The sequence below is a fragment of the Girardinichthys multiradiatus genome, chromosome 3 (assembly GCF_021462225.1).
Source record: "Girardinichthys multiradiatus isolate DD_20200921_A chromosome 3, DD_fGirMul_XY1, whole genome shotgun sequence".
In the NCBI taxonomy this organism is placed as follows: Eukaryota; Metazoa; Chordata; class Actinopteri; order Cyprinodontiformes; family Goodeidae; genus Girardinichthys; species Girardinichthys multiradiatus.
This window is the reverse complement of record NC_061796.1, coordinates 45,986,783-46,048,957: the sequence shown is the minus strand read 5'-3', so window position 1 is coordinate 46,048,957 and position 62,175 is coordinate 45,986,783. Positions and strand designations below refer to the sequence as shown.

The 62,175-nt window shown below is 39.7% G+C and overlaps 4 protein-coding genes and 1 long non-coding RNA gene across 8 annotated transcripts in view; 1 reads left to right on the top strand and 4 right to left on the bottom strand.

Moving 5' to 3' along the window:
* Positions 1-6,581: 6,581 nt before the first annotated feature.
* On the bottom strand, positions 6,582-16,903 carry rab25b (RAB25, member RAS oncogene family b). Its single transcript, XM_047360177.1, has 5 exons — positions 16,602-16,903; positions 12,720-12,915; positions 8,724-8,917; positions 8,502-8,582; positions 6,582-7,141 (listed from the first exon to the last, which is right to left on the bottom strand). Exons 1-5 carry the CDS (start codon positions 16,636-16,638, stop codon positions 7,023-7,025), a joined length of 627 nt encoding a protein of 208 aa, XP_047216133.1. The 5' UTR covers positions 16,639-16,903; the 3' UTR covers positions 6,582-7,022.
* A 1,428-nt stretch (positions 16,904-18,331) lies between these two features.
* On the bottom strand, positions 18,332-27,690 carry lamtor2 (late endosomal/lysosomal adaptor, MAPK and MTOR activator 2). Its single transcript, XM_047358333.1, has 4 exons — positions 27,477-27,690; positions 26,026-26,188; positions 25,856-25,945; positions 18,332-18,748 (listed from the first exon to the last, which is right to left on the bottom strand). Exons 1-4 carry the CDS (start codon positions 27,542-27,544, stop codon positions 18,692-18,694), a joined length of 378 nt encoding a protein of 125 aa, XP_047214289.1. The 5' UTR covers positions 27,545-27,690; the 3' UTR covers positions 18,332-18,691.
* Positions 27,691-28,180: 490 nt separating this feature from the next.
* LOC124866129 lies at positions 28,181-33,745 on the top strand. 2 transcript variants are annotated; one of them, XR_007037733.1, is made up of 4 exons: positions 28,181-28,304; positions 31,740-31,825; positions 32,194-32,235; positions 32,329-32,370. It is a non-coding gene; the product is annotated as an uncharacterized LOC124866129 (long non-coding RNA). The 2 variants fall into 2 exon arrangements; XR_007037732.1 differs by having other exon boundaries at positions 32,194-33,745.
* A 538-nt stretch (positions 33,746-34,283) lies between these two features.
* On the bottom strand, positions 34,284-52,843 carry LOC124866215 (transmembrane protein 176B-like). Of its 3 annotated transcripts, XM_047361909.1 has the most exons (13): positions 52,713-52,843; positions 45,249-45,443; positions 44,974-45,093; positions 44,658-44,714; positions 42,278-42,475; positions 41,747-41,869; positions 38,259-40,409; positions 38,064-38,174; positions 36,617-36,673; positions 36,210-36,270; positions 35,335-35,505; positions 35,103-35,222; positions 34,284-34,444 (listed from the first exon to the last, which is right to left on the bottom strand). In XM_047361909.1, the coding sequence occupies exons 2-7, from the start codon at positions 45,423-45,425 to the stop codon at positions 40,356-40,358; spliced, it is 729 nt and encodes a 242-aa protein (XP_047217865.1). In that variant the 5' UTR covers positions 45,426-45,443; positions 52,713-52,843; the 3' UTR covers positions 34,284-34,444; positions 35,103-35,222; positions 35,335-35,505; positions 36,210-36,270; positions 36,617-36,673; positions 38,064-38,174; positions 38,259-40,355. The 3 variants fall into 3 exon arrangements, with proteins under 3 accessions (XP_047217865.1, XP_047217864.1, XP_047217863.1); XM_047361908.1 differs by having other exon boundaries at positions 35,335-36,270; XM_047361907.1 differs by lacking the exon at positions 36,210-36,270.
* A 9,309-nt stretch (positions 52,844-62,152) lies between these two features.
* Positions 62,153-62,175, bottom strand: part of LOC124863268 (transmembrane protein 176B-like) — a 10,407-nt gene continuing 10,384 nt past the window's right edge. Inside the window, exon 7 of the mRNA XM_047357585.1 lies at positions 62,153-62,175. This exon is cut by the window's right edge and continues 1,941 nt beyond it. The gene's annotated coding sequence lies outside the window, so the exon portion shown is untranslated.

The following is a 62,175-nucleotide window of genomic DNA, read 5'->3' as shown; positions in this document are numbered from 1 at the left end:
AATAACATATTCTGACACAAATTTCCAAATTTGTTTTACAACACAGTGCTTTTAAAACCAATATTTAAGGTAGATAATGTTAGAACAACGCAAAGTACTTTAACCATGTATTCTGTACATATTTTGGTGCATTTCTGCTTAAACATTCATGCTCTTCATTTAGTGAAGTAATTTAAGGTGGTAGAGTTGGCAGAAATTGTACTCAAGTAAGAGTAGCATTACTTAATAATAATTAATAGTAGGCCTACTCATGGAAAAGTAAAAAGTAGAGCGCAGTAAAACTACTCCGAGATGTAAATTTTTTCAAAAAAGCTACTCAACTAAATGGAACTGAGTAAATATTACTGGTTAATCAGATATCTACAATGTGGCCAGTTCAGATATTTACAATGTGCAACTAATTTTGAGTTTTGCTTAACAATAATTTTGAAATACCTAAAATATTATTTGGAATACACAAACAAAAACAAAAAAACATAGAAGAATGAAGTCTGGAATATTTAAACTATTTAATGAAACAGCATAAAATAGGAATTAAACAAGAAAAACAATAAGATAAGTCATGTAAGCTGACATATATTTAATCTGGCTTTCCATGTTAAATCAACACTTTTTTTTTTTTTTTACAACATTTAAGTATTTCAAAACTTTTTTCAAACGAAATGTCAGCTGAGAGGACCTTGTTTTTATTGAAAAACAATGCTATTTTACATATCTTTTTAATAATATTCTAATATTCTATTTTAGGACTGATCAGTACGGATGCCATTTTTGATTGACGTGAGAGAAGAGTTTGAATTATATACTACAATAGCCTGCCATATCCGAAAAACCCTCAGGTGAGTTTGCAAGACTGAAACCCAGCTGGCAAACAGCGGAATCGCACATTAGATCTTGCAGTAATACGTGTCCCTGCTGCTCATTCGCCCGTACAGTTTGTGATGTAACATCATGCAGTAACAGGCCATATGAGGGTCAGGGCAGCCCATCGATAAAATTTAAACGTCAAAGGGTCCGAATTTCCTTGGCACAAAACAAACAAAAACCACCACAGTTCTGGTCGTAAAAACAACAGATAATTTACCCTCATGGGTACTCTGCAAAGGTGGAAAAACAATTTAAAACATACGACTCAAATAGAAATCTTTCCATATGGTAAAAATTTTAAGTAAAACCTATTGTATCAAATGCACCTTAAGCAAATAAATAAATTATTTAGATTGGTGTAAAATTCACTTTATTTTTCCTGTGTAGTAACAAAAATGTCAAGAAGGGATACAAATCAACCTCGGCTGTGTTTAAAGTATCAAACTGTGGCTAGACAACAAAACATTTTAAGAAATTAAAAGATTTTAAAAGACGTGCAGATTACACACTTCTTTACAACGTGGAGGTTTTTGTTTTTTTTAACTCAAATGGATTTAACTCTGTCACATTCAATTCAAAAATTCAAATTCAAAAATACTTTATTAATCCCAAAGGGAAATTAAATGTTGTAGCTCATTATGAAGGTTTCTTCAGAGAACCGTTATAGATGCTGATGGTTGTGGGCAGGAAGGATCTCCTGTAGCGCTCCGTCTTACAGCAGATCTGAAGAAACCTCTGACTGAAGACACTCTGTTGTTGTAGGACAGTCTCATGAAGAGGATGCTCAGGGTTCTCCATAATGTTCTTCATTTTATGAAGAATCCTTCTTTCCACAATGATCTCCAGAGGTTCCAGAGAAGGCCCCAGAACAGAACCAGCCTTCTTTATCAACTTGTTGAGCTTTTTTAAGTCCCTGGCTCTGATGCTGCTTCCCCAGCAGATGATGGCAGAAGAGATCACACTCTCCACAACAGACTTATAGAAGATATGAGGCATCTTGCTGCAAACACCAAAGGACCTAAGCTTCCTCAAGAAGTACAGTCTGCTCTGTCCCTTCTTGTAGATGGCTTCACAGTTGCATCTCCACTCTAGTCTGTTGTCCAGGTGAACACCGAGGTATTTATACTCCTCCACCACCTCCACTTCTTCTCCCATGATAGAAATAGTTTTTGACTTATTCCTGTTTCTCTTAAAATCTACAATCATCTCCTTTGTTTTATTCACATTCAAAAGGAGATGATTGTTTCCACACCATGCCACAAAGCGGTCCACCACCTTCCTGTACTCAGCTTCTTGTCCATCTCTGATCCACCTCATGACTGCAGAATCATCTGAGTATTTCTGCAGATGACAGGAGTCTGTCTTGTACTGGAGGTCTGAGGTGTACAGATTGAAAAGGAATGGTGAGAGTACAGTCCCCTGTGGTGCTCCTGTGCTGCTGACTACCTGGTTAGACTCACAACCCTTCAGTGTCACAAACTGTGGTCTGTTTGTCAGGTAGTCTTTGATCCAGGAGATTGTTGAGGCCTCCACCTGAGTCTTCTGGAGTTTCTGACAAAGCAAATCAGGTTGGATTGTGTTTAATGCACTGGAGAAATCAAAGAACATGATCCTCACAGTGCTGCTGGCTTTGTCCAGATGGGTTTGTTAAAGCAGGTGTATGATGGCATCTTCAACTCCACAGCGATGAGCACACTGAAGGGGGTCCTGATGGTTTACTGTTTGCTTACTCAGGTGGGCCAACAGGAGTCTCTCTAGGACCTTCATGATCTGGGATGTCAGGGCAACAGGTCTATAGTCATTGAGGACTGATGGGTGAGTTTTCTTTGGTACCGGAACAAGACAGGAGGTCTTCCACAACACTGGAACTTTCTTCTGGGCCAGGCTAAGGTTGAAGAGGTGCTGCAGAATCCCACAGAGCTGCTCTGCACAGGCCTTCAGGACTCTAGGGCTGACATGATCTGGACCTGCAGCCTTATTCCGAATCAGTCTCTCCAGTTGCATCTTCACCTGACTTCTTGAGACAAACAGGTGGAAGGGGAGAGCAAAGGGAGCCTCAGCATCTTCTGATATGGTTGAAGGCAAACATGTAGAAGCAGAAGGGTCTAGGGTTGAGGTGGAAGATAAAAATTTTTAGGTGTTACTGGACAGCTGTGGGTCCTTTGGGTCAAAGGAGGGTGGGATGTCTGTTTGGCTGTGAGCAGGAGAGGAGGATGCTGAGCTTGTTTCTGAACTGAACCTATTGAAGAATATGTTTAGGTCATTGGCTCTGTCCAGACGTCCATCGGTCTGATCATCCTTCTGCTTGAAGCCTGTGATCTTCTTCATCCCTGTCCACACATCTCTGATATTGTTTTGCTGGAGCTTGCTCTCCAGCTTCTTCTTGTACACCTCCTTGCTGTCTCTTATCTTGACTTTAAGTTGCTTCTGTAAACTCCTCAATAGTTCTCTGTCTCCCTCTCTGAAAGCTCTTTTTTTTCTTTTTAAGCAGGTCCTTCAGGTAACTGGTGATCCAGGGTTTGTTATTGTTCTGGTGGGGATGATGTCATCCACACAGAAGTTTATATAGTCGGTTACACACTCAGTCATGGCATTGATGTCCTCTCCATGTGGGTGGCACAGTGCGTCCCAGTCTGTAGCCTCAAAGCAACCTTGCAGAGCTTCTTCAACTTCCTGTGACCATTTTCTCACAGTCCTCTTTATTACAGGTTGTCTCTGAACAAGGGGCTTATATTTCGAGCAGAGAAAAACAAGATTGTGATCTGATTTGCCCAGAGGAGGTCTTGCTGTAGAGATGTATGAGTCCTTGACATTTGCATAAAACAAATCCAATGTTTTGTTTTCTCTGGTAGAGCAGCTGACAAACTGTTGAAACGTTGGAAGTGTACCAGAGAGTGAAGCGTGGTTAAAATCACCAGAAATTGCCACAAAAGCATTGGGGTTTTATGTCTGTAGCTTAGCAACAACTGAGCAGATCACATGCAGTGTCAGCAACAGCGGAAGGTGGAATGTAAACTGTTGCCAAAATAACACTGGTGATCTCTCTGGGTAAATAATATGGACGAAAACTTACTGCCAACACTTCAATATCTGGACTGCAGAGATGACACTTCACAGTAACATGTCCTGGATTACACCATCTGTTGTTCACAAGTACTGCCAGTCCACCTGCTTTACATTTGCCGCTCCTCTTTAAATCTCTGTCTGCTCGTATGGTTAAAAAGCCTGGCAGAGAGACGGGGATATGATCCTGCAGCCATGTCTCAGTAAAAACACATAATACTGCATGCCCGGTACTCTGGCTGGGTCCTTCGTAGGGCTTGGAGTTCATCCAACTTGCTTCCCAACGATCTCACATTGCCCATCATAATCGACAGAAGAGATGGTTTGAACTTCCTCCTTCTCTCTCTTCTCTTTGCTCCTGCTCTGCATCCACGGCGTCTCCTTTTCAACACATCAGGGATTTGGGGTTGTAGTTGAAGTATTTTTTGAGCTTTTGAGATATTAATCAGCTGCTCCCGGTTGTAAGAAACAACCCCGTTGCCATGGCAATGCATCATAACAAATGTCCAAAAGTAGAAAAGTATTAAGAAAAATCCTCCAAGCTGCGCAGCATCCGACACCGGAGAGGACAGTTGTCCAAAAAAAATCAACTGTATCCACCACAAGAGGAAGAGTTCCCAAAAAAGAATCAATCAGAATCAAAAGTAACAGAGCTACTCCAACCTGCTGCCACCTTGAGCGGAGCAATTCATGTTTGAGTAACAACATGAGCTTGTGCAGGACGTCGAGAGATATGGGCTAGAAATACTCGGACTCACCTCCACATATAGTGGGCTCTAGAACCCAGCTCCTCGATGGAGAATGGACTTCCTTCTACTCTGGAGTGGCCCGTGGGGAGAGGCAGCAGGCTGGGCTGGGGTGGGTTTGGTTTGCTTGTCACCCCAGCTCAGCCGTCTTGTGTTGGGGTTTACCCCGGTCGATGAGGGGGTCGCATCCATGCGTCTTCGGATCGGGGAGAGGTCTCTGACTGTTGTTTTAGAGGCAGCAATTCTTGATTCAGCTCAGTTGTTGATTTATGTTCTGGTAAAGTCTGCAGCAGGAGAATCTGACTGCATCTCCGTATTTCTTAGGATTTCCTTGCCATCATAACAGTGGAAATGAGCTTCACTAAAGGCACTGTTCCCGGCCTGGATCTTCCTTTTCCTCTTTGATCCATTTCTTCAAGCAAAGGTATGGAATATCAACCCAGTAATGTTTGAAGTGGTATTTGGGAATACATCTCCATATAACAGTTTCCCCACAGTAATCCAATGTCCAAGGAGCCCTATCAGCTGATCAGGGATGATGGTTCTTGATGCAATGACCTCTGAAGGAGCAGATTTCATCACTTTCTTTAATATTCCACCATTATTTCTATATAAATAGCAGGTGTGAAATCCAAGACAAATGAATGATTTTAACACAAATAAAAACAATAGAACACCAATAAAACCCATGGTAGAATGGAAAAAACAATACTTAACATTTGAGCACATCTGTTAAATATTAATCTCAGATTTCACTGAAGTCTTGTGTCAACTAGTTACTGTGTTTTTTGACGTAAACATAACTAAACGGCTGAATTCAGTGTTTTAGATAAAGGCTAATTTCCTATTATTATGTTGCTGATATTCAATCCTTTTGACCTATAAATGTTATTTGAGGAATCATATTATATTCTTCAGTAAAACTGTGATACCTGGAACTGTCTTGCTGCCCTTTTAGACCGCTGCACCATCATGTTTAGTCAACATAAAGTAGGTCAACTTCTTTTTTTGACTCAAGTCACAAGACAAAATGGATATTAAGCTTTAAAAGTTGACCCACTGCTCACTTCTTCCAACAGTGGGGCATAAGTACACCCTCTCCAAGATTTTATGACACAGGACATAACAGTAATGATCTGGTCTTCATTAGGTTTCAACATTATTATAATCTAAACTCAGGTGAGCAAAAAGAGAATAGACTTCACACTGTTATTATTTATTAAACAAAGATAAAATTAAAATGGAAAATCCTTGTGGAAATCTAAGCACACCCTTACAGTTTCCTTATGATTTTAATCTGTTGGTCTGGAGCATACAGATGTACATCAGCACAATGCCAAGACAGAAAGACATCAGCAATGACATCCCAGAAGCAAATGTTGCCTCCCATCCATTGGAGAAATGTTATGAGCTGGTTTCCATATTATATGAAGTTCATCTTTGTACAGATCAGAGACATTATTGTTAAACTTCTAAGTATGAACAGAATATTTAATGGGTTGTCTTTATTTAATTTATTCTATTTATTCGCAGGAGTTTAAAACATAATCTTCTTCAACAGTCACATTCTTTTAATACCATAACATGTGGTCAGAGTTAGGCTTAGGGAAATATGCTCTTTTGGAAGTGTCTATTTTTATTTTTCATGCAAATAGATCCCACCAAAGTGTTTTAGAATATATGTGTGATGTTATAATATTTTGCAATAAGACTTTTCTGAAAATGACAAATGTTAGTAGGATAAAAATAGCTCTTTAAATGTCCAACTGGTCCACATTTCCAACAGTGAGTCAGCACAAGACTGGCAACTAAAATTCACATCTGAACTTTGAACTTTGTTCTTGGAATCCAAATTTTGAGATTCCCACCTGGGAAGGAAAGACACTTTTGGTCAGAAGACACCAATAATGAGTCAATATAAATATTTATTTCTCACCAAACAATCAATCAGCAGCAGCAGGTCAGGACTTACAGCACAAAACATCATCAAGCAGTTGGTTTCAAGAAGGAACATTTCATCAGTCAGATCTCATCTCTCCTTTACATTATGCCATTATAAGTTTACTTACTTCAAATTCCCACCACAAATCATATTATAGGTCCCAGTTTAGTGTTTCAGTGTTGACCTTTGTTCCAGAATGAGCAAGTTTTTTTTGGAAGCTTGATCTAGGTTTCCATCTACTCATATTGTAAGTCTGTGGAACGTGGAAATAAGTCATTTCAAACCAGCATTGCTAAACCTCAAGCCATTTATTTGCACGCGTGAGGTCAGCATGTTGCCAGTCTCTTGCTAACTTAAGCCCAGCGTTGTAGGTGGGTCCCTGGGCCCCCAGATGGACAGTAGGTTCAGATGTTCTTGCAGCAGGGCTTCTTATCCTCTTCATTTTCTGCTCTGGAGCTGTTCAGGGTCACAGCATTTATGGAGCCTCGCACCACTTCTTTGCTGTTCACCTTTTTGTGAATCTCTGTGTGACAAAAGTTGCATATGTTGACTATTTAAAGTAAAGCCAGTTTATTATTTTAAGAGGGGTTGTGTGGAGTACCTGTTTATAGTCAGTATATTATGAACAGTAGACAGCAGATAATGGGATTTGAGTTCTGAGGCAGGAGTCAAGCAAACTCTTACTTAGAATATGACATGTAAACCATATATAACTGGTCTAAAACAAGCCACAGCTTTAATTATCCCTGCTGTAGCAACACAAACACTGTTTCGATGAGAAAATAGTGACAACGTAAACTAGTCTTATACAAACGTGATTGGGTATATAAAACCGTTTGATCAACTGATAAGTGAGGTTTTGTTTTAAACCGTGAAAATTTGTCCAGAAAGTTAGAGTTTGTATTTTGTTTTAAATGATGTTATCTGTAACAGTTTTCTTACTTGTAGTAGAGTGACGTCAGACTGCAGAGAGTTTGAGGAGAGGTAAAGAAATCCTCGGAGCGGTGGAAAGCTAACAGCTAGGTCAGATGGTCCACCCGTTTTAGCTAGTTTCAGCAACTTTGAACCACTGAAACTAAAAACATTTATATCCATGGGATACAACTCCATGTATATTGAGTATATTGAACATCCACAGTTTAACCATAAGCCTGGTCAGCTGCCACTCTGGGTGGCTCTAAATCCACCAAGCATACAGGAAACACTTGGATTTAGCAAAAAGCTGCCATTTTCAAAATTGCGTAGAACTTTTCCAGGTTATTTAGCCTCTATCCATGTAATTTTGTTTGGTAACATGGAAATATTTTTTGTGAGAAGACAGCCACAAATGATGCTCCTCTAGATGAAGTTTAGATGACTGATGGTCGCTAATAAGAAGTTGTATCCTATGGATACAACGATTTTCTATCTGAGTTGTTTTAAGTTACTAAAACAAGTAAACCGGGGGGCCTGTCTGAAAAGCTGTTAGCTTACCACTCCTTTGAGGGTTTTTTTTTTACCACAAATTCACAGCAACCTCCTTCTACCACAGCCAGTTGAACCCCTTGTTGCTAACAACTTTACCAAACCTCACTTCAAAAATATGAAATATTGCTTTAAATGAGCCCTACACTGCACAGCTGTGAGCTTGATTTCTCAATGAGAAATTCTCTCTTGTCCTGCATAGCAACTCTGATCGCCATCTACTACAGCTTAGATAATGATGATTAATAACTATTCCACACATCCCCCACATCAACAAAGCCAAACTGGCTTTTACCATCTTTGTAACAGGTGTAACTAAAAGAAGTGATTTAGACAGACGTTTAGGTCAAAAGGATCTCATTTAAAGAAAGCAGCCATTCAGACATTTCAACAACCACACATTAAAAAGGATCAATCACCTTCTAAGACTTTGTTGAACGCTGCTTCCACATTAGTTGACTGCAAGGCCGAGGTCTCCAGGAACAGCAGGCCTTTTTTTTCTAGACGATAAAAATAATCATGTTATTGACATCATGTTAGATTGTGTCATAAGCTGAAAAATATCACAAATGATCGTTTAACATCATGACATCATCGAGGAACCTTTCTTTAACCAACAAATAGGATTAAGGAGTTTTCACCTGCGAAGTCTTTGGCCTCCTCTGTGGGCACAGATCTCTCTGACTCCAGGTCAGTTTTATTACCCACCAGCATCACCACAATGTGGGGGTCAGCGTGGTCGTACAGCTCCTTCAGCCAGCGCTCCACGCTCTCATAGGTGAGATGTTTGGTGATATCATAGACCAGCAGGGCTCCAACGGCCCCCCTGTAGTACCTGTGAGGAGGACATTGATGTTAAAACTTGTCCATCAGCTCAGGATTCGAGCAAGAAGAAGCCATTTTTAACTGCCAATAAACCTGATGTAAACATCAAATGAGTTATGTTGTTCAGGAGAAGGAAAGCAGACATTGGGAGAAATAAAAAAGTTAGACTTTTCGGTTCATTTAGAACCGAAAAGTCTAACTTTTGTCAACAACTGTCATGGTTCAAGGTTGACCGCGCCTGCCAGCTTTTGTTTTTAGTTGCAAAGAATCTTCATTACAGCCGATGCAGTTTGTATCTTTAACCCCTCTTTCACACAGACTCCGTCATCCGTGCAGTTTGTACTCTGTTGCAAATAGAAGCCAAGCTAGTCAATGGCTCTGTGGCGCTGCAGCATGACCGAGATGCGTCATCAGCCAGAGATAGGGCTGGAGTGTATTTTCAGCAGATGATGGAGAACACGGGCATGAATTTCAATGGAGGTAAAATTCACTGATGACAGATCTGTTGTTGGATGCGTGAACGGATCCTAAACACAAAAATGCAACCAGTGTGAACTGCCGCATGAGGCAACTTGTGATGAAGAAGGGCAACTGTCAAAGTAAGCTACTATGATAGCAGTGTGTAGAGAAATCCATCATCTACACTCACGTGTCCTTACAGGGTCACAGGTACCAGCATGCAGAAAGACCAAAGCCGGGATTTAAACCCAGGACCTTCTTGCTGCAAGGCAACACTGCTACCTAGTTCGCCACTGTGCAGTCCACAGCAGAGACATGCTCACATAAATCCGGTGTTCTGCAGTACTGTGTGTAGATGATTAAAATGAGATATAAATTGTCAGCAATGCAAATAATTAGCAAATTACTGTAAGTTTCACCTTGTTTTACAACTGCACAGCCATGTTGGATTTTGAGGTTGGGACTGATAATGAGCTTCTGACTGAGACACCAACCAAGATATGGTGCTACAAGTATATATGTATATACACTCCCAGGCCAAAAAAAAGTCACCACCCGGATTTAACCAAGCAAATAGGTCACAGCCTCCTATTGGATAATTATTGCATCTATCAGCTGGTAACAACTGATTTAACCCCAGCTGATGCAATGAGTAACTTCTCATTTTGAAACCATTTTGAAAGACATTCTGTGGTCGTGGAAACATGTCAGTCTGTTTAAGAAGAATCAAATCATTTCCATGCATCAAGCAGAGAAAGCATCAAAGGAGATTGCAGAAACACAAAAATTGGGTTGAGGACTGTCCAAAGCATTGTTAAACACTGGAAGGATTCTGGGGATCCATAGTCTTCGAGGAAGATCCTGCTTGATTGTGATCAACAATCTCATAAACGTTTGGCCAAATCAAATTGAAGAAAAACAACAGTAGACCTGGGCTATGTTAATAGTGGAAGTAAGAGCATTTATACTCCTGCACCACCTCCACTTCTTCTCTATCATGGGAGAAGAAGTGGAGGTGGTGGAGGAGTATAAATACCTCGGTGTTCTCCTGGACAACAGACTGGAGTGGAGATGCAACTGTGAAGCCATCTACAAGAAGGGACAGAGCAGACTGTACTTCTTGAGGAAGCTTAGGTCCTTTGGTGTTTGCAGCAAGATGCTGCATATCTTCTATAAGTCTGTTGTGGAAAGTGTGATCTCTTCTGCCATCATCTGCTGGGGAAGCAGCATCAGAGCCAGGGACTTAAAAAAGCTCAACAAGTTGATAAAAAAGGCTGGTTCTGTTCTGGGGACTCCTCTGGAACCTCTGGAGATCATTGTGGAAAGACGGATTCTTATTAAAATGAAGAACCTTATGGAGAACCCTGAGCATCCTCTTCATGAGACTGTTCTACAACAACAGAGTGTCTTCAGTCAGAGGCTTCTTCAGATCTTCTGTAAGATGGAGCGCTACAGGAGATCCTTCCTGCCCACAGCCATCAGCATCTATAACGTCTCTTTGAAGAAACCTTCATAATATGAGCTACAACAACATTTAATTTACCTTTGGGATTAATAAAGTATTTTTGAATTTGAATTGAATTGAATTTCCACACGCACCATGTGAAGGGATCTCAAGGGATTGGGACTGAACAGCTGTGCAGTCAAGAAAACCACTGATCAATGAGGCTAACCGGAAAAAAATGCTAAGTTGTCTAGGGAGCATAAAGATTGGACTCAGGGGGACTGGAAGAAGGTGATGTGGTCTGCTGAGTCCAGGTTTACCCTGTTCCAGAGCGATGGGCGCATCAGGATAAGAAGAGAGGCAGGTGAAGTGAAGCACCCACCATGCCTAGTGCCTACTGTACAGGCCTGTGGGGCAGTGCTATGATATATATATTTATATCTATATCTATATATATATATAGATAAGTTAAGCACCAGACACATTTATCCTTGATCCTTTCCCCGAGAATTGAGTCAATGATGCTTTAATTCCAGAAAGTGATACATCAAGTCAATTCTTTAACAGTTAATCAAGAGCAATATTTCTACAGTTATCAGCTAATTATTTCTTGCCTTACACATACAACCCTTCTTCCAGCTGCATAATTAATTTCCATTTAATGGGTTTTAGCTTGCTGTTATAGGATAAATGTGAAATTCCATGGGAGTGGGAATTTTCATGCTGGAGTAAGTCAGTAATTACTTAAACATTCAGGCCGACAAGAAAAGAGCTAATCTGGCAATGAAGCATGTCCTCAGATTTCACTGTCTGGAAATAAAACTGAAACGGGTCTATTGTTTTAAAATCAGTTTCCACTGTTAATCCTTGTAGTTTAATTTAAAAAAAAGGAATCAGTGGTGCCTTCAGAGGGTTTGATGGTTTCTGCTCAAACTAACTGGGCTCTGATCCCTCACTGTGCCAGCTGGAAATTGACTGGAGCCAGAAAGCTGCTGGGAGGTTTTTCAGGTGAAGGTTTCTCAGTTCTGAGGATCGGTGCATGTCCGTCCCTGTTTTTTGGCTCATTACAGCATCAGCTTAAGATGCTGACACAAAGGTTGCTCAACTATTTTACATTTTAAAGAAATACAATTTGGAAATTCAGTTTCATAACTCCAACTTGCATTAGTCAGATTCGAGAATGATCTGCAGCATCTCAACATCATAAGATCTTTGTACCAATGTATTAATAGAACTAATCGAAAACTAAAAAAATGTTCCTATAGAGAAGCCTTCAGATATGCATGGTTTTACTATGTTTCAAATTATGTCACAGCTTCATGCCTGAAGGTTGGTGCAAGATTGTATGAGCTCTTCTGTTTCACCTTCTGACCCCAACCCTTACTAGCCATCCCTGTAGAGATATAATACAACTGGTTCCTCCTTACAACTTATTTTTCTCCTTAACGCCTCCTGTTATAAGAAAACTGATGCTTTTGTGTTTTTGCTGGATGGAGCTGCAGAACTGTTGACTTAGCTAAAGAAGTTAAAGCAGATGGAAGGAGTTTGCTGAGCCCAAAGGTGGAAAAATGTGTCCACCAACCAGGAAAAAGCTCAGGGGCTTGTTTCTCTAAAGCTGAGATTGGAGTGGTGTAAGAAGTGCAGACCAGTAAATGCACACTGTGACTCAATGGAAATTTGGAATCATCATTAAAATGCGCGGTTTTGAACTGTTGGAGAAAGCAGGAGTACTAGGAGAGAATCCATACATGCACAGGGAGAACATGCCACCCCCACAGAGAAAAGCCCCAGCTGAGGGTTGAACCTCCTTGCTGTGAGCCTGCAGTGCCAACCATAAACCCACGGTACAGTATTTGAACTGAAACATATGAAACAGTTACAATAATCTGTGAGGTGTGGCGGTACACACGCAGAAGTGATGGCCCGGTATCGTTCTAGACCGGCTGTATCCCAGATCTGCGCCTTGATGGTGAAGCTGTTGAGCTGCACCGTCCTTGTGCTGAACTCCACCCCGATGGTTGTGCGACTGTCATGGTTGAACTCATTTTTCGTGAATCGGGACAAAAGATTGCTCTTCCCAACACCCGATTCTCCAATTAGAACCACTGCAAAAGATCCAAATAGAGTTTAGACTTTTAAATGCAGAACTAAACCATCTCATCCCCTTACAACACTTTTTAACAAACCCACTGGGTCTGGGTGTATCCCTCTTACTGTAATTACTCCACAAACCTAGAGCCCGAGCTCTCTGAGACTTTAATAAGCACACATTAAGAAACAGCTTCATTATAAAAGATCTAATTGTTTTAACCGCAATCCACAGAGAAATATTGCAAAACCAAGTTAAAACAGCATCATTACTAATTAGTTTGTAGAGACAATAAAGACAATAATTATTTACAAGACTGGAATTTCACAACAGTTAACTAAAAGATTTGCTGCACTGGCTGTCAGGATGCTTCTCTAGGAGGTTTTCCTACGTTTGTGCTCCACTCTCCAGGAAGGCAGATGGAAGATCAGCCACAGATCTGCATGTGAAACAAAGTGAAGCCTTGTTTCTGGAATCGTAAAACAGTCAGTGTGGGGGTAAAGTGGGTCTGAATCTGGTGGAACAAGTTCAGCAACTACTTCCTTTAACTGTAGCCAGTGGAACCTACCTGCTGGGTAAACAGTTTCACCCCCTGCACATTTCAGTGACTAATGTTTGGCTTTCAGTCATAAGTGGCTGAAAACAGGCTTGGCTTAACTGGTCCAGAGTCATCACAGAACAGTAACAATGTGTGGAAATGTTGAAGTTAGAGCGGAAAACTGGGATGGGTTGCTGCTTATGTTCTCGGATATCTGAAGCCTACAAACGTTTAGTTTGGATATGAGCAGACTCCATAAATTAAATTCTACTTGTTGGAGGACAGAATGTTAGAACTAAGGAAATATGAAGTTGGAAGATGTTTAAGTTTTTCATGTAAATCATTTTCAACTGAACCAGAGCTGTTAAAAAATCGTAATATGGCTGCAACCATCAGTGCTTTTAAAGGAAACTGAAATTAGTTTGCTTGTTTTTTGAATTTTTCCTTTTAAATTATATTAAATGATAGATGTTAAAATGTCCTCAGCCTGCTTTGCTAATGGTCTCTGCCATAGCATGAACAATACACTCCAGGAACATCTGGTGTTCTCCAACACCAGATGTTTCAAACCTTTTCATTTCATCTCGGCTATGGTACATTTTTAGAGGTATAGCTGCCATCCACAGAAGTCTAGTTTTGATTTAAGAACTGGACCATATCTAAACCTGGACTTGTACCATTTCCTTTGGTGCACAAAATATTTCTTTACAGGATTTTAATATTTCTTGTACCCAAGGTGTCTTTTTGCAGCCATTTGGACTTTTAAACAAGCATCTATCTCAAGCTTGCTTTGCAGACATTCATATTTCCAGTTTATACTGATGGAAATCATGTGACTGAATTATTGGTGTAATAGAAAGTTTGCTTTAGACCTTAAACATGAGTAGGGACAGCTCTCTGACTATGCAGAGGAAATTAGAAGCTCAAGAAGAACTAAAACAAACGGCAGCTTTTTCATCTGGTTGTAATTCAGATAATTAAATTAATATAAGGAAACCAAAATATTTTCCAGAATTTCTCCTGTTTGCGATAAGATCAGTTATATTTGCTGTATATTTGACCTGAGTACTGAGGTGATGACAAAAAATATTTTACAGGTTGCTCTTCACAAGTTGTTTTAGCTTGTTTTTGGTTATTCTTCAATCGTCTGCTTTGAGTGAGCTATTTTCCTCGTTTTCTCCTCTGCTACTGAGTAACCCCGTAAGCAAACAATCCTGCTAGTTTCTATGGAAATGCAGGAAAGATGACCTTGGAGCTTTATGTTGGTCGGGTTTGTTGATCCTGTGGAAACCTGGAAGAACCTGAAGTGTTGCAGTAAGGCTCACATTTTTCCCCTCTTTCAGCTGATGGACTGCACACAGACTGGCGCTGCTGGTGGAGACCTGAAACGCTCAATCTCCAACATAAAAACCACACCGATTCTGTGATTTCCATCATCCGTAATGCAAATCACAACCTGATTTCCTTTAGAAAAATATGCCTTAAAGCTGTTTCATTCTCAACTGAAACACAGAGGAAAATGCAACTTATACTGTTTAACAAGTTTAGAGCGTTCAGTGCAAACCAGACATCATGTGATTAACTGATTATTTCAACGTTTTCAGCGAATCACTGAGGTTGTATGAACTCTGCACACACACAGAAATGCTGTTTGTAACATTATTATTTGAAAGCATTTGCTGATACCAATCCAACATTGGGTTTTGGTTTTAGATGAAGACTGGGATTTTTAAACTTAAAAGACATGTCATAAATGCAGCAGGAATTTGTGGAGCTATTTTAAACTGCAATGCAGAGCAACTATTACATTTCGGTTTGTATTCATTGGTAAATGTGCAGGATGTAGATGAAAGCTTCCTATGAGGCTACAGAGTTTCATCTTCCTAAACCACCATTAATGTTACTGAGCGTCCCTCCTGTTGTGCAACAGCAGGTCAGAATATGTCCCATCAATAATAGTACCATATCTAGAAAACACCGAGATAGTATTTATGGGTTTAGGAGTGATTTAGAGAGAGCATACGTGTTTATTCTTTTCCTAATTGTCCTGTCATGAACAATAACATATAACACGTTAACTGATGCCTGTACAGACTGAGATGGAGCTTCTGTGCTTTTTGTAAGTTTCCTGAGACCTGGAACGTCTGACCTTTGTGTGAATTTATCCTAATATCCAGTCCTAATATAGAGGACAGCTGCCTTAAATGTTTTTTACTTGAATTATCTTTCCTACAGAACAACATATTGTCCTATAAACCTTCCAGCTTGATGTCTTTCTACCTTAGCGATGTGTTAACACACACCTATGTGCTTCTGCTTCTATGGAGGTGGTCACACTTACTGTTGATCAGTGAAGTACAACATTTGATCGGTGGCACCTGCTGCTCCACAAACTCTTGATTCCACAGGAAGCAGTAAGGATGGGCAGTTTTTTATTCGCATACTGCTTCTACATGTTGGATTAGTTTTTATAGATTAAAAATGAAATGATGCAACATCTTATCAGGTGTTTTTATCTTTCTTGTATTTCCTAGAATTAAATTTCTTTACAAGCGATTAACTTCTTTTAAACACACATCTTATGTTTTCTTTTACCAGTTGGGCATCTTTTTGCTTGAAAACCTTACATTTCATGTCCTACCTGTTTCTAAGTACTTGAAACTTCTGCATAGAAGACATTTTAGGCAGATTTCAGTGTGGATTGAATAAATGGTGCTCTGTCTTTAAAGACAGGAACATGTATCTGAAGTGATGGTACACCTACAATCCTATAGATGTGTGTTTTATGCTACTTTACACTAGAGCATCTAATTTGTGCTCAACAGAACTTTAACTAGGACGTTCATTATCCTCAGTTGAACAGCTCTTTGTTTCCAGAGACAGTATGCTGAGCAGATAACATCCCTGCAGTGTCATTCAGCTTTGTTGTGGTGCAGTTCCTCAACCCTTTCTGACTTCTGAACGGTAAAGATCTGGAGAAATGATTCAGTGTTTCCTTTGATCAATTATTGACTGTTAATTCCTACAATCATCTAGCATTATGTCAACAGCTAGCACACAGTCCAAGAGGCAATAATCCGACAGGCTAGGAGGCATCATGAGAGGGCAGCTATCCAGACGTCATCTCCAGGGATGAAATGAAAACATAAAGGACAGGTACTCACCCTTAAATACAAAGTTGTAAGCCTCATCTGAGCCCATGTTGTGTCCATTCAGTGTTGACGTCACCCTGGTTAAAGCCTCTCGCAGTCTGAAGGCAGGACGTAAGATGACACAGACTAAACCAGCCTGCTTCTCAGATTCTGATGCTTTAAAGAGGACAGAAAATGAGTGCAGGTTTGCTCTGCCACATGGACGCCTGTCAGCAGCTCCTTGCCCTTCACCACCCTCCTCAGTCTCGGTGAACACAGAGCTGGTTTGTTTGAACAGGACACGCTGAGCGTATCCAGGTTGTTATCCAGGCAGTAGGCGGCACTCCAGCTAGGGAGCGGCTGAAGAGCGATGGAGGCGTGTGACATGAGGGGCAGGTTGGGCAGGTACACCTGAGGAGGAACTGCGAGGCTCCTCCTGGTGGAGGAAACCGGGAGGAAGCAGGAAGTGTTCAGTAAGTGAATCTACACATCTCAATTCTGGTCAGAATATGTTTTTTTCTCTTTTGCTCACTAAGAAAACCAGATCTTTCAGGTTTTGCGGAAATCTCATAACATGACTGCTAGATCCTACCCTGTCTTAATCAGAGGGCAAAGCTGCTTCAGTTAGATCCTCTCATCCACTGAGCATAAAATCTGTTTTTCAATCAGAACCAACTGGTTGATATTTGGTTTCTTACGTAAACGTTGAACAAGAAATCAGACAGCAAACAAAATGTAAATGAATGAAAAGAGACTCCTGCAGGGGGGGAACTGAACTGGGAACATCTCAGTGTGGGTATTCACGAGCTGCCACTAAATCAAACTGGTGCTTTGAGTTCTCAGTCTAAACTGAATTTATAGTCGTTTTATTGCAGGTTCAGGTATCTGAGTGATTTAAAACTTTTATTCTGTAAAAACTGGTCTCTTGTTCATTTTACTGGCTGCAGGTCAACAAAATGTCTGTAAATGTTTAAACAGAAATGGGTTGTCCTTAGTGTCCAATCATGTGCCCTTTCTAGTTTCTATTCTCTGTTATTATTAACGGGAAACATGTTGGTATGTAAAGAATGTTTTAGTAAAAGAGAACAAAGTTGTACTTCTATTATCCTAAGGTGAGAAACGTATGATTTGTGCTTAAAGCCTATTCATCTAGAGTAAGTAGAGCTGATATGAAACACGTAAAGTGACTGAAACTCATTTAACCACCGCAGGTTGATCCTGATCGGCACAAACCAAACACTGAAAGGGAGACTCTAACTTCCATGTTCACAAACTGCTGAAGGATTGCTGAACACCCGATCATTTTAAAGCCTTAGAAATTTATTTCTGTACATGATTTAGAAAATAAAAAATAAAAAGGGACATTAAAAGAGTTTAATTAAAATAAAATGGAAAATTAAACAATTTCAGAGAAAAACAAAGAATAATCAGGGAAAACACACAAAGAAAAATATATACATAAATGCCTAGAAATAAAAAAACAAAAATAAGGAACTGAAATAAAAAAAATAACAGATGCTTAAATGATTAAAATAACCACATGTTCATCTCTTTTTTGATGCTCATTCATTACTTAATGGAACCGTTTATTTATTTCTGCATTTATTTTCATTTTGCTAGTTTTGGCCCAACTGATGACACCTGAGGAAGTGAACAGAATCAGAGAGAACTGATACCATTTCTCCTCTAAAGCTGATAAAATAAACGGGTCACGTCCATCTATACGGCTGCTCATCGCTGCCTAAAAATAACTACAAGGTGACTTACGTTTGGACAGAATCTTCTTTATTTAACAGGTAAATATTCTTAGCCACATTTTTTAGCAGACAATGCTTTTCACAAATCTTCAGCATTATGTACTTGTAAGTTAGTGAGAAAGGCTGCAGTTCTGCTTTCAACCGCAAAGCTGTAAATGATGAGATGACAGAGAATTGAATCATTTCAGCAGGTTAACAAATGACTTCTTCCTCACATCTAATCGGGTAAACTGAAGAAACAAACGGGCAAAGAGCTGCTCACTCAGACGGCAGCCAGAGAGGGACAATAGTCCAGGAATGACCTGGATCACGTGATCTCCAGGCAGACAGGACAGGTCGGCGTGCAGAGGTTTGTCCACAGATCCACTATGATGCTGCCACCTGAGTTAATGGTTCCTCCAGATACTGCACCAGTGCTTCTGCCTGTAAACAACACACACAGAACAGTTAACAGGCTCTGAAGGTTCTGACTCGAGCAGTGCTGCAAACCTTCAATGAAGTCCTGTGCACAGACCTCTATGACAAAGCTTCTGTGGCCCAATAATCACTCTACACATCATCTCGCCCCCCTAAAAACAAGACTGGGGTCCTTCACACACTCAGCACCTTGCTACACCTGTGAGCTGCGAAAAATGTAGACTGCTGGTCGTGCCACTCAGAGGGACCTTAGATCTTCTGATGTTATATGTTGGCTTACAGAGACCATCAAGAAGCATATGCTAAATCCCTCTCATCACACCAATAATCAGCCATTCATCAGTCTGGCCAGATCCCATCCTCACTTCAAAGCACCATCATCAAACCCCTTCTGAAACAGGCCAACCTTAATCTGGAGGTGCTTTCCAACTTCTGGCCCATCTCTCACCTTTTGTTTTTAACAGACGTGTTTAAAAAAGCTGTGAAACTTTCAGAACTGTGCTGCAGGAATCTTTATTAAAGTTTGCCGAGTGGCTCCCCATTACCTACAGAATTTATTACACAACTGCCCTCATCACCCACCAGTGCATTCATGGCAATGCTCCTCCTCACACCCCAATCTTCCACCCGATTCCTCCGCTCACTTAACGCCAGGGGAGTTCCTGTGCTTTGGAACTCCCTCCCTGACCACCTGAGAGCTCCAGATACTTGCTGCTTTTAAAAAAGCCTTACAAGACTTTCCTTCCTCAGCAGGCGTTTCCTGCTGATCACTGAGTTTTTAGTTTTCTGTGTTTTTATAACTTATCTTGTAGCACCTTAAGATTTTCTTAATGAAAGGTGCTTTATAAAGTAAATGTATAAATTGTATTATTAAATCCGGCTATTGGCTAGATGTTAATAGTATCGTGAACCTTTGAGCAGTCAGGTAGTTTTTATAATGACCAACCAGTTGTGATGCAGGCTCTAAATGCAGACAATAAGCACAGTCTCTGGCAGTGAATGGCTGGCGCAGTCATTTATTAATAAACATTTTGGTTTTCTTGCAGCTTAGTGCAGACTGTCTGACTGATAAACATAAGTAATCTCTGAAAGAACCTGCTGATTAAATACACATAAAAAGACAATCTGGGAGAAGCAAACAGGTCCAACTCATAACGCTGTTTCACCTGTCTGGAAGCTTAACATTTATCACTTCCTGGTCAACCAGACTACTGACTGTACTGGTTTTATGTGTCACCCCATTAAGAGGCTAAACACTAATTCTGGAAATTCCCATTAGAGCAGCCTTTTAAATGGACTTATTCTGTGAAACGGTGTAAAGGCTGATAGGGATTTAATTTGTTAATATTGTAGGTTAAAATATGATGAAATTCCCTTTAAGTGTAAACTTTCCATTCAGTTGAGCTGCTTGATCCATCAGCCACCACAAGGGGGCAGCAGCACGGAGCTCTGTCTCAACTTAAAAGATGCTTTAAAAGTATGAGCAAAGACGACTTTCAGATTTTCACGGCATCAACTCTGACAAGCTTAGGAACAGTCAGGATAATTTACAACTATAAGTTAAACATTGTAAAACGCAAACGTATGTTCTGTAGAAAAACACTAACACTCATAACAAGTTAAGTTTAACTAGTGGATATAGCCTAAGGGAGCTGTCAGTTTTTCTAGTGCCCTGAATGTAGGCCAGAGGTGTCCAGGTCCAGTCCTCCAGAGCTACTATCCTGCCACCTTTAGGTCCATTGCTGCTCCAACACACCAGAATCAAATGAATTGCCGGGCCTCTGCAGAGAAAAATGACTGGATGCTGATGAGGCAAATCTACCATTTGATTCAGGTCTGTTGGAGATGGGAAGCATCAAAAGGTTGCCGGATAGCAGCTCGGAAGGACTGGACTTGGACACTTCTGATGTAGATGAATGCAGACTAAAATCAGTAAACAATTACAGTGAAATATGGCACACATTGCAACAACAGAACCACGATATATTTATTGGGATTCTCTGTGAAAGACCAACACTAAGTAGAGCGTGATTGTGAAGTGGAACAAAAACGATACATGGTTCTGTATCAAACATGTAGAAAACATGTGGCATGTACAGGTGTTCTGCCACTTTTAATAATTTAGCCCTGAATAAAAGTGTCACCTACAGCCTTCAAACGTCGGCTGTAACTGGTAAACCGGATCCACGTGAGTGTAACTGAATCAGAGTCCAACTGCAGCTGTTCTGTTTCTGGCCTCAGAGGTTCCTTAGAGAACATTAGAGAACAAACAGGGGATACATTTAAAGCGGCGTTAGGTTCTAGAACAATATCCCAAACTTTAAACATCGCAGAGCTCTGTTCAATCCATCATCTGAACATGGAGACTGGATGAGCCACCTCCTGACCTACCAGGACATGGATGTCCATCTAACCTGACAGGCTGGCCTAGTAGAGCATTAATCAGAGAAGCAGTCGAGAGGTTCATGGCAACTCTGCAGGAGCTGCAGAGATCCACAGCTCAGGTGGCAGGACTGTTGAAAGAATGCCAAAAGAATTCCCCTCTACATTTTCCACAAGCCAAGCAGGGGACACAGCACACACATGGGAGAAGGTGCACCGGGCAGATGATCAACTGCTGCCACCACCACCGTGATTAATGGTGATATAATAGGGATGCATAATATTAGACAGGGCTCCCACACCTTGGTCAACATTACATTCAAGGGACTTTCCAGGACCAATTTCCTCAAATTTAAGGACCACATGCAGTGGCATTTACCTACTGCTACAGCGGAACCAAGTTATCAATAAATGATTTTACTAGAATGCAAATTCAATAAATAGCTGAATGGCATAGAAGTTGTTGGACCAAAAACAATGGAAGAAAGTGGATTGAATGTAAAGCTTACATTCATATCTGCAATGCATGGGTACGTCTAGCGATGGCGAGATGAGGCTTTGTTGAAGCTCTACACCAGATGTGTTCATTTCTTGAAGCCTCATATGCTTCAAATACTCACTAAGGTCATCTAGTGGTGAATAAATACGTATTCACCAGGACAAATCTGTCAGGTTTACACTAAGTTTAATGGTATGAAATGACAAAAGTAAAGATTTAATAGCCAAAAGTGCAGAAATCTGACCAAAGTGCTTCTGAGCGGGTGGAAACTTTCCCTTCTTGACATTGCCAATCTTGGAATAATAGACAGGTTGCAGTGCACAGCAGAAACACTCAAAAACCCCAATAGTCTCCGACCACTGACAAAAACCAGTCGTATTTTTCATGGGACGTTCGGCCAGCGCCATTTTGGAGCACTATCTCCGTAAATGAAGCTTCAAACGTCACGTCTCTCCATTTCGATACAAGCCTCGACAGGCAGGGGGCTTCGGCTGGAAGTGGGTGACATACCTGGCCATGGACATGGCTACATATGTCCATGCTACATACAGGGGTTGGACAATGAAACTGAAACACCTGTCATTTTAGTGTGGGAGGTTTCATGGCTAAATTGGACCAGCCTGGTAGCCAGTCTTCATTGATTGCACATTGCACCAGTAAGAGCAGAGTGTGAAGGTTCAATTATCAGGGTAAGAGCACAGTTTTGCTCAAAATATTGAAATGCACACAACATTATGGATGACATACCAGAGTTCAAAAGAGGACAAATTGTTGGTGCACGTCTTGCTGGCGCATCTGTGACCAAGACAGCAAGTCTTTGTGATGTATCAAGAGCCACGGTATCCAGGGTAATGTCAGCATACCACCAAGAAGGACGAACCACATCCAACAGGATTAACTGTGGACGCAAGACGAAGCTGTCTGAAAGGGATGTTCAGGTGCTAACCTGGATTGTATCCAAAAAACATAAAACCACGGCTGCCCAAATCATAGCAGAATTAAATGTGCACCTCAACTCTCCTGTTTCCACCAGAACTGTCCGTCAGGAGCTCCACAGGGTCAATCTACACGGCCGGGCTGCTATAGCCAAACCTTTGGTCAATCATGCCAATGCCAAACGTCAGTTTCAATGGTGCAAGGAGCGCAAATCTTGGGCTGTGGACAATGTGAAACATGTATTGTTCTCTGATGAGTCGAACTTTACTGTTTTCCCCACATCCAAGAGAGTTACGGTGTGGAGAAGCCCCAAAGAAGCGTACCACCCAGACTGTTGCATGCCCAGAGTGAAGCATGGGGGTGGATCAGTGATGGTTTGGGCTGCCATATCATGGCATTCCCTTGGCCCAATACTTGTGCTAGATGGGCGCGTCACTGCCAAGGACTACCGAACCATTCTTGAGGACCATGTGCATCCAATGGTACAAACATTGTATCCTGAAGGCGGTGCCGTGTATCAGGATGACAATGCACCAATACACACAGCAAGACTGGTGAAAGATTGGTTTGATGAACATGAAAGTGAAGTTGAACATCTCCCATGGCCTGCACAGTCACCAGATCTAAATATTATTGAAACACTTTGGGGTGTTTTGGAGGAGCAAGTCAGGAAACGTTTTCCTCCACCAGTATCACGTAGTGACCTGGCCACTATCCTGGAAGAAGAATGGCTTAAAATCCCTCTGACCACTGTGCAGGACTTGTATATGTCATTCCCAAGATGAATTGACGCTGTATTGGCTGCAAAAGGAGGCCCTACACCATACTAATAAATTATTGTGGTCTGAAACCAGATGTTTCAGTTTCATTGTCCAACCTCTGTACATTACGGTTTTATGGAACTTTAGGTGAAATATTGCAGCATGTTTAGAATAATATCAATTTGTTTTACTTAAGCTAGTTTAAGACAAACACTTCTGGTTAAAGTGCCACGCTTGCCATATATGACACTAAATTATCAGGATTGAAACTTTAGGCTCATAAATACATTTAAACTTTTCTCACAGTTAATATTTCACGGCCTTGCTACCTTAACAAGTAAAACTGACAGAACAACCCAACCCATATTATCATAATATTACACATAACATGTTTCTGTAAGGATGCCACTAGGCAAAAAATAATATTAAATTGCAAAAATTAAATAAATAAATAACATTATGAATACAAAATATATTTAAAATAAACCAAACATTAGCACAGGTAGGTCCCCAGCTTATCACAGAAGGATTGTTCAGTTCGCGTTTATAGGACGAGTGTCTTTTTATTTCAATGCAATGACAATATATTTGCGATATATTGAGCAGCCTTGGAGGTGGCAGCATCATGCTGGGGGGATGCTTTTCTGCAGCAGAACAAGGAAACTGCTCAGAGTTGGTGGGAGATGGTTGGAGCTGAATACAGGCTGAACCTGGAAGAAAACCAGCAAAAGACTTGAGACTGGCGGCGGTTCAGCTTCCAGGAGGACAAAGATCCTGAACATACAGCCGGAGCAATGGGAAAAAGGTTTGGAGCTAAGCAGATTCACGTGTTAGAATGGCTTACAGACCAAAATCTAAATGATACCTTAACGGCTTGCTAGACGATCTCTATCCAATCTGACTGAACTCGAGATACTTTGAAAAGAGGGATAAGGAAGGATTTCTGTTTGTAGATGTTCAAAGCTGGTGGAGACACACATACTTGCAGCTGTAACTGCAGTGGAAGAAGGCTCTACATCTGTACACAGAATACTTTTCCAATTTCTGAAAAATTAACAATGTAACTTCACAATTATGCACAACGATCTGTTGATCAATCACAAGAATATCCCAATAAGGTATACTGAAGATAATGGTTGTGACGAGAGAACAAGGAGTATGAATACTTTTGCTAGAAAATAGAATTTGCTGAAAGTTCATTTTACTCATCAGCTGAGTTACTGACAAAAAATATTTTAGATATTAGTAATTATCAGACAAACAGTAATGGGAACAATGTTCAGATACATCCGCTCCAAAGTCCAACAGCCTGGTTTAACTGGGAGTGGCAGAGGAACTGATGGTTTTCTGTGAGACCTAACTGGTCATCTGGATTCCTCCTGATGAAGACTCAGCTAAGGAATCAAACAACGCTGAGATGCTAAAAGCTCAGAGCCAAACCAGAATGTGATCCTATAAGACAAATCCTTGTAGAACAAGTAAACACCAATGATGACTTCACCGAGGCTCTCCAGGTGCTAATGGTTGCAGAAGTTAAACACTCAGTGGGTGAGGAGTAAAAAGCCTTTAAGATACACCTTTAGTTAAACTTTGGGTCTTCAAGCTCAAATATTTGACACTCTGAGGGATATTTCACTGAAATTAAAAGTCAATGTAATCTGGTTCCTACATGGCCTGGAAAAGTCTGGAATTTAATGTCAAGTAATTCCCAGGTCTGGATAAATATGAAAACAATAATTAAGATTTTCAGACTTCAGGCCCTGCCTCACTGTCTAAATCAATATCTTTCTTTCCATCCATCCATCCATCCATCCATCCACTCATCCATCCATCCACTCATCCATCCATCCATCCATCCACTCATCCATCCATCCACTCATCCATCCATCCATCCATCCACTCATCCATCCATCCATCCATCCACTCATCCATCCATCCACTCACCCGTCCATCCATCCATCCATCCATCCATCCATCCACTCACCCGTCCATCCATCCATCCATCCATCCATCCAGACAGACAGACAGACTGTAATAGAAATATTTGCAGTAACTTTAATAAAACTTCTACATTTATTCATTAAAATAAATAAACCAACCTAGAGCTCAACTAAAATAAGTCTGGAAAAGTGTGAAATTTGGAGATGAAAACTATGAAGATGGTTTTAACTGTAGTCTGCTGCGGAGAGGAAGATGTCCACTGTAGGTGGAGGGCTGTGAGGAAGGACTTTGAGCTAATCAATAACTCAAACATTTCAGAACTGTTCTCCCTGACAACATCACAGTTGAACCTCTCCGCTCTACTGCAACGTCTACAAAGAAAAGATTTATTTTGATCTTACAAACAGAAGAAAAACAATTAATAAAACATTTTTCAGGATTGAGGAGGGATCTGCCAGGTAGGCAGGATCAAGACAAACGTCCCTTTGAGGGAATTTCACACATTTGACGTTGATCAACTATTGAAGGAAGAAATTTTGAAAGTGTTGTCTTGCTAACAAACTTTACAAGTAAATGAAATGAAAAGCGTCTCACCTTGGCTTTAAGCATCCCAAAGCCCACCGTCTCTTTGGCGTACATACACAGCAGCAGGTTGGCTACACGAGTGATGGCCACTCTTCCTTCCTGAGGCACACAGAAACAGGAAAAATGTCTTGAATCTACTAAAGACTCATCGACACCTTTTTCCCAGTCGTGTTTCTCACCATACAGTCCATGAGGATGAATTTGAGCTTGTCTTCATTAAAGGCTTGGTGGCCGTTCTTGTCGTAGGCTGCCCAGATGTTGCTGGCGATGGCTGCTGTAACTCTGGCATCGGTGTCTCCATAACCGGAATAAGCCAGTAGAGAGCCCTCGTTATTCAATAAGCTGCAGGAGGGTGAAGAAATATCATGTTTTCATGAGAGCTGCACAGTACGAGATAAACATATTTAATTCTGCGATGATGTTACCGGTTGCAATTAAACCACTATTTCCTCACTTTTCTTGTTTTCATCATCATGATTTTCCTACCAGCTTCTGTGCACCTGAGCCTTTCGTTCACCTAAATCTGTCAGGTTTGAGATCAACAAGACTCCATCCAACTTGCCAAAGACATTATTTACATGCATAGCGTAAATGCATGTCACTGGAAATATACATGCCTACCATGTATTGTATTCCAGAGGTCTTTTGTGATGTGACATTGCACACACTAATGTTACAATGACAATTGTGATTTGGCATATTGTGCAGCCCTAGTTTTTAATCACAATCACAGAATATTACCTGATTATAACCTGACCACTAATCAATTTCTGCTCAAATGTCTTTGTTAGCCTCTTAGCCCTTTACCTAAATTGAAATAATGATGGATAATGGGTCAATTACTGGTATAAAGTTAAAAACTGAGGTTTTATTTCAAAACTGCATAAGTCATACCACTCCTACAGTTTAAAGACTCACAGCTATAAAGTATTTGGTTTTCAAATAACCTGATGAAGCTTTGGGTAATGCAGTACTGCCCACCTCTAACCATTTGCTGCACACTGCTGGCCAGCTGGCTGAAAGAAAGTACTGCACTTTTTTTCTCAATGAGAGAAAGATAAACCAGTTTGCAGTTTGGAAATATCCCATCACAAAAACTCAGGAATGGTCTCATTAAGCTGATGCTGTATAAAAACTACAGATGATAAGCAACAGGTGGCATATCCGTTTAACAACAGACTGCAGCCTCAACCTGAGAAGACAGAGACACTTATTAACTCAATCAGTCCTGTTACATCCTCAGGGTCAAAGGGGAAGAAAGGCAAAAGGGTTTGATATTCTGTACAATAAGCCTGTTTACATGAAAACTACTAAATGTTTCCCTTCAGTCTATGTATCAAAATGACAGTGATACATAAATGAAAAATGATTATAACTATAACACTCAAAATAATATTACTTTGACGTGTTCATAACCTAACTGCCAGATGAATTTAAGTTGCAGGCTTCGGTTTTAGATTTTACGTGACATTTCAGCAGTTATTCCTAAAAGAGAAAGACCAGCCGATAAAATGTAGTTAAACAATAAAGAAGCAAAAAGAAACGAGTTAAAACCAAACAGATAAAAAACCATTAAAACTAGTATAAACCCATCTGAACCTGGTTAGCTTGCTGCTAGCTCCGTACTTACAGAGTGCTCTGGACTCCATTCGTGTTCGCCTGGCTCAGAACCTGCGTCAAAGCTTTCGGTCGTAACATTTCAGTCTCCTTAACTAACTAATAAAAGCAGTTTTTAAAAAAATATACTCGAAATATTCTAAATAAAGACCCGTAAAGCGTCGCAAACACGGGTATCAGACGCAGTCAAGTCAGCTGACTGGTGCTTCCGGTTTCTCCCCTAATGTAACCTGGGAAATGAAGTCTTTCAAATAAAGCTGGAAAACAGTCAAGAGCGGTCTGGCTTATTTTATGGATTTGATGTGCCGACGCTGTAATATTTTCTTCAGTCACATAAAAGCTCTAAGAAATAAATCAAATGTATATTAATGGTATTACTGGTTCTGACACACAGCTCAATGTAAGGCACAACAACAGATACTTCAAAAGATTAACTCAAAAAGTCTCTTCATTTCAGTTTTCTTTTGCATGTAACCTTACACTTAAACACATAAACACTAATGAACATAGGAATAGACATTTATACATTTCTAATTTCTATTGAAAAATGTTTTCACCCTTCTCACACAAGCTATGTTGTTGGCCATAAAAATGTGCTGGTGATTTATTAACAGTGACTTTCTGCTTCTGTGTTGCTCTGCAGTCATGTTTTATAGCAAGCTTATTTATTCACTGAGTCTATTTATCTGTTCCGGTGGGAGGAGGTGGTTCTGATAACAATGGCAATGTTGACCCAGCACTGCTGAGCCAACTCTTCAACCCAACCTCTGTTAGTGATGTAAGAAAAGATCAGCCTGCTAATTTCTGTGTGGGATTCCTACTGTTGAACTGGATCTACCTGGTGAGTCTCTGTGGATTTATTCTGTCTGTAAAACAAAGAATTAAAATGTGCTTTTTGGTGACTGAATTTGTTTAACTATAAAATAATTAAATAAAGGTATATCATAACCACGTAGTTGAACTCACATATGCAATTAAAAGAAAAATCACCTTCTTTGGACAGTAAAAATCATCTGGTCCATATTGGCGAGATATAACCTCAGATCACAAACAGCTTGTTTTTGCAAACATCGGACCCAATCACATTGCTGTAAATGGACCACGAAATCATCTGTATACCAAAATATTCTACAATTAGAATCAGTATTCTGGAGCTTGGTCCAAACTAGGTCATCAAAAGGAAAATACCTCAAACACAGCAACAAATCTACAACAAAACAACAAAAAATCAGTGGGTTTGCAATGGCCCAGTCAAAGTCCAGATCTCAGCCGAAGTAAAACGCTGTGGTGGGATCTTAAAGGGACAGTTATGATGATTTTAAGATGTGTGGGTTTCTAGAGAATGTTTGAGCACTTAATGAGCAAATATCTCTCCAGTAGTGTCTTCCTTTGTCTTTGGAAGCTAAAGCTAAATCTCTGTATACAAACATGAAGAAAGTTTACAGGTTTATAAACTGCATTGCAACAACTATTTTTTAGCTTGAAATCTACTTCTCTCTTGGCCCTGACCTTGAACAGCTCCTAGCTTCAACTAATCTGTATTTATACAAAATAAAGGAGCCAAAAACAGGAATCTTTTTCAAGGTGGGGTAGGTTCTTGGTTGCTTATGATCTCTTCGCAGAACCCCTCTGCAAAAAATGTAACTGTGTATTTCTCAAAGTCCAAACTCTGGTTCGGTTTCTAGACGTATTGGCAATTCAATCCAGGACAGTGTGAAAAATAAGAATTGAATTACAGAATGAATATGTAAAAATGTGCAACTTTGCACAATTTGTGGAACTGATAAAACAAATCAGGGGTTTTCCAAGGATCTAAGAGTCAGAGCACCTTTACACTGATGTTAACAGTGAAAGATCAGTAAAGGTTTTCCTAAAAATAAACGTTATTTGTTCAGGCATCAAAAGTAATTAAGCTAATGAAGTTCAGTTTCAAAGTTCCTGAAAAAAAGACCACAAACAAACAATTGCAGCCAGTCAGTCAGTCATTTTCTACCGCTTATTCCATAGTGGGTTGTGGGGAAGCTGGTGCCTATCTCCAGCAGTCTATGGGCAAAAGGCAGGGTACACCCTGGACAGGTCACCAGTCCATCACAGGGCAACACACATACAACCATACACAAACTCATTCATACACCTAAGGGCAATTTAGAGTGACCAATTAACCTAACTGGCATATCTTTGGACTGTGGGAGGAAGCCAGAGTACCTGGTGAAAACCCACGCATGCACGGGGAGAACATGCAAACTCCATGCAGAAAGACCCCTGGCTGGGAATTGAACCCAGGACCTTCTTGCTGCAAGGCAACAGTGCTACCAACCGCACCACCGTGCAGCCCACTTTGTTCCTAAAGTTAATATGTTAGTGTTTAAGTTGTTGAAAGCTTTACAAATAAATGAAACAAATGGTATTTGTCATCAATGTATTTTATCTAGTGTTAAATGTTTATATCTATGAACACAAACAATATTTTCAACATTTTAAATGGTTGAATAATGAACAAGATCATAAAACAATAGCAATTTAAAACAAAACAGCATTATAAGCCATCAGCAATAAGTAAAAGGGTAAATAAAAACCGTGTAGGTATTTACAGTAGTGACAGCGTTATTAACCTTCAGGCTCCATTTGTTCAGCTTCACAGCTCTGCTTCACGCTAACATGGTTGCTAGGCAACAGAAAGTACGCTGAGGTAAGGGCAAGAGAAACACAGAAACACCGAAGGCACACTATGCTAATCTGGCATGTTTAGCTAATAGCTACAGGTAGCACAAGTGTTGCTGTTTGACCATCATTTGTTTCCATGATGCTTCTTATAGATGCTCATTTGACTTGGTTATTGACATCCGCCAAGCTCATGTAGCTGCACTGCTGCAGCTCAACATGCCGTAAAGGAAGTTTAACCTGATGTGAAACGTAAATCGATGAATCTGTGTTTGATGAATCTGTGGCCATCCTCAAGGACCCGGATGTGTGACACAAAAAACGGAATTTTGGAACTGAAATTGGATTACAGACCTGAAAGTGAAAGTAGTCAAACTGAATTTTTAATACAACGAAATACATTTTAAAAGCAAATGAATTCAGTTTCCAACCATACAATTCAGTTTCAGTTTAGTGAAATTCATTTTCAAACCAATGTATTTAATTTCAAATTACACAAATACAAATTCAGTCAGAGTAATTCAAATTCAGTTTCTGATGGCACAAGTTTCTTCCCGTATATACAGAGGCACGGGGTTAAAAAGTACAACTAAACCACAAAAAGGAGTTATGATAGATATAAACAATGTTTCACAGGGCATGTGTGTTTAGATTAAACATGTTATTAGTTGTAGTTATAGTAAAAAAAAGAGTCAGTGTGTTCCCTGGCAGCAGGACTGGATCAGATTATGTGGGATCTCCTCATTATTACTCTTTATTACTCCTTATTACTTTTTATTAGGCACTATTACACACTATAACTTATTTATTACTCATTATTACGCCTTATTTTACACTATAACTTATTTATTACTCATTATTACTCCTCATTACTCACTATTACTCATTATTATTCTTTATTACTCACTATTACTCCTTATTACACACTGTTACTCATTATTACTATTTTTTGCTTACATACGAAAAAGGAGAAAATTTGAGGAAAGCAGAGAAAAAAAGGGAAAAATAATAGTTTCGATTTTTTCATTTATTTCATTTTTGTTATTTTATTAATATAGGTTTTCTTTAATTTAAAAGTGTGCTGAAAGCTCGTGAAAGGCTCACACATTGTACGCAACACAGACTGATAAATATATTGCTGCCACAACTTTTCATAACTATCACAACTGTTTTTGCTACTTTACTTGTTTGTTTTTTACTTTCTTTCATATTTCCTCTCTCTTTAAAAGCTATGATTTATAAAGGTATTTTTCTCCCTGTTATGTTGTTGATTTTACTGCCTGTTATTGCATTGTCTGTTATATTTTGGGTTATTGTGTAGCCATGTGCTGCTGACTTTTTTTGTTTGGATTTTATTTTATCACTTATTGTTTTTCCGTTCCTTCTTAACTTGTATTTTTGTAATTTATTCAAATCAGTGAAATAAAACAATGCATGATTTTACCTTTCAGGTTTCCTAACTTTATACATTTTATATAAAAATGTCTTGTGATTCAGGTCATCCTCAATGTGATCCTAAACCTGGATATTTTTAGGTGATATTAGAAAACAAATTTGCATAAAGCAGCCGTTGTTTATAACACAAAATACATGTGAGCATTTTGTGTCCAATCAGTCCAATCAGGTGATCTCTGCGTCGTCATCACCTCTGTCCTCATTGGCATCAAGGCTCTGAGGAACTCTGGGAAGGAGGAAAACAGGGTAAATATACATAAGCTAATCTAGTTAGTTACTCTAACACAAGCCTACATTAAATAGGGTGAAAATGTCTTCTTACAGAAGAATCTGGGGGCTGTTGGGATTTCAGGTTGGCTATCTGCTTAGGGGGTTAGAAGTGATACTGACGGTGGTGTTTAAGTACAAACACAGACTGAATGGTTTCTGTTCAAGACTCAGATCCCATAAGTAGCTTGTAAATTTAATATGTAAAGCTAAAAGATGGCAGAAATATGAAAAAGTATCAGGAATGCTTTTTCTGAGTGAAACAGATCAGAATCATTTTCTTTGTGTTTTAATATTCTGCATCCTAACACTTTGCTCCTGCGTCTCCTATCTCCTGTTTTGTTTAGAGCACTGATGACCCTGAATACAACATACCACTGCTGGGAGAGGTCGCCATTAATCCTACAGCCTGACCGTCTCTGGGCCTTTGAACTTAATCTGAAAAAGCTGAGAAAGTTTTAAAATGTCCATCCATCCATCAGGTCGCAGGGTCAGCAGCCTAAGCAGAGAGACCCAGACTTCCCTCTCCCCAGCCGCCTGTGCCAGCTCATCCGGGGGAATCCCAAGGCGTTCCCAGGGCAGCTGAGAAACATAGTCCCTCCAGCGTGTCCTGGGTCTTCCTCTGGGCTTCCTCCCGGTGGGACATCCCCGGAACACCTCACCGGGGAGGCTAACCAGATGCCCGAGCCACGTCAACTGGCTCCTCTCGACGTGAGTAAGCAGCGGCTCTACTCCGAGTCCCTCCCGGATGACTGAGCTTCTCACCCTATCTAAGGGAGTGCCCAGACACCCTACGGAGGAAACTCATTTCAGCCGCTTGTATCCGTGATCTCGTTCTATTAGATGAGGGTAGGAACATTGATCGACTGGTAAATCGAGAGCCTCGCTTTCATGCTCATCAGTGTTAATTAGTCACTCTACCTCAATTACCTTCAGTCTCTCTGTCACCTGCTGCACCAGATTCTCTCCTTGATTAACTCCTTCAGTTAATTGCTCCATTCTCCTCTTCCCTCAGCATTTATACTCTATTTATCTGTTCTCGCCACTGGATTCTACTGTTTGTTACCTGTCTGGTCCCTGGTGTGGTTCCTGCCTGCAAGTGATTGTTTAGCTCAAAATATATATATTTTTTAACTCCCTGTGCTGCTTCCTCGCTCTGCTCTTGGTCCAACAAAACTATTATTATTTACAGTTACTGACTTATTTAAACAAACATCATTCTTCTAAACCTTCTTAGTCCATGAATCAAATATGAATGGATTGAGAATGATTGGTGTCCCTAATCCTTGATTAGCTGAAGTGACAAACATTCCAGATAACAGCCATAAGCCAGGTTGAAGCACAGAACAACCACAACACTTTGTTTTCCTGCTAAATGATCCCTTGTCTAATTATTCGGTCTGAGGATGATGGGGTGCAAGTCTGCTCACAGCATTTCAAGCTGAGCAACGTGGATTTGTTGTGCATCTCTGAGCTAAAACTGAAATCATCGCTGAAAGCAGCTGGGTGCTGGTTTTGTTTAATTTGCAAATAACAATTTTAATGCAAGTTCGTTTTTATTTCTGCACACGTGCAGACATGTTACGTCCTGATATTGTAATAAACAGCTTTATTTGCTGAGTAGTAACATCTTAAACATCATATTCTGTCAGATGATATTAAAAATCAACTTTTAATGATTAAAGGTTGAGCTGCTTGATTCATTCAGTTGAAGACTCTTGAATGTTTAAAAAAAGCCTCTTGTCTAAAATGAAAGAAATACTTCAATAAACAGTCATGAGTGGCGATGATCCACATAGCCCTGTCTTTCAGTGTTTAACCCTTTCTTTTTCCTAGACATGGCTACTGACTGAGCTTTACTGTGACTAACTCTATGTGCTCTCTTTCAGACTCTATCCTTGAAAACTGGCTCAGTTTATTTGTTCTTTCTTTCTAGATGAAACGACTAAAGGAGCTACATCCATTAACATTTACTTTTCCTTCCCATAGAAAGTACTCCTGGATCAGTGCTTCTTTGTTCTCTTTGTGTCTCTGCTCTGTTCTCTCAAACCCCCAGTCGCTCGTGGCAGATGGCCGCTCACACTGAGCCTGGTTCTGCTGGAGGTTTCTTCCTGTTAAAAGGGAGTTTTTCCTCTCCACTGTCGCTACATGCATGCTCAGTATGAGGGATTGCTGCAAAGTCAACACCAGTGACTGTCCACTGTCTCTACATGCTCATCCAGGAGGAGTGAATGCTGCAAGTCACTGACTGGATGCAATCTGCTGGGTTTCCTTAGATAGAAAAACTTTTTATCCAATTTGAATAAATAATTGAATCTGACTGAACTGTTCAATGGTTACGATTAATGGGAATGTATGTACCTGACTTTTGTGAAGTGCCTTGAGACAACATGTGTTGTGAATTGGCGCTATATAAATAAAACTGAATTGAACTGAATTGATGACAATTGAATATCTTTATTGAGAAATCACTGTATTTGTTATAAAAACATTTAGATTGCCTTCAGTAGAAGTGAGAAGCTGTCTATTGAAGCACTAATGGTTTTAAGAACCAGGACAGATGAGAATTTTCTTCAAGTCTTCAGAAATGTTGTCAACCTGGTGACATGAAAAAAATTAAAACAGTCACAACTGATCAGTAAGTACAACTTCTTTATATAAAACAAGACAGAATAACAAATCAATTGGTCCTCACCAGCTCCAAAAGGAAACTAGTGCTGCCCATCAATCTCAGAAGGGTTACAAAACCACTTTCAAACAATTAAACAATTAAAAGTCCATCATTCTACAAACAGATTATTCACTAGTAGAAAACATTTCAGACAGCTGCCAATCTTCCCAGCAAATTAACTCCAAGGTCAGAGCATACAAATAAATTATGTTCTTCTGGAATGTACAGATGTTTCACCATAAATCTCAGCTCCATGTTTGGAGAAAACCAAACTCAGTACCTCATGCCAACTGTCAAGCACAGTGGCAGAAAGCTGATTGTTTGGGCTTGTTTTTCACTGACTGAACCTGGGCACCTAGAGGTTATTAATTCCACCATTAACTCCACTGTACACCAAATTATTCTAGAGTCAAGTGTGAAGCCATCTGTCCAACAGCTGAAGCTTGGCCCAAAATGGGAGAATGGCAGGGGATGTACGTTCTTCTAACCAGTTTATTATTTCATACAAATATTTATAACAGCATTTATGGTTAATGAGTTTAACATATTTTGTTAAATTTGGTGCATTGTCATGATGCGTCGTACCTCTTCCATGGTCACCTTCACAGTCAGAAACCTCAAGCCCAAAACAGCAAAACAAATACTGACAACCAACAGAAGAACCGCCAGGAGAATCAAGGTTTGGTCCAGAGATGTCAGCAGATTCTGGAGAAGAAAACTAAATGATTTTCCCATAAGCAGATATAAATGTAACAACTGCTCTGACAGTTCAGAGCAAAGATCACAAGCTCCTGTATTAATTATTGGCCCTGCTCACCTGATCGAAGATGGCCACGTTTCTGCAGTTGTCATCGGAATGATCGGGATCATAACGGAAGCGATCACAAATCCAGAGCAGAGAAGAATTTTTCAGGTCTATCGTGTGCAACACAATGCCAGTAATGGAGAATATGGCACCAACAATGTTCATGAACACAGTAAAGCCCACCTGACAAGAGGGATTCAACAGAGATTGAGCTCTAAGCAGGATAAAAGTAGTATTCACACTTTTGTTTCCTTTTTTCCTTTAGTCACGTTACAAATGTAAATTTTATTGCAAACTTTAATGCATTCTGTTAGGTTTTTAATGAGCCAGTCTAACAGAAAGTAGAGAAAACTTGTTGAATGGAAAAACATTTTGTTGGTTTTTTAGGAAAAATTAAAAATCTAAAAATCCCTGAGTCCCTGAGTAAAACCATTTTTTGCTGCATTTAAAGCTGCAGGTCTGTTGGGGTGTGTCTTGGACATCTAGACACTGAAATATGACTGTTTGTTTAGAGCTGTTGACGTTCTGAAGGTCTCAGTCCTTTGCAGTTTCCAACAAGTTTTCTTTGAGAACTGTCCTGTATTCAGCTCCATACATGTTGTCGTTAATTCTCCCCAACTTCCTGTTCCTGTTAAAGAAATGCATCCTCACAGCATAATCCTACCACTACCATGAATTACAGTAGGTATGGTGTGTTCAGGGTGATGTATTCTCCTGTTGACAGATTCTCTTCTTTCAGTCTAGGTGGACGTCCATGTCTTGGTAGGTCTGCAGTTGGTCCATCCTCTCTCCATGCTCAGATGATGGATTGAACAGATCTCTGTGAGATGTTCAAGGCTTGAGATATTGTTTTAGACCCCAATCTTGAATTAAACGTCTCCACTGACCTGTCTGATGGGTTCCTTGGTCTTCGTGATGTTGTTTGTTCTCTAATGTTCTCTAACAAACCTTTGAAGCAGAAGAGATGCATTTATACTGAAATTAAATCACGCACACTTCTGAACGCAATAAGTTGCATAGGATTTTATTTAGGGGTAAAATGGTAAAATGATGGAAGACAAACACATGTCCCACTTTTTAGATTTTCATTTGTAACCCATTTTGTAAACCATCTTTTCCTTCCGCTTTACCGTTATGCACCTCTTTGTGTTGGTTGGTCTATCAAATAAACCCCACAGAGGTCTGTGGTTGTAACAAGACAACATGAGAAAAGGTTCAAGGGGTCTTAATCCCTTTACAAGGCACTGTACATGAGATATTATTGGGTTCTTTAATTAATAAAGCTTTAACTCACCAAGCAGGAAGAAGGGAACCGACCCGCCAAAATGGTCATGATTCCTGTTACAATAAACTGACAAGAAACAATCGGCAACTGGTCAGTGGCAAGAAAATACAAAGTGAAAACTGCCATGATCTGTAGATGTTTGAGTTTTGTTTTAGGTTTTTCCTCTGATTGTAATTGTTTATTATCTTGAAGTGGTGCATTATAAGTTTTTTTTCCTTTCGGTTTAGTTTGTTACATATTCTGTTTATGGGTCTTTGTTTAATTCCAATGATGTTTTGTTTCTACTCTCAGCTTCATTCAGTCCACCTGCTTCATGCCAATCAGTTCTGCCTGTTTTCATCTGTGCTAAGCTCCATATGGACTCTGCAGTTCCATTCACTATTCACAGGTGTATTGTACTGTTTTGCCATGACAAGCCTGTCCATGACCTTGACTACTCACTCCCATGCCTGTCTTCATGACTTGCCTTGTACATTTTTCTTTAATTTTTAAACATTTCAACTCACCACACTGCCTCTGCCTGCCTGATGCATTTGGGTCTGCTCCTGAGAACTCAGAAATATCTAATAACCTGACCTTTAACCATGATGACAAAAGCCTACCATATGTCCTGTGATCTGGGATTTTTTTTTTTTAGCAGTTTGAGCCTAAAATGTCCTGTGAAGGAAGACCCAGGGTCCTGAAGTGACTCTTCTTCAGCAGCAGTTGTTACCTGGATCTGTTCCAGACTTTCTAGAAGCAGCATTTTAATGCAGCGCTTGTTGGGATCCTTGGCAATTAGAAAAGGCCTTTTTATGAGTATATCAGTGGATCACTAGATCCACAGATGGGCTTTTTCATAGAGCTGATTGTACCCACTTTTATAAAATGGACTGTTCCTACCCCGTTAGAAGAATTACAACATTAATTAATTTATAGGTGATTTTAAGACCAAAAATTTGGCCATGAGTTTATTTCTATTTGCAACAGTTTTAATGCTAGATGTGAACATCCATAATTGTATCTGTCCATTTGTACCTGAACAAGCAAAGAGGCATGACGCTGCCATATTTGAACAGGGTTATAGCTGTGCCTAATGATACATATCTGTATTATTTGTAATATTTGATGGGACATTATTACTAACTTTAATTACATATTGGCAACTTGCTTGTGAAACAATGAGTTTCCCTAAAATATTTCTCTGCCTTCTGGCCGATTAGGGGGGATATTTTCGGGTCCATGATAGATCGAAATAAGTGTCCATTAAAGAGGTTCATTAAAGCAATTGCTTAAGAAGGCCTGTTCCTTGGTCTAGTTAAAGCTTTTAAGTTTGGCTCTACTGATTTAAGACCAGTTTCACCTGATATGAAAAGTGAGCAATGGCCTTTAAGAAGCCATTAAATGTTTTATCTCATATGAAAATTATGAAGGCATTATGAATTGAAAGAATAAACTATAAACAAAATGTTTTTACCACAGCACCCAGCCAGTAAGCAGCACCCAGACTGGAAAAATCCCCCAGACGAGTGCTTGTTCTTCCCGGTCCAAGCCCGATATAAAGCACACCCACCATAATCTGAATAGTCTGCACATCAGATAACAAAAACATGATCACTGTCTGGTGATTAAGCTCAGCTAAAGGTAGAATACTTCCCCTGGTTCCTCTCACCCCGACAGCTGCAGCCAAGCAGGTCTCCACTCCCAGTTTGTTCAAACAGCAGCAACAGCCATGTCTGCAGCAAAGAGCCTTCAGGATCTGGCACAGTGGTGGAAACATGCTCCCACTGTCTGCTCCCAGAGGGATCCCAGTCACCTTCTTCTTCTGGATGCACCTTAACTACTCAGAGACCTGATCTCAACCTGAAGCATGAACTGGAGAGCAGCAATACTAATGAATTCTTCCTCTTGTGTTTGACCTGAGTGTGCATGTGAAGGGTGGCTGTTTGTAGAGGGGAATGGTTCAGCAAAGGAATGTTCTGAAGAGTCTGCAGCTGCCAAAGTAAACAGAGTCATTGGTATGCATCAACAAGTCTATCAAATGTAAATACATGGACGTATCCCAGTCATGGTTAGTCTCTGACCTTGCGAGATTTCAACTTTTTAAATTTAAGATATACTGTAATAGAAAATTCAATCTATCTTTCTTTTAAAGGAAAGAAAAAAGCTTTGGATTTGTTTTAGTTTGGTTTTATTTTTCTGTCTTCACACATTTTAAAATCTGCAAAGAGCCAGAAGAGTTCAGATTTACTAAACCTTTTGTGACTTGTTCTTTTTATTTTATAAATCCTACTGTTTTGATTTCTGTCATTTTTTCTACAATATATATTTTTGAGATTATGACAGTAGAATTAAACATGTACTTGGCTTGATTTTGGTAGAGCTGCATAATATATTGAACCTCAGTCATCAGTGCAATACTAATGTTTGGAAAATTGCAATCGCAAAAGACTGGATTCAATATTTGATGGGATATCATAGTTCAAGTGCCATGCATTCTCACCGTACTTACAAATAATATATTTGGCTGGTTGATTGGTCTTTATCGACCCCCAGTGAGACTGAAAAGTTAAAGCTAAATGCTAAAGGCAATGGTGGGAAAACTGTAATGATAGAAAAAAAAGAAAAGAGTCAAGAAGATGTGGATTAATTGATAGTGTCATCTTAATCGGATTAAATTATATTTTTTCCTGATATCATTCAGCCCTAATAAACAGACTAGACATGAAGAGCAAAACAAACATTAAAGCCTTTAATATTCAATGTACAGAAAACAATAAAATAAATAGCAGAGCATAATTTGTATTGCCTTTTTCGTTTATTTTATTTCTTACATTGCCTATTGTTTGAAAATAATAAACACAAACAGTGTTAGTGTCATGTCCAAATAGACCCACAGCTCTTAAACTGTGAGAAAAGAACAACAGTTGGTACTTTGGTTGCCTTTAGTGGTACTTAAAGTGTATTCACACTAACGAATGTAACGCTAATAAGAACCAACAGAAAACAGTGCTGTTGATTCTGTTAGAATCTTCTCAAAACAGACGTGCAGTGGATAAAGTTTGGAAAACTCCCAATTTAACCTGACTGGACAACAGTTACCCAGGAACAGATGCCGGATGCTGCGTATTAGAAGTACAGAAAAAAGTATGTTTACTCTGGTTACTGCAAAGCTTATTAGGCAGGGCAGCCATATTGGAGTTCAGATCCCTTTTCAACTCAGAATTCAAACTTTTAGAGACTTCACAGGTAATTTTTCCAAATTTAAACTTAACATTTCCACTTCTGAGGTAAACAAGGAACATATACTTTAACCACATCATTCAATCAATCATGCAATTTCAATAGATCATGATTTATTTTCCTTTTTTATAGTTTTTATGACATAACACAACAAACTAAGAAAAGTCCATTTCTTGTTGTTTTGTACTTTGGCAAAATCTCTGCAAGAAACCCTGGTATTTAAAGAGGAGGGGCTAGTTCTGAAAAGTTATAGAACCAGTAAAATAGTTTAAATCTATAATGCAAGAATGAAAATACCATCGAAAATACACAATATGTTTCTGGGCATGAAAATAAGCTATATCCAATATAAAGAGTACTCAGCCAAAACAGACGGCAGAGAAGTTAAAATTCTCAAGTGAAGCAGAAAAGCAGAACTTTCATGAAACACTTGAAATCAGTCAGCTTCGCAGCAGCGTGAATAAAAGTGTTTATTGTGGTGCTATAATAGTAGATTATGGGATGTAGAAGACGGTCAGGCTGCAGACTAGGCTGTGACTTTGTCCAGTAATGCGTTGTACTGCTCTGGGTCATCACAGCTCTAAAGGAGAAAAATTTTATTGAGAAAATTAAAAAAGACACAATTCAGGAATGAAAAACAAAAACTGAAGAGCATGAAGGAATTTTGATAATTAAAGTAAAAGTAAGGAAGCAGTGTCTTTGGAAAAGCTCTCTGGGATTTAGCTTGTTAGCGCAGAAACAAAGTTTCAGACTTTATAAAATCCTAACAAGTCAGACGCTATTACAGGAAATAGAAAAAATTAGGTCAGATTCTGTACAAACTCCATAATAGGTTTGTTAATTCTCAGTCATCCAGGTCAGGGCAACAATAAACGCTAAATGCTTTTGATATCCAAAGAACAAAGAAAATTGATCAAATAGTTTTTTTGCACCAATAATCTTCTGTTGAATTCTGACATGGTTTATTTTAAAGGCAACATCTAAGACAACAAGACGCCACCCACAAGTTGATCCAGCAAAACATTATAATGCCTAAACTCATTCGACATATTCAGGATCACAGTTTTCAGACATCATGCTGAGACATGCTTAAAAAGATGCACTGCTCCATTCAGAGTCAAAGCAACACATTTCTCCAAAGATCTAAAGATCTGGGCCCGTATTCTCAAAGATCTTTCCTAATATCACCTTACTAGAGGTTGACCTTTATCCTTTCCTGCTGCTGAAACTATTTAATTTCCCCCCAGGGGGATGATAAATTTAATCTTATCTCTGTATTAATAATTGTATGATTGTTCTAGAAGTTTATGAGCTCATTGACTCGACTGTTTAGGGGGTGGATCTCTGCACCATGGAACCGGTGGCGTTTTATTCATTCTCTGTTGTTCATTGGAGGAGAAGATCTCTCCTTTCTCTCTGTTTTTCCTCCATCCTCTCTGCTTCAGACACTCTTAGGTTCACTTAAAGTCCTCCTCACTACTCTTAACATCTCCTCACGTTAGGAGTTCTCTCAAAGCCTCAGATGCTTCCTGAATAACTTTTATCTTACTGACGGACAATTTAAGAAAAATCTTAGAGCTCGATAAATTCTAAGATTTTTCTTAGAATGACGGCAGCTACTTTCTGTCTGAGGATTCTTTGTGAATGCAGGCTCTGGTGTTTAGCGATATATCTCCTAATCTATACAACCTGGTACACATTCCATCCATATTTATCTCAGAGACCATTCTATTCAACTGATGACTTTCCTCTTCTGTTTTCTATATTTTCCATCACTTCTATCATTGTTTTGTGAAATTATGCTTTGGTTTAGTTAACTGCTTGCTTTCAGCACAGGGTCAAAACATGACATCCAGCTCAAAACTGTTTGCCACCAGCTGGAACATTTGGTGACAATGAACATTGTATGCATTTTACCTTGTTCTTCTTCTTGTTAATGCTCCTCAGAGCCTGGATGCCCAACACAGCAGAGCTGATGACGGCACAAAGCTCAGCAGCTGATATGACGATCAGGACACCAGTGATGCTTCTCAGAAGCATCTGCAGACCACAAACCACAATGTTACCTTCAACTCTTGAAACCCAGAGATGGGTCAGTTTCTGCACTACTTAGTTTTGTACTTCAACTTAAAATGTCATCTAACTTCATATAGCAATCTTCTGGAAGGAAGGTTTGGCCATGTTCAGGTCATGCTTCTGCTGTGAAAACAGATATTTTACAGCAGAAGTTCAGTCTGATGCGTGTTTGTGACCAAATGCTTCAGGTGTGGTTGATGATAAGGGATCAGGTATGTATAATACCTGTTGAACATTTGAAGAGCCTAAACAACCTAGCAAAAACCTAAAGAACCTTTAATAAAAATGAAACTCCTCCCATTTTAGATGATGAGATCCCCTCTGAAGAGGATTATCAATGCTTCAAGGCAATATCCCAAACAATGGGCTTACCACAATCAGTGTTTTGCCTCTCAAGCAATTCTCATTGTATTGCATATCAGAAGCTGGACTTGGTGTTGTGTATCCCCAGTAGTGAGTCTGCTCACAGCTGTACCACACACGGACGTTGGCAACATAGATGCTGTAGAGCACAATGGCTGTAATAGCAAAAGCAAGTCCAGCCAGGTTCAGAATCACATTGATGATGACCTGAAATATAAGAGTAACATCCCAAATAAACCACATATAGTACACTCATACTGTGCCTTGCAAACATACAGGTCCTTCTCAAAATATTAGCATATTGTGATAAAGTTAATTAATTTCCATAATGTCATGATGAAAATTTAACATTCATATATTTTAGATTCATTGCACACTAACTGAAATATTTCAGGTCTTTTATTGTCTTAATACGGATGATTTTGGCATACAGCTCATGAAAACCCAAAATTCCTATCTCACAAAATTAGCTTATCATTAAAAGGGTCTCTAAACGAGCTATGAACCTAATCATCTGAATCAACGAGTTAACTCTAAACACCTGCAAAAGATTCCTGAGGCCTTTAAAACTCCCAGCCTGGTTCATCACTCAAAACCCCAATCATGGGTAAGACTGCCGACCTGACTGCTGTCCAGAAGGCCACTATTGACACCCTCAAGCAAGAGGGTAAGACACAGAAAGACATTTCTGAACAAATAGGCTGTTCCCAGAGTGCTGTATCAAGGCACCTCAGTGGGAAGTCTGTGGGAAGGAAAAAGTGTGGCAGAAAACGCTGCACAACGAGAAGAGGTGACCGGACCCTGAGGATGATTGTGGAGAAGGGCCGATTCCAGACCTTGGGGGACCTGCGGAAGCAGTGGATTGAGTCTGGAGTAGAAACATCCAGAGCCACCGGGAGAAGGAAATGCCAAAATGCCAGAAGTCCAGTGTCAAGTACCCACAGTCAGTGATGGTCTGGGGTGCCGTGTCAGCTGCTGGTGTTGGTCCACTGTGTTTTATCAAGGGCAGGGTCAATGCAGCTAGCTATCAGGAGATTTTGGAGCACTTCATGCTTCCATCTGCTGAAAAGCTTTATGGAGATGAAGATTTCATTTTTCAGCACGACCTGGCACCTGCTCACAGTGCCAAAACCACTGGTAAATGGTTTACTGACCATGGTATCACTGTGCTCAATTGGCCTGCCAACTCTCCTGACCTGAACCCCATAGAGAATCTGTGGGATATTGTGAAGAGAACGTTGAGAGACTCAAGACCCAACACTCTGGATGAGCTAAAGGCCGCTATCGAAGCATCCTGGGCCTCCATAAGACCTCAGCAGTGCCACAGGCTGATTGCCTCCATGCCACGCCGCATTGAAGCAGTCATTTCTGCAAAAGGTTTTCCGACCAAGTATTGAGTGCATAACTGTACATGATTATTTGAAGGTTGACGTTTTTTGTATTAAAAATACTTTTCTTTTATTGGTCGGATGAAATATGCTAATTTTGTGAGATAGGAATTTGGGGTTTTCATGAGCTGTATGCCACAATCATCCGTATTAAGACAATAAAAGACCTGAAATATTTCAGTTAGTGTGCAATGAATCTAAAATATATGAATGTTAAATTTTCATCATTACATTATGGAAAATAATTAACTTTATCACAATATGCTAATATTTTGAGAAGGACCTGTATTCATACTCTGTGGACAATTTGCACATTTTGTCACATTAAACCCATAAATGCCATTGTACTATAATCAGGTGGTAAAATCTGTTGACCTGGTAACTAGTAGTCATCCACAAATCCAACCTCACTGGAAAGGTCAATGGAGACTGAGGAGGTCCTTGACCATTAAGCTGGACAATAACCCTAAACATCCGACCAGAGCTACAATGGAATGGCTTACATCAAAGTACATTCATTGTCTTAGAATAGCCTAGTTGAAGTGCAGGTCAACAATTCAATAGAGAATCTATGGCAAAACTGAGTTTAAGCTATTCTACAAAGAAGAATGGGCAAAAGGTTCAGACTGTAGAGACAAACCCTAAAAGATTAAAAGACCTGCAGCAGGAATTACAGAGAAAAATAGTCCTGCAGCCTTGAATGGCTGAATGAGTTCGACATCATTTCACGTTTCTGTTTGCAAAAGCAACACAAATTATGTATCATTATCCTTCCACTGCATGGTGTTCACCGCAATTTATATCTATAGTTTTAACATGGGAAGGTTGTATGAATAATTTTGCAAGGTGCTGTAGACATAAAGAAGCAAAAAAGAGTTTCACATGTTACTCTCTAGGTGATGGAAAATGTAGGTCGATAAAAACGTAGATACAGATTATAACAAGAATAGGAAATGAAAACAAATGAAGCCTTGAGGATGTTATGAAGGCAAACTACTCACCAGACATGGACTTGGATACTTTTCAGACAAAATGCCGATGATGCCAAAAACAATAAACTAAGAAAACAAAAGAAATATATGAAATGTGTTCAACTCATTCAGAATAATTCTATATTAATACAATGTTGTTTTCCTACTATTATTCACATCATTTAGACAAAAATGGCTTTACATTTTCTCACTGTAGACAAGATACACAATAGTTAATTAATTTTAATGTTAGCTAATATTTTATCTGAGAACCCACTTCTCTGAATGCCTTTAAGGCACAGACAGTTCATCTTTGAAGCTAACAGCCAATAATAAACTTACTTACCAGTGCTCCCAACCAGAAGGGAAACCCAGTGTACCTGATCGTAAACCAATAGTTATAGTAGACCACCAGCAGGTTGATGCCGAGGCCAATATGGAGCAGTCCAATCATAATCTGTAAGGTCTGTTGAGGGTAGAGCATGGTAGCATTCATAAACATCTGGGTTAAAAACTAACTTTCAACTTTAAAGAGAGTCAATAAGACAAGAATCTTGTCTTTGTTGAAATAATAACAGAAATGCTAAATGTTTGATAACAGCAGACAAGGTTGCAGCTCACCCCGAGCACGGACAGAGACGTCCTCTGGGTCTTCCTCAGCTGCTGAGACACAGAGCAGCACACCGGGCTGTAGCAAAGACTCTTCAGGATCTGGCACAGAAGAGGCCAACGACTCTCAGGGTCAGAGGTCACAGTGAATATGGTGACCCCGTCGGTCCTGCTCATGGTCACAGTCATCCTTCCTGCTCTTAGAAGCTGAAGAGAGAAGGTTAACATTTAAAGGTATCAATGGATCTGTTTGTTTTGTCTCAAGTACCTTGGTTCTGCTGGTGCCTGGTGTTAGGGTCTTCCATTTTGGTTGGACAGACGACTAGGCTGTGCAGTTCGACATGCGCAGCTCAACAGGCGTTGTAGCTCTGACGTCACCCGGGATTATAAAACCCGCAGAAACAAACCTTCGTTGCCATTTCCAGCGTGTCTCACAGGAAGACGCAACGGAGGCGCATACCTGGAGAGACAAAAGCTCACAGGCGAACATTTCCTCCACACGGCCATTCCTGGAAGAGCTTGAAAGCTGGAAATCTGTCTGATACAAGAAGGTCAGAAGATTCATAACCGATCGAAGATCCTGCAAATAATCTGGCGCAGAGGAAAACCCACAGAGGTTTGTTGCCAATGAGATGAGTTGCAACGAGAGACTGCAACGGTTCCTCATATTTCCCCTGTTTTGGACGGATGAGAAGTTTCCGGTTTTTGAGTTGATCACGGGCCCGTGACACTCTGGTTCCCCCCTATTTTTCTTCAGACCTGACCCATCCTCAAACCAGTGGAGAGATGAAATCAACATCAAAGTAATTTCGTTCTTTTTTTAATTTTAAATCGGATAGGTGCATTTAGAGGTCTGGGCAGGATGAGGTTAAGGTGATTTAGAATCACCAGTAGTTAATCAGAGGTGTCAACTTGTTGCATGCAATACTGACTGAAGTGTTTTATGCTGAGTGTTTGATTTGCCGTGCAAGTGTTGCTGAATCGCGGAGTGCGGATGTGATCAGCAAGGTGTGTGTTCATGTTTTTGTCCGGCTGATCAGCCAGGACTGATTTGACTCCAAATCAGCCAGGAGTTGGACTTTTAAAAGGTTTTCCATTCAAAGCAGCTGCGGTCTGGGCCTCGTGGCCTGACCACTCCTTTGTCCCAGTTTTATTACTGGAGTTTTTCCACTGAGTTTCCGCCTCAGAGTTTTATGACTCTTTGTTTGAGATTTGGGGCAATCAGCTGCTAGTGGCTAAGGGAGCAGCCCACCATCTACAAGCTGATCACCGCAATCGAGACATCAGCACACCAGGAGGACTTCTCTTTCCAAGTTAACCCAAATTGCACATTTTGTCCATAAAACTGCTGGCTTGATCTTCATAAATAAAAATAAAATCTTTGACATACTCCCGAAGATGATTACTTCATCCTCAGCAAGTGAGACAACATTGGAAATAACTACAGAACCTGATTTGTGTTTGGACTGTTTTGATCCTGTGGAGCTTTCTGAGTTATCAGAAATATTAGCTTCATCTAAACCTTCAACTTGTATGTTAGACCCAATCCCAACCAAATTATTTAAGGAAGTGTTCCCTCTGATTACCAGCCCCATTTTAGATATGATTAATCTATCTTTAGTAAATCGATCAGAACCACAAGCTTTTAAGTTAGCTGTAATTAAACCTTTACTTAAGAAACCTTCGCTTGATCGAGATGACTTGAAAAATTACAGACCTATATCCAATCTTCCATTCTAATCTAAAATTCTTGAGAAAATAGTTGCTAATCAAATGTGTGAACATTTACACAGCAATGACCTGTTTGAAGGGTTTCAGTCAGGTTTCAGAGCTCATCATAGCACTGAAACAGCTCTGCTGAAAGTCACTAATGATATTCTTATGGCCTCAGATAATGGACTTGTGTCTGTTCTGGTTCTGTTAGATCTCAGTGCTGCATTTGATACAGTCGACCATAATATTCTCTTAAAAAAGCTGGAATATGCTGTAGGGATCAGAGGAACAGCGCTAGGCTGGTTTAAATCTTATTTGTCTGACAGATTCCAGTTTGTTCATGTAAATGATAAATCATCTTTAAACTCCAGGGTTAATTGTGGAGTACCACAGGGTTCAGTATTTGGGCCAATTATCTTTACTATATACAGGTCCTTCTCAAAATATTAGCATATTGTGATAAAGTTCATTATTTTCCATAATGTCATGATGAAAATTTAACATTCATATATTTTAGATTCATTGCACACTAACTGAAATATTTCAGGTCTTTTATTGTCTTAATACGGATGATTTTGGCATACAGCTCATGAAAACCCAAAATTCCTATCTCACAAAATTAGCTTATCATTAAAAGAGTCTCTAAATGAGCTAAGAACCTAATCATCTGAATCAACGAGTTAACTCTAAACACCTGCAAAAGATTCCTGAGGCCTTAAAAACTCCCAGCCTGGTTCATCACTCAAAACCCCAATCATGGGCAAGACTGCCGACCTGACTGCTGTCCAGAAGGCCACTATTGACACCCTCAAGCAAGAGGGTAAGACACAGAAAGAAATTTCTGAACGAATAGGCTTTTCCCAGAGTGCTGTATCAAGGCACCTCAGTGGGAAGTCTGTGGGAAGGAAAAAGTGTGGCAGAAAACGCTGCACAACGAGAAGAGGTGACCGGACCCTGAGGAAGATTGTGGAGAAGGGCCAATTCCAGACCTTGGGGGACCTGCGGAAGCAGTGGACTGAGTCTGGAGTAGAAACATCCAGAGCCACCGTGCACAGGCGTGTGCAGGAAATGGGCTACAGGTGCCGCATTCCCCAGGTCAAGCCACTTTTGAACCAGAAACAGCGGCAGAAGCGCCTGACCTGGGCTACAGAGAAGCAGCACTGGACTGTTGCTCAGTGGTCCAAAGTACTTTTTTCGGATGACAGCAAATTCTGCATGTCATCCGGAAATCAAGGTGCCAGAGTCTGGAGGAAGACTGGGGAGAAGGAAATGCCAAAATGCCAGAAGTCCAGTGTCAAGTACCCACAGTCAGTGATGGTCTGGGGTGCCGTGTCAGCTGCTGGTGTTGGTCCACTGTGTTTTATCAAGGGCAGGGTCAATGCAGCTAGCTAGCAGGAGCTTTTGGAGGACTTCATGCTTCCATCTGCTGAAAAGCTTTATGGAGATGAAGATTTCATTTTTCAGCACGACCTGGCACCTGCTCACAGTGCCAAAACCACTGGTAAATGGTTTACTGACCATGGTATCACTGTGCTCAATTGGCCTGCCAACTCTCCTGACCTGAACCCCATAGAGAATCTGTGGGATATTGTGAAGAGAACGTTGAGAGACTCAAGACCCAACACTCTGGATGAGCTAAAGGCCGCTATTGAAGCATCCTGGGCCTCCATAAGACCTCAGCAGTGCCACAGGCTGATTGCCTCCATGCCACGCCGCATTGAAGCAGTCATTTCTGCAAAAGGATTCCCGACCAAGTATTGAGTGCATAACTGTACATGATTATTTGAAGGTTGACGTTTTTTGTATTAAAAACACTTTTCTTTTATTGGTCGGATGAAATATGCTAATTTTGTGAGATAGGAATTTTGGGTTTTCATGAGCTGTATGCCAAAATCATCCATATTATGACAATAAAAGACCTGAAATATTTCAGTTAGTGTGCAATGAATCTAAAATATATGAATGTTAAATTTTCATCATGACATTATGGAAAATAATTAACTTTATCACAATATGCTAATATTTTGAGAAGGACCAGTATATGCTTCCAATAGGTTAAATTATCAGGCAGCATGGGATACATTTTCACTGTTACACTGATGATACTCAGCTTTACTTATCCATAAATCCTGATGAACCCAACCAGTTAGAAAACTACAAGCATGTCTTGAAGACATAAAAACTTGGATGACTTTACATTTTTTTGCTTCTAAATTCAGACAAGACAGAAGTTGTCGTCTTTGGACCGGAGTCTTTAAAAAAGAAATTGCTTAGTCAATCACTTAACCTGGATGGCATTAAATTGACCTCCGGTAATAAAGTAAAAAACCTTGGTGTTACTTTTGACCAGGACATGTCATTTAAATCCCATATTAAACAGGTTTCTAGGATTTTCTTCTTTCACCTCCGGAACATTGCCAAAATTAGAAATATCCTGTCCAGGAGTGACACTGAAAAACTAGTCCATGCATTGGTTACTTCAAGGCTGGACTATTGTAATTCTTTACTATCAGGATGTCCACAAAATGCAGTTAAAAGCCTTCAGCTGATTCAAAATGAGTTTTGATGAAAGTTCTGATGAAAATTAAAAAGAGAGATCAAATTTCTCCTATTTTAACTTCCCTTCATTGGCTCCCTGTTAAATCCAGAATAGAATTTAAAATTCTCCTCCTCACATATAAAGCCCTTAATGATCTAGCTCCATCATACATCAGAGATCTGATTGTTCCATATGTTCCTAACAGAGCACTTCGTTCTCAGACTGCAGGTTTACTGGTGGTTCCTAGAGTCTCTAGAAGTAGAATGGGAGGCAGATCCTTTAGTTATCAGGCTCCTCTCCTGTGGAACCAGCTCCCAGTTTTATTCCGTGAGGCAAACACCCTGTCTACTTTTAAGGCTAGGCTTAAAACTTTCCTTTTTGATAAAGCTTATAGTTAGAGTGGCTTAGTTTATCAGGGAGGGAGCCTTCCTCCCTCCCTGTTGGATGGAGTAAGGGGGAGTCAGGTTTAGCCTAAACCAGCTCAGTTATGGTTGAGGTCCAAACACACCCTCCATTTCTGCTACCTGTATGACCCCTTCTCTTTTCCAATGGTTATAATCAGTCTGACAGAGAGGTATCCCAATCCTTGTGGTTTTTAGTATAACAATGACCATCAGTGGGCTCTAGATGGATAAACTTTATCAGTTTTTTATTTTACTTAGTGCCCCTACACGTGGCCCGTTCTGGGGTGGGCGGGCTCTGGCACTCGGTGGTTTGGTCCGGCCTCCCCGGCGGCCCCGCGCCATGGAGTGCCTTGAGACGACATTGTTGTAAATAAGCGCCGTTTAGCTAAATAATCTGAACTGAAACTATCTGTGTAGTTATGCTGCTATAGGCTTAGGCTGCTGGAGGACATAATGACCACTTTCACCCTCTTCGCTACATTCTCACAATACTCTCCAATTTTGCATTATTTGCTGTTATTTCAGCTTTTAACTTTATGTTCTCTCTATTCTCTTCCTAGAAGCTATACCTGGCCTGACTCTGTGTCTACCTGTGACAACTTTCTGGAGAGGCGCATCGTCCAAGCTTCTGCTGGCAACAACTAAATGCTCACCCTCTACCTATGATCCACATGGCCCTGTCTTTTAGTGTTTAACCCTTTCTCTCCCCTAGACATGGTGATTGACTGAGCTTTTACTGTGACTAACTCTATGTGCTCTCTTTCAGACTCTAACCTTGAAAACTGGCTCAGAGTTTATCTGTTCTTTCTTTCTAGGTGAAACGACTAAAGGAGCTACATCCATTAACATTTACTTTTCCTTCCCATAGAAAGTACTCCTGGATCAGTGCTTCTTTGTTCTCTTTGTGTCTCTGCTCTGTTCTCTCAAACCCCCAGTCGGTCGTGGCAGATGGCCGCTCACACTGAGCCTGGTTCTGGTTCTGCTGGAGGTTTCTTCCTGTTAAAAGGGAGTTTTTCCTCTCCACTGTCGCTACATGCATGCTCAGTATGAGGGATTGCTGCAAAGTCAACGCCAGTGACTGTCCACTGTCTCTACATGCTCATCCAGGAGGAGTGAATGCTGCAAGTCACTGACTGGATGCAATCTGCTGGGTTTCCTTAGACAGAAAAACGTTTTATCCAATTTGAATAAATACCTGAATCTAACTGCACTGTTCAATGGTTACGATTAATAGGAATGTATGAACCTGACTTTGTGAAGTGCCTTGAGACGACATGTGTTGTTAATTTCGCTATATAAATAAACTGAATTGAATTGAATAGTCACTCAATGCGCATATGTTTCGTTTTATTATTAGTTAGGTAATCATTTTCCTCTTTTTGTAGAATAGTGCTTGTTAGTTAGGTGAAGGTTTTTGGACCAGAATAGTAATTATATAAGGGCTATGTGGTTTCAACAGATTTTCACATATATGAAGAGAAAGTTTGTGTTTATTTTGTGCAAAAGTGATTTATCTGTCAAAATAAGGTCAAAGTTCCCCCACCCTTCAGTGAATCAGCTGATTATACAGTAACATTTAGCGCGGTTTTGGTTAATAATGATCAATTATTAATCCTAATTACCTAATTGTAATTACTAAGTGCTTCTGAGCCCATAATCACAACACCAGAGTGCATCTCTGATTTCTATTCATGAGCAATGACTTTTGATTAAGGAATTATTTTTCAGAATTAAGATTTTTTATTATAATTTTTGATAAATATGAATTAATCAAGAATCATACTCCTTGACTACTTGACTACTACATAACTACTTGAGACGACATTTGTTGTGCTTTAGTGCTATAAAAACTGAGCTGAATTGAACTATTCTGATTAAATGGCAGCATTGGCTATAATTTGAGGGAACCAATTACCAAAGAGGCAATCTGACCCGGGGTCCACATTACCAGACAAACAGCACCTGTTTACATCTAGGTTTATATAGAATCCAGTTCAGTCCAACTTCTCTCAAATAATTCCTATAAAGTCCACTCCAATCATACAGTCAGATTCTGGTTCAATCCAGCTACTAACAGTAGATTTATACTTCTGCCACAATCTGTGAATTAAAAGCTCACATTTGGCTTCATCTCATGTTGTAAAACAGTAAGTTTAGCTTTTCCAAAATTATCATATTGGGTTTGACCCCCCAGCTTCCAAAGTCCTAGTTACAACTCTGTTTTTTACTTTATTTCTTGATGTTGCTATAAACCCAATTTTCTTCACATCATTAATCATTTATTAATTATTAATAAAGTATTAAATTCTTCATTCATCCATCTGTCCATCCACCTGTGTGTTAGTCATATTACCATGTTGGTCAGAATAGTTTTACCTTAGTTACAAGAGAGCAAATTAAACAGTCAGTCAGTCATTTTCTACCACTTATTCCATAGTGGGTCGCGGGGGAGCTGGTGCCTATCTCCAGCAGTCTATGGGCGAGAGGCAGGGTACACCCTGGACAGGTTGCCAGTCCATCGCAGGGCAACACACAAACAACCACGCACACACTCATTCATACACCTAAGGGCAATTTAGAGTGACCGATTAATGCCTAGCAGGCATGTCTTTGGACTGTGGGAGGAAGCCGGAGTACCCAGTGAGAACCTACGCATGCCTGGGGAGAACATGCAAACTCCATGCAGAAAGACCCCTGGCTGGTAATTGAACCCAGGACCTTCTTGCTGCAAAGCAACAGTGCTACCAACTGCGCCACCATGCAGCCCAGCAAATTAAATAATTGTCTTTTAAACTCAAACATAAGGAAAGAAAGACCTACCTGTTAATAAACCGGAGCGAAATCTTAGTAATCCAACAACAGAGACACAAACTGAAGAAAAAGATGATAATGGAATGTGGGATCTTTTCCAAGCCTGTTCCCAGAAGTACTTCCACCCACTCAGAGTCTGGGGGAAAATTTAACTCTTTGTTGAACACTCAGTCCCCTCCAAAGAAAAGCAGGGCTAACAAAAACAGAGGGCGGTGTAGGGGAAATAGGACAGATAAAAATTTGTTGGATTTATTATAATATTTTTTTATTATTATCTGGTGTCCCAGCCTAGATCTGCCATGAGATCCGTGTAGCCAGAAAATGTCTACCAAATGAAACCTTATAAAGCTATTTAGAGTCCTTGACAACTGTATATTTTATAGGGATTTTATGTAAGATAAGAAAATAAAGTATAATTGTGAAATAGACAGACAGTTGTATCAATTTTAACTTTTCTTTACAAGAAAATGTCTGAAAAATATGAAAAATGCATTTGTATTCAGCCCCATTCACTCTGACACTTCTAAATTAAAACCAGCATAGCCAGCTGCCTTCAGAATTAGTGAATCCACCTGTGTGTAATTTAATCTTAGCTCTTCTGTTCTGGTCTCAGATGTTTGGTAAAGAACATTAGAGAACATACAGCATCATGAAGACAAAAGAGCACAGCAGACAGGTCAGGGAGGAAGTTGTGGACAAGTTTAAAGCAGCGTTAGGTTCTAGAACAACATCCCAAGCTTTCAACATTTCCCATAGCTGTGTTCAATCCATCATCTGAACATAGAGAAAGCATGGACAAACTGCCGACCTACCAAGACATGGGGGTCCACCTAAACTGACAGGCTGGACAAGGAGAGCATTAATCAGAGACGTAGTCAACAGGTTCATGTTAACTCTGAAGGACCTGCAGATTTCCACAGCTCAGGCGAGATAATCTGTCAACAGGACAACTATTAGCAGCTCACTTGACAAATCTGACTTTTTAGAGAGAGACAAGAAGAAAAGCATTGCTGAAAGAAAGAAAGTCTGGTCAGATAAAATGTTGTCGCCAGCACGTAATATGCTTTTAGTGATAGAAAACAAACACTTTATATCGCAATGAAAATACAATTCCCACAATGAAACAAAAAGGTTGTCGTATTGTAAAGAAACCTTTACTGAAGCTGGTCAGAGTAGTTGGGGGATGGATGTAGCTGAAATGCAGGGCAATCCTGGGAGGAAACTGTTTAGACGTTGCAAAAGAGGTTCTCCTTCCTGCAGGACCCTAAACAAACAGGCAGAGATATAGTGGAACAGTTTAGATCACATTCATGTGTTAGAATGGCCCAGTCAAAGCCCAGACCTTGAGAGTTGATGTTCCCAGAGGGTCTCCACACAATCTAACTGAACTTATGCTGTTGTACAATGAGGAATGGGCAAAAATAAACAGGGCTCTGTTGGCATCTTCAACCCACTGCTTTCATCAGGCATTGAAGACCAGTTACCAGGACAAATGATTTCCTCCAAAATCGAGAACATGGTTTCACAGCAGAAAATGTGAAGAATATCTTTTTTGGGTCAGATGCAGGTATCTGCCTCAGAGATGTGTAATTATCTCCATTATATTTCAGGTCTACCATGGTGAAGAAAGCTGAGCCACAAACCAAAGCTCTGGTATTACCAAGGTGTTGACTTACAGTCACAATGATAACCTTGACAATGACGTTTAGGACACAAGTGGCTACTACTCTTCTCTGTAGCTTAGCTGGCCTCTGCCTCTGAGAAATTCAGAAGAACTCTGCCTCAGACATTTTGGAATAAGATCCATTTTGAATGGCCAGCTCTGGCTGGCCTGACCTAACCCAAAGTACCGTCATAGTGGTAGAAGGTCTTTAACTCAGGTGTGTGAAAGGTAAAACATTATTATTTACCAAGGACCTTGTAAAACGAATGAGAGTCAGTAGTCTTTGTTAAAACCATACAGGGAGCATAATCACACAGTGTGTGTGTTGCCATGAGATTAATAGGACCTTCTTCCAGCTGAAGAATATTATAGCATGTAGAGTGTGATAGCAATACACATTTATTTGACAAACATGATTCATCTAGCTGATGGTAGCATCCTAGCTTAGGGCATAACTCTTTCCAAATACAGGTAGAAAGACACCTCTGTCCTGCAGAAGATGACATCTTCTGGCACTTACACAGAAAATAGTTGCATGATGGGAGATGTGACAGATATACAAGCAGTTTTTTCCAAAATACAGCCTTAGGGCAAGTTTGATTTACATTTCTCTCATTTCTTTCATTTTTAAACAACTGTTTAAAAAGAAAAGGGTGTCATAAAGTTCTATGACAACAGATAAAAGCATTTGATCATTTTAACCATTAATAAAAATGCATTTGTTGTTTGGAGGAGGCCGACATCCAGGGCAATGTGGCAAGCAGTAGACAGGGAGGCTGTTTAAAAACGTAACATGCCTGAAATACACCCCGGATTCTGTTGGACCCTTGGCTGGGCTGAAGGATCATCAAGTCGTACAGCAGTGAGAGCAAAATGATGACAGCTGGACATATGTGCGAATGGGCTGGGTTTTTTCCATTCATCTGCCAGAGCCATGTTTATGATTGTTTGCTTGTTTTTGGACATATGGCAAAATGTTCTGCTGTGGGATCATTAAAGGAGGGTGTGAGTTTACAAAGACCAACCATATCTATCACATCTCCTAATACCAAAGCAGCACCACCTCCTTTCAGTGTTGGTTCTGGTTTTGTTTAACAGATGCAAATCCATGTTCCACAGATAAACATGCTATGAGCTGACCTGCAGATGTAAACGGACCTTCCTGTCGATCCTCAGAACGAACCATAAATAGGACGAGAAGGCACAGAGGACACGAAGCCAAATTAGCATGAAAAATCAGCGCTGAGGTTGTTCTGTGCTCTAAGAAACTGCAGCAAGCAAATAGCTGTGCTATTAATAAGCATTCTGCAATAACTTCTGTCTTTTTATGGATTCCTATTTTTACAAAATTGGTGCACTAAATATTTACCTACTGTCAAAAGCTTCTTCTAAGGCCAATACTGTAACAAGTTAATTTCTCCTTTGTGAGATCAATACAGTCTATCTTATCTAGGACTTCACCCATGAATGAACAATGAATGCACATTCAACATTTACTTTACAGAGATTTACTTTGCTGGTAATGACAGGAGACAAACGTGTTTAGTGTTGCAGAAAACCAGTATGTGCCCCTCCTGTAACATTACAGTTTACAGGAGGGAGAGGAGGTTTAGGAGGTTATGGTGGGGACTTCCTCAGTCAGTGGCTTGTGCAGTTCTGGGTCATCAGATGTCTGAACAAGAAATATCATATTTCAGTTTAATTAGTTAATCTATGTACAGAATAAAGATTATTCACTGCAAACAAATATTATTTGTACGAGAGCTCTCTGTGAAACAGCTTGTTAGAACAGAAATACAATTTTATTTCTGTAAAGGTCTCAGAGTTTAACCAGACCACGAGTGAGTTAAACTCTTTTATAGTAAAAAGTTATGAAATGTTTAACAATATCCTCCTAGCTACAGATTCAGGGAACAATGCAATACTAGTTCACTTAGATTTAACGGCTGCCTTCGATACAGTGGACCATAACATTTTGATATCCCGCTTACAGCACTGCAGGTATCCGGGGTGCTGCACTGGAGTGGTTTAAATCGTATCTGGCCGAGAGAACTTTTTACGTTGGTCTTAATGATTTCAGATCCTCTGCTGTTCCAATTAACATGTGGGGTCCCACAGGGCTCGATATTTGGACATCTCCTGTTCTCCCTGTATCTTTTGCCCATTGGCTGTAGTTTCAGAAAGCATAAGATTGCCTTTCATTGCTATGCAGATGATACTCAGGTTCATGTGCCCCTAAAACAAGAAGGAAAGTCTCAATAAATTAAAAGGTTGGATGGCTTTTAACGTTTTAAATTTTTAATGACAAAAAGACTGAGGTGATGATTTTTAGTCCAAATGTCACTAGTGGGTCTTTTTGTCTAGACATTAGCTGTCTGACAAACTGTAGAAAACACATTGTCACAAACCTTGTTTTTAAACTGGATAGTGATTTTAGACTGGATGGGCAGATCAATGCAGTAGTAAAATCTAGCTTTTTTCACTCGAGGCAATTGGCAAAAATAAAAAATGTCTTGTTGAAAGATGATTTTACAACAGTAACCCATGCCTTTGTGAAAGCCATATAGGGAGCATAATCACAGAGTGTGTGTGTTGCCATGAGTTTAAAAGGACCTTCTTCCAGCTGAAGAATATTATAACATGTAGAGTGTGATAGCAATACACATTTATTTGACACTGTTTGGATTACTTTAACTTTTTGTACCTTGGAGTTAGTAAGGCATCCTTATCACGTCTTCAGTTGGTGCAAAACGCTGCTGCACAACGTTTAACTGGAACACGGAGGAGAGACCATATTACTCCCATTTTATGCTCTCTATTTTAAAGTTCATGTTAAAACTCTTTTATTTCTTCTTAAAGCTTTAAATGGTCTTGCTCTATCCTACCACTCTGACCTACTGAACCTGCACTCAGGCGGTAGCTCAGGGGAGATCAGGCTTTTGCCATTGCAGCTCTCAAACTTTGGAACTTTGCTGCTGCAAATTAGAAAAGCCTCTTCAGTAGCCATTTTAAAATCTGCTCTTAAAACCCACCGCTTCTCCTTGGCGTCTGTCCCAGTATAAATTGTTTTTATTTTATTTGTTCCTGTTAATGTAGTATTTTATAGATTGCTACTTTTACTTGGATTTAATTTCTATAATTTTATTTGTTTTAAAATCTCATTTTAGTTTATTTATTATAATCATTCTTGTTGTACAGGACTTTGTTCAGTACCTGCTGTTTTTACAGTACTTTATAAATAAAGTTGGCTTCGTTTAGCATGAAATTAGAGATCAGGATTCTAAATTCAATCCGAGAACATTGTATTTGTAAATGCTTAAGCAAAAGTAAACTGTCAATTTTACTTCTTCTTGGAATATGAAGAACCAAGAAAATGGATCAATGTACTCAGCCGTAAAGCACGTAAAATCACCTATTAGGTTTTGACTGTTTTAGTTGATTTAAAAGGGAATTTCCAACATCAGATTACACCCAAAAACTTTTCAACCTACACAGCAGGAACTCTTGAAAAACTCCTTTACTACAGTTGTTCATAGTTCACCTCGTTTACATCGCTTTGATTTCCAACACAGCGCAGCTGATGGTGACACAGAGCTCCACGACCGAGAGGACAAGCATTGTCCCAACCACGACTCTCAGAAACATGCAGAACAATACAGAAACGGTGTGACTTTCAGTTTTTCTCTGGATTACTTCCCATTGTTTCCACCTACGTATCTGTTAATGGTTAACCAATGTTTAAAACACCCACAAACAAACCAAAAACAAACCAAGGATCTGCTTTGGAGCAATAATTTGTATAGTTTTTTTTTTTTTTTTTGCCTTTGTGGTCATTTTACCAGAACATGGCAGGTTGCAGTGTGTAGTTTCAGCCCGTAGATGTCACTATAACACCTGTGATAAACATGTGAAGCGGAACCTAGATGCCCAACTAAAACAAATGATCCAACAGTCCAGAACCTGAAATGATTTAGAACCAAACACTGCAGAGAATGGAAAACAGTCTGCGGAGGATTTTAATACAGAACTCAAGACAAAATTATTTAATCAACAAATAATTTTTACTGCTGGGTAAAATTTCTAGGTCCTACCAGTCGTTCTGAGCCATTCTGCGTGCATCTCTCTGAGTACTGAACTTCACATGGTGGACAGGGATACCATTCACACATCATTCCCATGTATACACTATAGATCACAATGGCTGTTATGGCAAAAGCAGCTCCAGCCAAGTACAGAATTATATTAAAAATGACCTGAAATAAGATATAATACATAATATCATCTTATGTACAAATCTGACCACATATACCAACCCACCAGGGTTACAAGGCTCAACTACTCACCAGACACTGATTTGGATACCTCTCAGAAAAAAATGCACAAGGTACCAAATACAATAAACTGGAAAAAAGAAGGAAAATGTTTTCAATTATTATAATTTTTATGAAAGCACCTAAGTAGCTACAGGGCAGTTTATAGCCTAAAGTCAGACCCAGGTGTTTCCTTCCATCCCATAAACAGACACTATCATGTGCAGGTATTGCAATATGAATGTCACTAATGGCCTTTTTACCTCATTTAGCTACTTATTATGTGTTTTATTGTTTCAGTAATGTTTTATTTCCATTGTTCAGTAATATGAAAAAGACCGCAGGTGTGTTTAGAGGTGTTTTACAGGGTGTTTGCTCCAGGATCAGATTTCAGGAATACATTGGCAGACTCTTTGTCCGTGCACAGTAAAATGTCCCAAAATATTTTCAAATAAACCAAATAAAAAACTGATTGTAATCAAATAACTGATTAATTTAATAACAAATTGCCTTTTATTTTTTTATTTTTTATTAAACAATCATGTTTAAAATAGGATAAAATTAGCTTTTGCCAATTTTGGTTAAGATGACTAAAACGCTTCCCTACATTAATAGGTGAGCAGGTAGAAATGGTAAAACCTAATGAACCACCTGCATTTAAACTTTTCATTTTTTATTATCTGGACCAAACAGAGCCACTAACCAGCAGTTTGCTTACTAGAGCTCCTAACCATTTAGAGGAGGCAGTGCAACTGATTGAATCCCAAGGGACACCGTACTGTTGAGGAAGAGGATGCCGAGGCCCATATTGAGCAGACGGATCATTATGTATATGGCCTGTGAAAGAAAAACACATGATGTGATTACTAAACATCTGTGCTGAAAGCCTTTATTCACAGTGAAAAGGCACACGTTAAAAATCTTTGGTTATAATGACAAAAATAATCTTAAAGCAAAACTCAGCAAACAGGCAGAAAGGAAACGTGATTAGAACACAAAATGTTTCAAGTTTTTATTGAAACAGCAGAATAGGTTTGATTCAGTAAAGTCTCACCGCGAGCGCAGACAGAGGTCTTCAGCTGCTCAGACACAAAGCAGCAGGTCGTAGCAAAGACTGAGGAGACCAACAACCCTCAGGGTCAGACGTCACTGTTAATACAGTTACCTTGTCTGTCCCGCTTATGGTAACATCCATCCTTTCTGCTGGGTTTAAAATGTACATCTGTCTAATTGGATTAAAATAGCAGCTGTGAGCTCTGCCCATCAGTGGATGATAAAGATCTGGTTGGTAATTAGAAGCTATCTCAGGTTGTCATGAAACATAAAAGCTTGATAATAAGAATTTTTCCCAGTTAGACCTGTAAAGAATGTTTATAGATTACATTTATCACAATTTATATAAGATTAAAACATTTTTGAAAAAATTGAGAGAAGATGATTTTCTCAATTCCTTTATTTATCCAGGTTAAAAGTCTCTTGAGATAATTTTCAAAGATCTGAACTCGCAGCTCTAAAATAAAACCAGGCAGAAAGGAAATATAGCAAATAATATCTTTTAGTGTACGGATATGGCAGAAAATACTACAGTGACTTGGACCCGTCGATTATAGCCCATTCATGTCATGATCTAGTTTTGGTTTTACCACTGGAGCAAACAAATACAGACACTGAGACATGTACATCCACAGTATATACAATCTAGTAAAATATCTGACTGCTGAGGGCACAAAAGACCTTCTCTGTCCTTCACTGAAGAACCATTTTCATTTGTGATCTGATTCTTCTGTTCATAGTGACCTCAAGTGTTTCTGGGAATAAACTCATAACTGATCCATGTCTCCTTGTCAACTAATTAATCACATTTTTATATCCTACAAAAAGCTGCCACCCCAGAGAAGTATAGCAGAAACCTCAGAAAATCTCAAGAACTGCTCTGCTTAGACATAGTCTAAAAGATCTGAATCTCCTCAGACAGAAAAATCTAGGTGGACATTTGCTTAGTAAGACCTCAGTGTTTTCTCTACAGTTTAATTTATCTGTAATGACAACTAAAGGTGTATGTCAGGTCAAATTTAATTTTAAAGCACATTTAAAAACTACAGGAACAGGTGAGGGCTGAACAATAAGAGCCAATGGCAGAGAATGAAAGTACACTGAAACAGAATTATCCAACAGCTGCAGAAGTAATGTAGAGATAAGACAAACTTCCAGTAGATCAATCGCCAGAGACAACAGATGGGTTTTAATGTTGGAGGGGAGATCTCCAGAACCAAAAGCAGATGATCAGATGACATCAGGGCTCGAGAAGGAACATAAGGTATGTCAGCCAAATTTTCCAGTGTGCTGACAGGTAATTATCAGAGGGATGACGACTTATTTTCTTCTAAAATCATTGGTCAGTTCCTTGATCTTCTCTATGTTCCTCTTTAAGAAGAGGAACACAAACCACCTGAAAAATATGTAGACCTCTTTCTGTCGCCTGAGAGGTTTTCTATTCTACTCAGAGGTAGATTTCCACCCTTAATGGAGGTAAGGTAAGGTAAGTTTATTTATATAGCGCTTTTCAGTAACGAGACACTCAAAGCGCTGTACAGACAGTTACAATACAATCACAAAGAACACAGAAAAACAAATCAAATGCTAAGAAATCTAAAAATATATGAATCCTTCTGAGAAATCTAAAAATCTCTGGTCAATATTACAATGATACAGATAACATTAATAATCCTTTGGGTTTTACTGGTAAGAGCTGGTTCTAAACCAATCTTTCTAAAGAGGTAATTATATCATTAAGTCCTCTATGTAGGGGAAAGCATCTTGTGCTAAGAAGTCTCATCATTCCACTGAATTTAACTAGTGAAGCTAAGTCACTGGTACAAAACAACTTTAATCCACATTTTCAGGTGCTAATAATATATTGCTTTTACTGGTGCTGAAGTTGAACTAAGTAATCTAATTAAGAAAGCTGGGTCATTGGTGTAAGAGCAGCTAAAGTCCAAGTTACTAATAATGTTTGGTTTTCGCTGGTAAAATCTATGAAAAGTAATGAAATCACACATTTAGGTAAAGTAAGATAGGAGGTCTGCTTTTTGTGGGCTGATGGTTGCATGCACTGTCAGTGGCTCCTCGTCCATTATTCTACTGTGTCAGCAATAAATGGAGTGGGTGTTATTGGGTTATCCATGATAAAATCAGAGCACAGCACAGCTGCAGTGCTTAATGCAATTGCTGTAGTGATGTGGCCTTTTTCATAATGTCTATAGGAAGTAACAATATATGGAAAACATTTTGTATTTGGTGCCTTTATTTCTTCTATACCTTTAAACCAGATGTGTATAAATGACTCCTTCTATAACGATAGAATAACACAGTCAGACTGAAGAGCAATCACAAACAATCCAATCGCCATCCAAAAGTCTCATATGCCTCTGCTTCTAGCATTAAATAAAGTTTGAACAGAAATCACATTGGACTCATTTTAGGTCATGTTTTCATTTTA

Coding starts and splice junctions, on each gene's coding strand:
- rab25b (XM_047360177.1), bottom strand. CDS start 16,638: ATGGGCTCAGATGAGGCTTACAACTTTGTATTTAAGG. Junction 8,918..12,719: donor TACCGGGCCATCACTTCTGC/GTGTGTACCGCC, acceptor TCCTCCTCACAG/GTACTACAGGGGGGCCGTTG. Junction 8,583..8,723: donor GGAGGCCAAAGACTTCGCAG/GTGAAAACTCCT, acceptor TTTATCGTCTAG/AAAAAAAAGGCCTGCTGTTC.
- lamtor2 (XM_047358333.1), bottom strand. CDS start 27,544: ATGTTACGACCGAAAGCTTTGACGCAGGTTCTGAGCCAGGCGAACACG. Junction 26,189..27,476: donor AATGGAGTCCAGAGCACTCT/GTAAGTACGGAG, acceptor ACCCTCCTGCAG/CTTATTGAATAACGAGGGCT. Junction 18,749..25,855: donor TTGGGATGCTTAAAGCCAAG/GTGAGACGCTTT, acceptor TGTTGTTTACAG/GCAGAAGCACTGGTGCAGTA.
- LOC124866215 (XM_047361908.1), bottom strand. CDS start 45,425: ATGACTGTGACCATGAGCAGGACCGACGGGGTCACCATATTCACTGTG. Junction 41,870..42,277: donor GAGGCAAAACACTGATTGTG/GTAAGCCCATTG, acceptor TGTGGTCTGCAG/ATGCTTCTGAGAAGCATCAC. Junction 40,410..41,746: donor TTAACAAGAAGAAGAACAAG/GTAAAATGCATA, acceptor TTTCTCCTTTAG/AGCTGTGATGACCCAGAGCA.